Here is a 70135-nt window from a genome sequence, read left to right as displayed (position 1 = left end):
GTCTTGGTGGTGCTGAGAGCAAAGTCAGAGGCTCACATACCGAGGGCCCGGCTGCCTTGGCCCTCAGCGTCCCTCCACCTTCCCGCCCCTGAGCAGAGCTGTGGGACCCCTGGAGCCCCAGGGCCTCCACGTCAGCATGGCCGGAACTCGGGCACAGCAGCTGGGGGTGTCAGGCCCTCAGAGCAGACTTGGAGATGGAGGGTGGTGGTAGCAGCTGACCTGTCCACTTGGCCCAGAGCCTCCACGCCTGGGCTCGAAGGAGCCCAGGAGCCTGTGGCGCCCTCGGGGCGCAGCAGGAGCAGAGCCCCAGGCCTGGCTTCCATGTGGAGAAGGAGTGTGGCGCTCCTCGGCCTGAGGGCTCGCCCTCCACTGAGGGGTCTCTGTGCTGGTGGCACAGGGCCTGTATGCCTGTGGCTTCCATTTATTTTCCAGAACAAATGAGTTATGACTGTGACAATCTTGGCAGCAACAGCAAAGCGTCTTGATGTATTGAATTGTCGTTTTGTGCACCAGGTTCCGACTTGCCGAGAAGGGGCTGGGAGGTCTGGTTACCCCACCGTCCTCCTGGCAACCCTCCAGGTCTCATCTGCTATGACACAGCTCACCGGGACCACACTGAAGCGTGTTCTCCAGGAAGCGTTCGTCTGAATGTGTGCTCTAAGTTCTCTGGGGTTTCTCCCTAGGAGTGGAACTCTGGGTCCCGTGTGTCACTTTCTGAGAAGCCACCAGCATGGTGTCCACAGCAGCGTTACCATTTTCATCCCTACTTGCAAAGTGGGAGGGTTCCCGCTTCTCCACACCCTCACTAACACTTGCTATTTTCTGTTTGGGGATTATTTTGTTGTTTGAAGCGGCATCTCACTGTGGTTTTTGATTTGCGTTTTCCTAGTGACTGAGGTGGGAGGTAAGACTTCTCCTTTATCCCCTTAGCTTCGCCGGACGGACACAGGGCAGATCAGCAGGAGAAAAGCAGACACATTTTATTTAATAAAATTTTATGTGTATGTGGGAGTCCTCACAGGACAATGACGCCCCGAGAGGTGGTGAGGACCAGGTGTTTATAAAGTAGGTTGAAAAAAGAGTGGCAATTGTGGGACAGAAGGGGGAATATCTGGGGGGATGGAAGGAAAATACGAAGGATTTAACGAGGTCTCCTCGCAGGGTCCTCGCTTGGCAACCCGCCTCTGGTGACGAGTGTTTCTTCTCGGTGCAGGGAGGATGTCCTCCGCGTCGAGTCTCACCTCTGCTTTCAGGAGGAAAAGGGGAGGTCAGAGCACCCTTCCTGCACCTGCTGTTTTTCAAGCGCCTTTAACACAAAATAACCAATATGCCAAAGCAGCACAGCACGGAGCGACATGTCCTGAGCCCCTGCCCTAGCAATGCTGGGCATCCTTTCACGAGTTTATCGCCATTCGTGTATGTTCTATGGGGAAATGTCTGTTCAAGTGCTTTGTCCATTTTTAAATAGGGTTGTCTGTCTTTTTGTTGTTGAGTTGCAAGAGTTCTTTTGTATTCTAGATACTAGATCTTTACCGTTACATGATTTGCAGATATCTTCTCCCATTTGCAGATATCTTCTCTGTTGGTTGTTTTCTCTCTTTCTTTCTTTCTTTTTTTGGCCAGCTGTGAGGCATGCAGGATCTTAGTTCCCCAACCAAGGATAGAACCTGCGCCCCTGCAGTGTAAGCGTGGAGTCTTAACCACTGGGCCAGCAGGGAAGCCCTTCTTCTCACTTTCTTGATGGTGTCCTTTGATGCACAAAAATTTTTAATTTTGATGAAGTGCAAACTTCGTATTCTTAAATTTTGCTGCTTGTGCTTTTGGTGTTATATCTAAGAAGCCATTACCAAACTGAGTCCTGGATTTCTTGAGGGCAGTTTTGCCCTGGCCTCTGTCCCCTCCTCTCACTGCTCAGGCTGCTCCCTGGTGTGCGCTGCCATGTGCGCTTCCATGCGGCAGACACAGTGATGCCCAGCAACCTCGCATCTGCGTCCTTTCTTCCTGGTTCCGGTTACACGGCCACCCCTGCACTCCTCCCCCACCGCCTGCCTCTCAGCCATCCCTGCAGCTTGTAGGGGAACAGGCCCCGGGACAGCTCCAGGCTGGGTAACAGGGCTCTGAGGCTGCGGGCGTCTGCAGCAGGGTCTGGGGAGGTGGAAGGGGCAGGGGTGGGTGCGGCCTGAGCTGGACACCAAGCACAGCACTGCTTCTGATGTGCAAACCACGCTGGACGCAGTGTCACCCTCCCCTTAGGAAAGGGGCTTTGTATGCTGAAATTAACCATGAGTATAGGAGGGCTTACACCTCCGCGGGAGAGGGAGTCCTGGGAGACTTATTTCCTCAACTCAACTCTTTCCTACTTTGTTACATTATATTTTCTACAAAGGAATTTAAAACTACTATTAGTGCTCTAAAGGGATTTTCTCAGTAAAATTCTTCCTGTGAGCTTAAGTGAATAAAATAAACAAACCAGTGTCAGAGGGCATTGGCGATTTAGCATGAAAGTGTCATCAGAAATCAAGGAGTTCCAGTGTGAAATGGGGAAAATCCAGAATGAATAATTATACTTAGAAAGCAAAAGGGGCGCCCAACTGCAGATGATAATAAACCTATTATTTTTTATGGTATTAAAATTTATAAAAGCCAAACGCTCTGAAAGAACTAAGCAGAATATTATTCTTCCTAAACGTGTCGGACGGGGCAGGGCTCCAGCATCACAGCTCCCAGTGGAGGAAATCCCAGGTCCGAGCCCTTCACCCTGTGCGTCTCCTTGGCATCTGCATCGACCTTGGGGGGCGGGGGGGGGCTCCTGCTGCCGCAGAGGACACGCACCATTGCTCAGCCTGTCACTGGGAGGTCACTGGGTTTGCCGTGACATCATCCTTTTTTTGCACAGGGTTCTTAGCGTCAGAGCGCTAAGGATGGGAGGGATAAACCAAATTCCGGAAAATAACGGACCTCCTCTGGAGAAAAGAGAGCACTGCTGCTTTCTCTCCTGCAGAGGCAAGAGGAGGGACACACCGCCCCCCAGGGAGGACGACCCTGGTGGGACTTCGGTGAAAGCTTACCGCTGCTCGTGGCCTGGTGACTGTGATCTTTGCTGAGTGCAGGCGGCAGCTCCCGGAGTTGGGGACGGGACGCAGGGCAGAGAGGGACATCCCACGGACAGGGAAGCTGGCACCAGGCGTAAAGCCTGGACCTGGAAAAGCTCAGCAGGGCTCAGACCCCAGGTCCTTCTGCCAACCCACGTCCTCCGTCCAAAATATTGAAAGCTGCTGTGAACTGAATCCGATTCAAGTTGCGAGAGAACTCAGACGCGGCTCAGTTGCAGATTAGACTGGATCACCCTCCACACAAGTGCCTGGCCAAAGAGGGAGACTGCCCTTCTTTACTGTAAAATACACGTAACATAAACTTTACCATCTTCATCATTTTAAATGTACAGTTCAGTGGTAAGTGGTATTAAATACATTCTCAAAGTTGTGCTACCATGACCACCATCCATCTCCAGAAAGCTTTCATCTAGTAAAAGTGAAACTCTGTCCCATTAAACACTGGCTCCCTATCCCCCTCCCCCAGCCCCTGGCGCCCACCCTTCTACTTTCTGTCTCCATGATTCTGACAGCTCTCGAGACCTCATATAAGTGGAATCATGCAGTATCTGTCTTTTGTGACTGGCTTATTTCACTCAGCAGAATGTCCTCAAGGTTCATCCATGTCGTAGCAGGTGTCAGAATCTCCTTCCTGGTTAGGGCTGAATCATATTCCATTGCACAGATGGACCACATTTTGCTTATCCATTCATTTGTCAAGGGACACTTGGGTTGCTCATGCTTTAGCTGTTGTGGACATGCTGCTGTGAGTACAGGTGTGCAAGTACCTCTCTGAGATCCTGCTTTCAATTCATTTAAGGATATACCCAGAGGTGGGATTGCTGGATCATATGGTAGCTCTATTTTTAATTTTTTGAGGAACCTCCATAGTGTTTTCCATAGTAGCTGCACCAATTTACATTCCCACCAACAGTGCACAGGGTTCTAATTTCCCCACATCCCTGTCAACAAGGTTTTTTGATAGTAGTCATCCTAATGGGGGTGATGTGGTATCTAATGGTGGTTTTGCTTTGTGTTTCTCTAATAATTAGTGATGTATTAGCTATTCTTATATCTTCTTCAGAGAAATGTCTATTCAAGTTTTGCTCATTCTTGAATCAGGTTGTTTGTTTTTTTGTGGCTGAGTTTTAGGAGGACTCTGTATATTCTGGACATTAATCCTTTATCAGGTATATGGTTTGCAAATATTTTCTCCCATTGTGGGTTGCCTTTTTACTCTGTTGATAGTGTCTTTTGATGCACAAATTTAAAAAGTTTTGATGAAGTCCAATTTGACTGTTTTTTGTTTTGTTGCCTGTGCCTTCGGTGTCATATCCAAAAAACTATGATGAATGTGTCAGACAATGTAGTAGAAAAGGTGGGTAGGGAATTCCCTGGTGGTTCAGTGGTTAGGATTCCGCGATTCCACTGTAGGGAGCATGGGTTCAATCCCTGGTTGGGGAACTAAGACACTGCGTGCTGCGTAGCGCTGCCAAAAAAAAGAAAGAAAGAAAGAAAAGAAAAGGTGGACAGTATAGTATGCATCAACAGATGGGAAATTTCAGCTGAATAAGGACACTCAGGTAAACGTTCATTCCCAGCTGACCTGCAGCACAGGAAATGCCATAAGGAGCTCTTCAGTGAAAGAAACTCAGTACTTGGAAGGCTGGACTCATATGAAGGGACGAGAGACTGAAAGGCCAAACATGTGGTGAATGTATAGTCATAACATCTTTCTCTACAGGTGGCGAGAGATTATGTCTATCTATCAAGAAAGATTTTTTTCTCTGACAGCTTAGAGCAAAGGTAACAATGTTCTTTTGGGTTTAGAGTGTAATAAAATGGGGGAAAAAGGATGACAAGCATGAAGGGTGGGAGGGACTAAAGGCAACTTCCTCCATAAATTCTTGCTGTGTTATGTAGCATAAAGTGAGGTGAAAAGTGTGAATACTAAAACCCAAGCCAAACCCACCAGTTCCAGCACCCCCCGCCCCACGTCGTGTTTAATCTCAGGAAGTTTTGAGCTCTCAGTGGTGAGGTCCTGCACGTCTACTGTGATGGCATTTTAAAGTTTTTGGTCCCAGTACCTGTTGCTCAAATATAAGAAATACAGTTGATTTTCAAGTTCTGGCTATACTACAAATGGCCCCCAAACAGAGCACCGTTCTTCAGTTTCTGACGCCCTGAGTAGAGAGATGTCAAGGCCAGGCCCAGGGTCGCTGTCCATGGCCAGGGCCCAGGTCCCAGGCAGAGCCTCTTCTTGGGGACGTGGGATAGGAGTTGGGGTCCCTTCCTACCACCCCCGGGTGTCTCAATGGGTCTGGAGCCCCTGTCGCCACACCAGTGGGTGCAGAGAACAGGAGCCACAGCCCAGGCCTCCCCCACTTTCTCCAGGACCCCCTCACCTGGGTGGGTGGAGGAGCCCGCTGTCACCCCTGCTGCCCCCTCTGCACCACCGCCCAGCTGGGCCCGCCCACCGGAGGAACCACCAGGATGGTGGGGAGGGAATTGGGATTCGACGCCGGGGGAGAAGCAACCTGTTCTGTGGACAGTTTGACCACCAGCACGAGGAAGCCTGTCCCGTGAGCAATGGTCTGTGCATGCCCAGCCGTTTTCCAGGACGTCCTGTGGCTAAAGGCACATCACCATGAACTCGGCGGGTAAACAGTCATGTTACTGCTGCAGGAACATCCAGGATCCCTCGTTTATTGTATTACAGAAACAAGGCCAGAAATTCAAACAAAAGAATTTCACTTTCGAATCCACCATCTCTTTTGAGCCAAGAAAGTAGAAGCTGATCTTTCAGAACCTCAGGGCTCAGCTCGTGCAGAATTCGGTCCGCCCTCGAGACGGCACACGCGGAACCCCAGCCAGTGAGCACGGAAACCGAGTTTGCTCAGACAGCCCTGCCTCACCCTTCCACCAGAAGGCAGGCGCTGCTCCCTGGCAGGTCTCCCCACTGGGGGCGCCCCTGCTGGGGGCCAGATGACCCCCTGTGAATTATTCCAGGACTGAAGGCACTTGTCTGCAAAGATGTTTCATTACAATTATTTACACGTTGAAACATGATGAAGACCCCGTCGTTAACTGGCAGTTCCAGGTGTTTTCCTCTGTATTGCAAGACGCATGTTTCTGTGACGTCCAGGCTAAGATCTGTGCCACGAGGTGACCAAATGCCCGTGCCGGCCGACAACTGTGGCAAATGACATTCCTGGCATCTGTGGTGACGGGTGAGACGATGTACCAAATTAACAAAACAGAGCATACGTTTTTATTGGAGAAAAGTTTTGTGATAAGCAAGTAACGTGCAAGCCTCCAGGCGTAAGATGGAGCTGCCTGCTGAGCAGATCCGCCTTTGTGGTCAACTGCGAAATTGGGCTTTTTCCCCCTGGCGCCCGTGAAGGACCGCAAGGGCGGAGCGTCCCGAGCTTTAGAGCCACCAAGTAGTGGAGACGGCAGCGCGAATGGGACCTGTGGCTTCACCCAAACCCCCGCCTTCTTAGACTCTCTGTGGGCAAGAAGCGATTTTCACTAATGGGTCTGCTGCTCACACTGGAATCTCATCTTTATTATAATTCATATCATAGGGAATTATTACACAACAGTTAAACTCCCATTTTGACTTCCTGAAGATACATTATTGTGAGTTTAAGTACCTTTTTCTGTAGTATATACAGAATTGGAAACGTTTTAACGTAGAGAATCCATATTTGTGAACCACATGCCGAATGTTTATTCATTTTTGCAGTGTATCCAAATGCACTGCCATTCCGAGCATCTTAGAGAGATTTGAGTGCTAGTCACTCAGGTCAGGATCTGTCCCCGCCCTTGTGCTAATCCAGGAGGCCACGGCCCGTGCCTTCCCTCCCTGGGGGCCCGGCGGCCCCTGGAGACTGGGAGATGCCAGCAACGCTGGGGACAAGACACCTGGGTGGCCGGTCCTTCTGACAGCCCTGGGGGCCCCGGGGAAAGGTGGACGCCAGCCCTCCCTTCCCAGCACAGCCTCAACGGACCCTCGGGGTCAGAGCCAGCTAGGGATCTGGGTCACACAGGTAGACACGGGCTCCAGCAGGGAGGAGGGAGCCTGAGCCTCGACACCGGACACTGGGCAGGCGTCCCCACAGGCCCGCCCGAGGTGCACTTGCTTTAGAAGCAGCCTCTGCCCTTCCTCAGAGCCGGTCCGCACCTCCACTAGGGATGTGGCCTCAAGAGGAAGCGCTGTCCCCCAGCCCAGCCCCACCCCACCCTAGGATCCCTCACGCCGCTGCCCCCCCACCCCCCCGCCTCAAGTTCCCCTGATGGAGCCAGCGGGTCCCGTGGGCGGCCGTGAAACTACCACAGGCGTCACTGAACAGCGTCGCTCCCACCTCTGGGTTGTGTTTGCTGCAGACACGACGCTGTGCAGCCTTGGAGCCTCTCCAGGAGGACAGAGTTGCTGTTCAGGGGAGTCTTGCCAGGGGCGGGGCGCAGGTTTGTCCTCTCTGCAGATGATGTGCTAGCTTTCTGGGGCTGCCAGCAAAATACCACAAACTGGGGGGCTTAAACCCCAGCTCTGAGGGCCAGAAGCCTGAGAGCCAGGCGTCAGCGGGATTGGTTTCCTCTGGGTGCTGCGAGCCAGGAGTTGCTCCAGGCCTCCCAGATTCCAGGGTTGCCGGCCCTCCTTGGGGCTCCTTGGCTTGTAGGCGCATCACCCCATCCCTGCCTCTGTCTTCACACATGTGGGGCTGTGTCCCAATGTCCCCTTTATGAGGACACTGGCCGTAGTCGATGAGGGTCCACCCTGATGACTGCAACTTAACTGCTCATCAGCAAAGACTGTTTCCAAATCAGGTCATGTTACGAGGTACTTGGTGTTAGGACCCCAACAAGCGAGTTTTGGGAGGACAGAGTCCAACTCACAGCAGATGATGTAGGGCGAGGAAGTGAGGGTAGGGATTGGGAGCCTTGGTAAGAAACACGAGCTTCAGAGCAGAGACAAACTCACGGAGACCAGGGCCACCATGTTGGAGAGGTCCCGGGGGCCCAGGGGCAAGCGGGGGTGTCCCCTTCAGAGAGAAGGAGTAACGTGCCCCTCATACTTCCCGCCCTGAGACAGGGGTGGCCTCCAGGCTTTGGGGGCAGCACGTCCTCAGACACCGGTCCACCCAGCCACCGAGGGGACCCCTGAGCCAGGCCAGGCCAAGGATAGCAGCCCTGCCCATCCCTCAGCGTCCCAGGCACCTAGAGGAAAATGATCCCGTGTAAAGGGTCTGGCGGCCCCGCGGGATGGTCAGAACTGCCCGCTTGGGCTCGGCCACAGAAGATGACCTAGTCAGCCGTCTGCACTGCAGGCCTCTGACAGGGGACAGGGACATCGGGGACGTCTGCTGCCAGGCCCCCAGCCCCGAGCTGAGCCCCACCCCAGCTCTCAGCACAGCCGGGACTGGCTGTGGCTCAGAGATTTGGCCCCATTTTCTGACTTTCTTCATCTCCCCGGGAGGGGTCTGTCACCAGGTCTGCGTCTTTGTCCGGACTGGAAGGGAAAGTCTTCCCTTTTATTTCCCTTGGGTCGTTTTTCGCAAGAACTGCAGCTTCAGGCAACATCCTTCTTGGACTTGGCATGTCCTGGAGCTGAGTCATTATGAGAAACACAGGCGGCGGGGAGGCCGTGTCCAGGAGCACTGACACTGTGACAGAGGCGCTGGGTCAGGTCCGTCCTGGCCCCGGGGAAGTAGCATCTTTCCAGCAGCGGCACCACCTCCGCATTACCTGCCGCGACCCCGGCTTTCCAGGGCCGCTGGAGTCTGCGAAGGACAGGACGGCGGGCAGAGGGCAGAGGTCAGAGGGACGGCCTTCTGGAGGGGAGTGGCCGCGAGGCCTGGGCCCGGCTCCCGCGTCCTGCGGGGGACGAGGCTTCCTGGCGTGTCGTCCCTGCCAGATGTCTCCGGGCACCCGCGCCCCGGGCCCACCTGCTTCTGCTGAGGCGGGAGAAGCCCAGGTCCCCTCGCGAAGGAAGGGGCGCCCCTCCCCCTGCCTCCGGGGACCCCAGGCCACCTGCCACCCTGCCCTTCGCCCCGCTAGCAGTGGACGCCTTCCGGCAGGCTGGGTCTCTGAGCGTCCCTCGCCTGGTCCCACGTCCTCCCAGCGGCCACCGCCGTGGTTATTCTCTGCTCTGAGCCCACACATCATGAAGGGCGTGTCACTTCTGGCACCCCCAAGCCTGGGGTTCCTGCAGCCCGACCTCCCGGGCTCCGGCCACTCGCTTCCACCCTATTTCCAAGCAGGGCCGCGTCCACAGATGTAGGGGGTCCAGGCTGAACGAGTCCTTCTGGGGACCCGTTCAGCCCACTGCGCACACTAGGCAGAATGACAAGCACCTTCCTCCCACCTGCTAATATATTTTGGATAGTTTTTTGTGCCAGCACCTGCGTCTCTACCATGTTTCTCTGCAGGTTCTGAGCACCACCCCCCAATTTGGGCACCCCCTTCACGCGAGTGGCAGGGTGACTGGCGACCCCGCAGTCGGCGCTCTTGTCCACGTTTCTCTGTGAACCCGTGGGGCGCAGCTGCGGAAAGAGCCTGAAAGTGTGTCCATGGGGCAAAGGGTATTGACGCCTACAGGTTCAGCCGTTATTGGTAAAGTAGGAAGGAATAGTTACTGTAGATAATATCCAATAGAGTAACTGCAAAGTGAAAAAGTAAAACTAAAGGCACCAGCCATGAAAGAAAGAATCGATGGTTGGACTTCATTAAAATCACACTTTTTTTTCTTTTGACCATTTTCACCTGCTTCCCTCATCTCCCCCCACCCCAACCTCTGGCATCCACCAATCTGTTCTGTTTCTATGAGTTCAGTGTTTTAGATTCCACACATAAGTGAGATCACACAGCACTTGTCTTTCCCTGTCTGACTTATTTCCCTTTCGCATAATGCCCTCGAAGTCCATCCATGTTGCTGCAAACGGAAGGATTTCATTTTTCACGGCTGAATAATATTCCAGTGTGTGTGTGTATGTGTGTGTGTGTGTGTGTGTGCACACCACATGTTCTTTATCCATTTATCAATTGATGGGCATTTAGGTTGTTTCCGTGTCTTGGCTATTATAAATAATGCTGCAGTGAACATAAGGATGCATGTGTCTTTTCAAATTATTGTTTTCATTTTCTACAGATAAATACCCAGAAGTAGAATTGCTAGATCATATGATAGTTCTATTTTTAATTTTTTGAGGAATCTCCATACTGTTCTCCATAGTGGCTGCACTAATTTACATTCACACCAACGGGGTACAAGGATTCCAATTTCTCCATATCCTCACCAATCCTTTTTTGTGTGTGTGGGGGGGCGTGCTGTGCAGCACATGGGATCTTAGTTCCCCGACCAGGGATTGAATCCGTGTCCCCTACAGTGGAAGTGCAGAGTCTTAACCGCTGGACCGCCAGGGAAGTCCCTCAATGTGGTTTTGATTTGCATTTCCCTGATGATCAGCGATGTTGAGCACCTTTTCATGTAACTGTTGACCATCTGTATATCTTCTTTAGAAAAATGTCTGTTCAGTTCCTCTGCACATTTTTAATCAGATTGCTTTTTTGAAAATTAAACATTTCATTTCTTTGAAAGACACTGTCAAGAGAATGAAAAGACAGGCTACAGACTGGGAGGAAATATTTGCAAATCACACATCTGATAAAGGACTGTTATCCAAAACACAGAAAGAACTCTTAAAACCCAACAATAAGAAACAACCCAATTTAAAAATGGGCCAGGGCTTCCCTGGTGGCGCAGTGGTTGAGAGTCCGCCTGCCGATGCAGGGGACACGGGTTCGTGCCCCGGTCCGGGAGGATCCCACATGCCGCAGAGCGGCTGGGCCCGTGAGCCATGGCCGCTGAGCCTGCACGTCCGGAGCCTGTGCTCCGCAACGGGAGAGGCCACAGCACTGAGAGGCCCGCGTACCACAAAAAAAAAAAAAAAAAAAAAGGGCCAAAGACCTTAACAGACACCTCACTGAAGAAGACATACAGATGGCAAATAAGCACATGAAAAGATGCTCCACATCATATGTCATCAGAAAAACGCAAATTAACACAAGATCCCACTCCACACCTGTCAGGAAGGCCACAATCTAGGACACTGACAGCGCCATGTGCTGGCGAGGATGTAGAGCAGCAGGAACCCTCATCACTGCCAGTGGGAGTGCAGGGTGGTGCAGCCACATTGGAAGACAGGTTGGTGGTTTCTCACAAAAGTAAACATACTCTCACCATACAACCCAGCAATCATGCTCCTTGGTAATTGTGCAAAGGAGTTTGAAACTTATGTCCTGTGCACAGAGATTTAGAGCAGCTTTATTCATAATTTCCAGAGCTTGGAAGCAACCAAGGTGTCCTTCAGAAAGTGAATGGATAAATGAACTGTGTACCTCCAGACAATGGAATATTACTCAGTCCTAAAAAGAAATGAGCTATCAAGCCATGAAAATACATGGAAGAACCTTAAATGCATATAACTGAGTGAAAGAGGCCGATTTGAAAAGGCTGCAGATTGTGTGATTCCAACTACACGACATTCTGGAAAAGGAAAAACTATGGAGACAGAAAAAGATCAGTGGTTGGAGGGTAGGAAGGGATGAATAGGTGGAACACAGAGGATTGTTAGGGCAGCGAAACTACTCTGCGTTGACGCTATAATCGAGGACACGTCATCATACATTCATCCAGACCCACAGAATGTACAGCACCGAGAATGAACCGCAGTATAAACTTGGGGTGATGATAATGTGTCAGTGGAAGCTCATCAGTTGTAACAAACATACCCCCTGGTGCGGGGTATTGATGGTGGGGAAGACAGGGCATAGATGGAAGAGTCTCTTCCTTCCTCTCAATTTTGCTGTGAACCTAAAGCTGCTCTAAAAAAAAAAAGAAAGTATTTTTTTTAAAGTAAGAGTGATGTTAGGTTGAACTCCCAAAGAAATTATTAATATTTTTCAATTTTTGATCTATAAAAGCAGTAGATTCATATAATTTAGCCGATTAAAATAGAGTTTGGTCTTTAAAAAAAATACACAAACTTCTGGCAAGTCTGTCCATTTTTGTTTGTTTGTCTTAATGAAAAACGCGAACAATAACTATTTGGATTGAGAAGGGCGTTAACAGTAGTTATGGATCGTGAGGGGTTCTGTGAGCACTCGTGTCCGCCTTGTTCTAGTAGCAGATTAAGGGAATGACTGTCTAGGAAAGCAGGCCTCTGGGATGGAGTGTGCCCAAGAGGCTCTGAGTCTCCACCTGGGCTGGGGACAGCAAGGCCACCCACCCCGGGGGAGCGAGATACCAGCAGGCCACGCGAAGGGGCAGGGATGATGTTCTGTGGCCCTGAGACGGACTGACCTGAGGCAGGAGTGGGAGGTCAGGAGATTTCTGGAGACGGATGTGGGACCCGGCCCCTTCCCCCCAACTCTGCCCCCACTGCCAGCCCAGGACACAAACATTGAGGCTATAGCACCCGCAAAACTTTGGAGAGAAATTAAAGAAGACCTGAAAATTGGGAAAGCTATATCATATTCATGGTTTAGAAGACTCGGTATTGTTACGATGTCAATTATCCCCCAAACTGTTCTATAAATTCAATGCAATCTAAATCACAATATGAACCATAAATGAACCATAAAAGAGAAGAAGCTTCCGGAAATGACCTTTTTTTTTTAAAGAAATTGACAAACTGGGGACTTCCCTGGTGGCACAGTGGATACGACTCCGCACTCCTAATGCAGGGAGCCTGGGGTTCAATTCCTGGTCAGGGAACTAGATCCCACATGCATGCCGCAACTAAGGAGCCGGCGAGCGGCAACTAGGGAGCCCACCTTCTACAACTAAGGCCTGGCGCAACCAAATAAATAAATAAGTATTTAAAAAAAAAAAAGAAATTGACAAACTGACTCTAAAATTTAAATGGAAACGAAAAGGATCTAAAATAGCCAAGAAAATCTTAAAGAAAAAAGGAGGAAAGTCGGAGGGCCTACACTCTGTGATTTCAGGACTTATTTATTATAAAGCTACAGAAATTAGGACAGTGTGGTTTGCTGTAGGGAACTCAATCAAGAGTCCAGAAATAGACCAACACAAAAGCAAATCCATTGATTTTACATAAGCTGCCAACGCAATTCAATGGGGAAAGGGAAACATTTTAAACACACAGTGCAGGACCTACCTGGATCTGTATGGAAATGAGCTCTGGCTGCTACCTCACAGTTTGCAAATCAATTCAAGGTGGAACATAGGCCTTGATGCCAAAACTAAAGTTATTGAACTTCCAGAGGGAGAGAGTTTTATCTCCTAGGTAGTCAAAGGTTTCTAAATAAGAAACAAAAACCATGCCCCATAATAGAAAAAAATGGATACATTAGACTTCATTAAAATTAGCATTATCTGCTCATTGAAAGGAAAATTCAGTAAATAAAAAGCTAAGCAAATTGGGAGGAGAATATCACAAACCATGTATCTGGGAAAAGACGTGTATCCAGAATATAGGAAGAGCTCAAAAGAACTCGTGAAATCAACGAGGAAAAGATGAACAGCACAATTTAAACAGTAGCAAACCATTTAAAGAGACAATTCACAGAAGTACCTGTATGAATAACCAATCATCACATGGACAGATGCTCAATATCACTAGTCAGGTGAAATGTAAATTGAAACCACAGGCACTAAAACAGCTAAAATTGAAAAGGCAGGATGTTGGGAATGGGAACTGTCTCCAGCTGGTGGGAGTGGACGTCAGGACAGCCATGTTGGAAAGCAGTTTAGCAGTTTCAGATAAAGTTAAACACCCCCTGCCCCAGCCATCACCCAGCAGTTCCATCCTAGACACATTCCCAGAGAGAAGAGGGCTGGGCCACAGCAGTGCTCAGCAGGGATGTCCAACTGGGAACGGCCCAAACACCCGCCCTGCCAGGACGGATGGACAAACCAGGGCATCGGCACGAGCCTCCTGCTCGCAGTGGAAAAGAATGACGTGCTGACTGATAGACGGGGTGGACCGAACTGGCTTGTTTCATGGTAGAAGCTGGGTGAGAAAGTCCACATGTCGTGTGAGTCCATCTAATGGACTGACCAGGTACAAGGCAGGGCTCTGCTCATTTCCGGAAGCTTCTTCTCTTTTATGGTTCCTGCAGCTCCTTTTATTTCTTAGCGGTTTCCCTTGTAATTGTAAATTACAATTAGTGGTTGTAATTTCTTACTTTCCATACTTCTGTCATCTTGCTTTTTAAGACAAAAATTGATCAGCTAGTGGGATTATCTATTTTATTTTTTGAACAACCATATTCTGCATTTATATATTTCTTCTACCATTGTAAAATTTTCTAACCTTTTTTTATTTTTATCTTTATTATTTCTTCTTTCTGCTTCCTTTTACAGTTATCTCTGTAACTTTAAAAAATAGTGTATGTAGGTTATTATTTCTTTCTTCTGTAATTAATGCAACTTTTTTATTGAATGAAAGATCCTTTAAATTCTATAGTACTTCACAATTTTCACAATTTCTCCACACATGATTTCATATAATCCCATAATAACCCTTTTTTCCCCTACCCTTATCTTGCCCCTCCCCCTTCCCTCTCCCCACTGGTAACAGCTAGTTTGTTCTCTATATGTGTGTCTCTGTTTCTGTTTTGTTATATATATTTGCTTGTTCTATTTTGTAGATTCAACATATAAGTGATATCATAGTATTTGTCTTTGTCTGACTTATCAGCATAATGCCCTCCAAGTCCATCCATGTTGCTGCAAACGGCAAAATTTCACTCTTTTTTATGGCTGAGTAATATTCCATTGTGTATATGTACCACATCTTCTTTATGTCTTCATCTGTTAATCAACACTTAGGTTGCTTCCATGCCTTGGCTATTGTGAATAATGCTGCTATGAACATTGGGGTGCACATATCTTTTTGACTTAGTGTGTTTGTTTTTTTCAGATATATACTCAGGAGTGGGATTGCTGGGTCATATGGTAGTTCTATTTTTAGTTTCTTAAGGACCCTCCATACTGTTTTCCACAGTAGCTGCACCAATTTACATTCCCACCAACAGTGCACAAGGGTTCCCTTTTCTCCACATCCTCACCAACGTTTGTGTTCTTTTTCGTAACAGCCATTCTGACAGGTGTGCTGTGATATCTCATTGTGGTTTTGATTTTAATGCAACTTTTTAAAGCTGTGAATTTTACTGCACTCTTCTATTTTTACTGTTCTCTAGAAATTCTGTGCTCTGTACCTAGCTTCTCTTTGGCTCCAGAGAGAGGCTTTGCCATTTCTGGGCGGAAACACTCTTTTCTCCTAGTTTGGGTGCAACGTGATCAAGAAAGTTGCTCGTCCTGTTTCTGCTCTGCAGTGCCGTGCTGTCTCCTTTGCAGCCTGCTGGGTGGGCCGTTTTTAGCACCTCTCCTATAAGTGCCTGGATTATCTTCTGGGCTCGGTTGTTGAGAGTTAGGGACAGGGTGGGTCCATTTCACTAACGTGACCCCAAGTAAGAAGAAAACCCTTTACACCGCCTGGGTGGCCCAGCACCCATTTCCATAATTAAACCATGGGGGTAGGGGTGTCTCCAGGCAGATCTCCCAAGACACCGATTGCGTCCTTTCGGGGGGGACGGCTCACATTGGGGAGGAGGGGCCGTACACACACACACGTGCACACACGTACATGCACACGGGTGCCTGATTTCTTTAGCGAGAGTCACAGGGACACCTGGACCCAGGCGGCCGGCCCCTCTCCCTGTAGCTTCCTCAGCTCTTGAGTCCCTGCAGGGCTGCACCTCTACCAGCGACACACACCAGCTAGGTCTTAACTCTGTCCTGTGTCCCAGCCTTCTTATTTTCAGACTCATAGCACCTTTCCAAAGGAACGCTTGCAATGCTGGGCCCTGACAGGAGCACTCTTGAACACCGAGCGCAAGTTTGAGCCCCACTCAGGACCAGGGAGGGCCCTCCAGCCTCGCGGCCCTGGAGGCTGCCGCCTGGAGAGTTTGTTGGCGGGTGTTGTGAAAATGACAGTCATGTAGTCTGGGTGGATTCAATCTCTATGGCTGATCATAGAAACTAACTATAGGTTGTTTTACTAAATGATTTCAGGGGAAAACCAAAAAATGTGATTTTCTTACCAATAAGCCAGCTAACTGTGTGTAAAGTCTTATCTTATCATCCTGTGTGGGGCACGTGTTTTATTCAAGAATCAGTATTTTAAACAGAATTGGCAGGTGTCAGCCGCCTCCTGTGAGATCAAAATCACCGGAGGTCAGTTCTGGTTGGACAGCGGCCTGGGCAGCGTCCCTGAGCCCTGGGTGGTTATTGACGCCCTGGCTGTCCTGTGGGCGGCTGAGATGAAAGAAGGGCCCCCGGGGCCGGACAGGTCCCCATCCTGTAACAAACAGCCTCCCACCCTCATCTGCACAGCCCCGCCGGGACGTCCTCCCACGGACCTGTCTGGGAGCCACCAGCTTCTCTTCTCTAGATCCCCCTGACCCACCGGGAAGGGGTCTTGGTACTTGCGCATGAGCCACCCTCTGCCCCCAGCACAGCTGATGAGTTCGGGTCCTAAGATGCTGGAAGTTTGAATGGAGACGACCTGGCAGCTGGTGGGCACTATGTGACAACAAAACCAGACTTGGCCTTTGCCCCTCAAACTCCCGGGATTTCTTGGGTGATGAGTGTCTTCTGTGATTCATAACCAGCTCCTTCCAAGCACAGCTGAGTTTATGCCAATGAGGCGACGCCACCGGGGCCTGTGAGAGCGTCAGGACAGGGGTCGGTCATTAGAAAAGCCAAGTGACCAGGGTGGGAACCCTCAGCCCCCCACCCCCGGACCTCCGGGGTGGGGACGGGGCTGGAGACAGGGTCAGAGCTCTTGAATGGTGAGACTGGAGAGCACCAGGTTGGTGAACGCGAGGGGACGCTGGGAGGGTCACGGCCGAGAGTGAGTGGAAGGAAGCCCCTCCATCCCTCCCCGGCAACCCCCGCCCCATATTGGGCTCTTCCACTGGTCCTGAGCTGCGTCCTTTATCATTAACAAGTAAGTACATTTTCCTGAGATCTGTGAATCGGTGAACCAAAGGAAGGGTGGGAACCACCGAATTTGTCACTGCCAGGAAGAAGTCCCACGTGGTAGTGGGGGCCCACGTACAGGTGGCACTGGAGGGGGCAGCCCCGCAGGACTCAGCCCTACTGTGGGCGGCGCTGACTCGGGGGGAGGGGCATCCAGATGGCGGAGGACGCGCCGGGCACGTGGCTGGTGGGGTCCCGGAGGGAAGCCCGGCTTCCGGGAGCCCCTGGTCTCCCCCAAGCGATGCTCAGCCTCCACGCCCCGTCTCCACTTCTCTCTGTGTCTCTCTCAGCCTCTTTCCATCTCTATCTCTGTGTCTCTGTGTCTCTCCCTCTCTCCTGTCTCTCCATTTCACAGGGGGCTTGAATTAACTCTTACTCAGGACTAGGGTCCTTTTTACCCCTCTGCTCTGGAGCTCAAGCGCATCTTGCTTTGCGGCTTGGTCAGGCCCCAGCCTGCCCCGCCCCCAGAGCCCCCTCCCCGTGCCCGGTCCTGTGCCAGGCCCTGCCGACGGTGCCCTCAGGAGCTGCAGAGTGAGGGGACCGGCAGGCAGCCCCCCGCAGGCAGGAGGGACCCTGGGTGCGGCCCTTGGGCCAGCAGCCCGAGGCGTTTCCAGGATGCGAAGGTGTGACTCACCTGAGCCCGAGGACCCGTCCCCCAGCCCCGCCCTCCCACAGCGCGCGGGCATCCGCGGAAAACACTGCTCCGGAGGTTTGTCCTAAATGTGCTTCCAGAACACAGAGGGGGCGGTGGCTTTGCATGGCCCAAAAGGAAGCGTCAGAGAGAAAACTGGGCGTGCGAACGCTGCTCCCACATCGACGAAGGTTAAGTGTACAAACACATAGATTTTAATAAGAGGTGTAAAATACAGAAAGATACACGTAGTGTGAAGACCTCTTCAGCCACACGTGCCCACGGGTTCCCACAGGCTCTGCTCCGAGAGCGTCTAGTGAACACAGATGGGCCAGAGACAAGCCGCCTCCCCCGAGATGGTTCTGTGACCTGTGATCCCGGAGGCCCGAGCACCTCCGCGTGGCTGGGCCCTCGGGTCACTTGACGCCAGGGCCACGCGGGGACCCGGCAGGAGGAGGGGACGGGGCGCAGTGGCGGCCGGGAATCCACTCACCTCTGTGTCCAGGGCCCAGATGCCGAGTCTTGCTGGCTCATAGCATCTGGATTAGCGGAAAAGTGCGGCCTTTCAACTTGACCTTAATTCTGCCAAGATCAGACACCCTCCTCACTCTGGACCCCAGTGCAACCCCGCAGGGTGAGCCAGGCTCGCCCGCAGACAACGGCCCCCCCCTCACCCAGCCACCGCCTGTGACACAGCCCTTCCCCCCACCCCCCTTTTTTTTTTTTGCGGTACGTGGGCCTCTCGCTGCTGTGGCCTCTCCCGTTGCGGAGCACAGGCTCCGGACGCGCAGGCTCAGCAGCCATGGCTCACGGGCCCAGCCGAGCGGCATGTGGGATCTTCCCGGGCCGGGGCATGAACCCGTGTTCCCTGCATCGGCAGGCGGACTCTCAACCACTGCGCCACCAGGGAAGCCCCAGACTTTCCCCTTTTATTCTACTTTTGTTGAGGCTAAACCTTCCAGAACCAATTTCCAAAAGCATGGCTGTGCCCCCGAATCAGGGGAGCCACGGGCGGGACGCTGTGGGCTGTGTGCTGTGGGCCCCCTGGGCGCCGGGCACAGCCGGCGTCCCAGAGGGAAGATCTGCCGGGGAAGCTGCATCCGAGGGCAACACAGCGACGCCTGGTCCTGGGGCAAGTACAGAGGAGGCTCCCCCCAGCCCCCCAGCCCTGACGTCTGTGTTACATGAGCACTACACACTCTGCTAAAGCGACAGGGGTAATAACGTCCCTCAAGTCCAGGGCGGTCACAAAACAGACGATAAGTGAAAAGCGTTTAAAAGAGGCAGTATCTTGGTTGCCTCAAAGAATGGGGTTGTGCAGCCCTGGGGCCCTCAGAGATGAAGGGGTGGCCATTCCCACGGAGCTGACCGGCCAGAGCACCAGCCACAAGGCCTGGCCAACCATCCACACAGCCACGTGACCAACGTGGTTCCAGAAGTTGGGGTTGGGGCATGATTCATCTTTATGGCAAGGGACACAAAGTAAATAACGTTTTTATACTAATGAAGGTTATTCAGAAAGGACCAAGTAATTCAAATGCAGTTTTATCTTCAAATACGTGGATTCCAAGAATGAATGCCGCAGATGAACTGCGAGGGTTTACGCGCTTCTGTGACATGCAAAACTGTGGGCTGAGTGTTTGCATCCCCAAACTCTTATGTTGACATCCTACCTCCTGTATTTGGAGGTAATTGGAAGTGGGGCCCCCGGGAAGGGCTTGGGTGCTGCGGGCAGCACCCCCAAGACCAGACCAGTGCCGTCTAAGAAGAGGGAGCGAGTTGGGACTTCCCTGGGGGTCCAGTGGCTAAGATGCCGCAGGGGGCCCGGGTTCAATGCCTGGTTGGGGTACTAAGATCCCACAAGCCGAAAAAAAAAAAGAAAGGAGGGAACGAGCATGGGAGGAAGTCTATTCACATTATCGTGGCAAAATGTAAGGTCAGGTCTGTGCAAGTCCACTTCCATGAAGCTTGAGGAAGCTGATTTATGGGGTGAAGGGTCGGGAGGGCAGCCCTCGGGGGCACAGATGGGGAGGGGCAGGGAGCCAGTACTCCCTGTGTGCCCAGTGTGTGCCCAGTGAGCACTGGGTACTGGTCTGTAGTTTCCTTGTAGTGTCTCTGTGCGGCTTTGGTTTAGGGTAATGCTGGCCTCAAAGAATGAGTTAGGAAGTGTTCCCCCCTCTTAAATTTTTTTGAAAAGTTTGAGAAGGATTTGTATTAGTTCCTCTTTAAATGTTTGGTAGAATTCACCAGTGAAGCCATCAGGTCCAGTTTCTTTGTTGAGAGGTTTATTATTGTTGTTATTACCGATTCAATCTCCTTACTAGTCATATTTCTATTCTTATTTTCTATTTCTTCATGATCCAGTCCTGGCAGGTATTGTATTTCCAGGAATTTGTCCATTTCACCTAAATTATCTAATTTGTTGGTGTACAGTTGTTCATAGTGCTCTCTTACAATCCTTTTTATTTCTGTAGCATTAGTTTTAATGTTTCCACTTTCATTTCTGATTTTAGTAATTTGAGCTATTTTTCTTTGTCCATCTAGATAAATTATGTTGATCTTTCCAAATAACCAACTTTTGGCTTTACTGATTTTCTCTATTGTTTTCCTATTCCTTATTTCATTTATTTCTGCTCTAATCTTTTTATATATAAATTTATTTATTTATTTATTTTTGGCTGAGTTGGGTCTTTGTTGCTGGGCATGGCCTTTCTCTAGTTGCGGTGAGTGGGGGCCACTCTTCGTTGCGGTGCGCGGGCTTCTCATTGCGGTGGCTTCTCTTATTGCAGAGCACAGGCTCTAGGTGTCTGGGCTTCAGCAGTTGTGGCTCGCGGGCTCTTGAGCGCAGGCTCAGTAGTTGTGGAGCACGGGCTTAGTTGCTCCATGGCATGTGGGATCTTCCCAGACCAGGGCTCGAACCTATGTCCCCTGCACTGGCAGGCAGATTCTTAACCACTGCACCACCAGGGAAGCCCTAATCTTTATGTTTTTCTTCCCTTCTGCTAGCTTTGGTCTAGTTTGTTCTTTCTCTAGTTCCTTAAGTTAGTGTGTGGATTTGAGATTTTTCTTGTTTTTTAATGTGTTTATAGCTATACATTTCCCCTAAACACCACTGTTGATGAGTCTATTACTTTTGGTAAGTAGTGTTTTCTTTTTTACTCATTTCGAGTTATTTTCTAATTTCCCTTTTGATTTATTCTTTGATCCATTGGTTCTTTAATTTCCACAAATTTAGGAATATTCCAATTTTCCTTGTGTTATTGATTTCTAACATCATCTTGTTGTGGTTGGAGGAGATACTTTTTTATGGTATCTAGTTTTTTAAATCTATTGAAACTTAATTTGTGGCTTAACATATGATCTATCCTGGAAAGTGTCTCAATGTGCACTTGAGAAGGATATGTATGTTGTTGTCATTGGGTGGGGTGTTCTGTGCACATCTGTTAGATCTGGTTGGTTTACTGTATTGCTTATGTCCTCTATTTCCTTATGTATCTTCTGTCTGGTTGTTCTATCCAATATTGTGAGTGGGGTTCTACAACTATTGCTTTAGAACTCTCTATTTCTCTCTTCAATTTTGTCAGTTTTTGCCTCATATTTTTTTATTGGAGTATAATTGCTTTACAATGTTGTGTTCATTTCTGCTGTACAAAGAAGTGAATCAGCTATATGTATACCTATATCCCCTCCCTCCCACCCCCCACCCCACGCATCTACGTTGCCACAGAGCACCGAGCTGAGCTTCCTGTGCTTTATAGCATATTCTTGCTAGCTATCTATTTTACGCATGGTAGTGTATATATGTCAATCCTAATCTCCCAATTCGTCCCACCCTCCCCTTCCCCCCGTGTCCACATGCCCATTCTCTACATCTCTATTCCTGCCCTGCAAATAAGTTCATCTGTACCATTTTTCTAGATGCCACATATATGCATTAATATATGATATTTGTTTTTCTCTTTCTGGCTTACTTCACTCTGTATGACAGACCTTAGTCCCATCCACATCTCTACAAATGACCCAATTTCATTCATTTTTATGGCTGAGTAATATTCCATTGTATATATGTACCACATCTTCTTTATCCATTCATCTGTTGTTGGACATTTAGGTTGTTTCCATGTCCTGGCTATTGTAAATAGTGCTGCAATGAACATTGGGGTACATGTGTAATTTTGAATTATGGTTTTCTCAAGGTATATGCCCAGTAGTGGGATTGCTGGGTCATATGGTAGCTCTATTTTTAGTTTTGTAAGGAACCTCCATACTGTTCTCTACAGTGGCTATATCAGTTTACATTCCCACCAACTGTACAAAAGGGTTCCCTTCTCTCCACACCCTCTCCAGCATTTATTGTTTGTAGATTTTTTGATGATGGCCACTCTGGTGTGAGGTGACGCCTTATTATAGTTTTGATTTGCATTTCTGTAATAATTAGTGATGTTGAGCATCTTTTCCTGTGCCTCTTGACCATCTGTATGTCTTCTTTGGTGAAATGTCTATTTAGGTCTTCCTCCCATTTTTTTATTGGGTTGTTTGTTTTTTTGATATTGAGCTCCATGAGCTGTTTATATATTTTAGATTAATCCTTTGTCAGTTGCTTCATTTGCAAATATTTTCTCCCATTCTGAGGGTTGTCTTTTTCTCTTGTTTATGGTTTCCTTTGTTGTGCAAAAGCTTTTTGTTTAATTAGGTCACATTTGTTTATTTTTGTTTTTATTTCCATTACTCTAGGAGGTGGGTCAAAAAAGATCTTGCTGTGGTTTATGTCAAAGAGTGTTTTTTCTATGTTTACCTCTAAGAATTTTATAGCGTCCAGTCTTACATTTAGGTCCTTAATCCATTTTGAGTTTATTTTTGTGTATGGTGTTAGGTAGTGTTCTAATTTCATTCTTTTACATGTAGTTGTCCAGTTTTTGCCTCATATAGTTTGATGTTCTGTCATTAGGTGTGTAAGTGTTTATATTTGTTATAAGTTCTTGCTGTATTGATCCTTTTATTAATATTTAATGTCCTTTTTGATTTAAAGTCTATTTTTTTCTGATATTAATATAGCCATCCCAGCTCTTTTTTGGTTACTGTTTGCAAGGAATATCTTTTCTATCTTTTCAATTTCAATCTAGTTGAGTCTTTGGATTTAAAGCAAGTCTCTTGCAGACAGTGTATAGTTGGAGCATGTGTTTTTATCCATTCTGCCAATCTGTCTTTTTATTAGAAAAATTAATTCATTTACATATAAAGTAATTACTGATAGGGAGGGACTTACATCTGTCATTGTGCTATTTGTTTTCTTATAGCTTTCCCTCCTCATTTCGTGCATCACTGTCTTTTTTTGTGTTTAGTTGATTTTTTTGTAGTGAAATGTTTAAATTCCATTCTCATTTCCTTTTGTATATATTCTATAGCTGTTTTATTTGTGGTTCCCATGGGGGTTACATTTAATACCCTAAAGCTATAACACTCTAATTTGAATTTCTACCAGGTTAACTTCAAGGACAACAAGACCTCTGCTCCTTTACAGCTCCATATCCACCCCTTTTGGTTGTTGATGTCACAAAATGACATTTTTGCACATTGTGTGCACAAAACATAAATTAAACATTCTTTTAAATGCATCATTCTCTTAAATTATGTAGAAAACAAGATTTGGAATTATAAATCAAAATTACAATAATACTAGTCTTTAAACTAATAATTTTTAAAATGTATTCATGTCAAATAATATAGAAAACAAACAGTGCAATAACAAGCCATTGTTTCAATAACACTAGCTTTTATAATTGCCCATGTATTTACCTTTCTGGAGATCTTTATTTCTCCATATGTTTTTTGTTTAGTGTCCTTTCATTTCACTTGCATGACTCCATTGAACATTTCTAGTGGTCATGACCTTCCACAGCTTGTTCATCTGGGAAGGTCTTATTTCTCCCTCACTTTTGAAGGAGTTTTGGCAGGTATAGTGTTCTTGATTGGCTCTTTTCTTCCTTTAGCACTTTTAACATGTCAGCCCACTGCTTTCTGGCCTCTAATTTCTTTCTTTTTTTTTTCAATTTACACACAAATGTTTATTTCTTCACATTTACTTTTTTAATTGAAGTATAGTTGATTTACAATGTTGTGTTAGTTTCTGGTGTACAGCAAAGTGAGTCAGTTATATGTATATACATACTCCTTTTCATATTCATTTTCATTATAGTTTATTACAGGATATTGAATATAGTTCCCTATGCTATACAGTAGGCCCTTGTTGTTTACCTATTTTATATATAGTAGTTTGTATCTGCTAATCCTAAACTCCTAATTTATCCCTCCCTCACTGCCTTTCCCATTTCGTAACCATAAGTTTGTTTTCTATATCTGTGAGTCTGTTTCTGTTTCCTAAATAAGTTCATTCGTGTCATATTTTAGATTCCACATATAAGTGATATCATATGGCGTTTGTCTTTCTCTTTCCAACTTACGTCACTTAGTATGATAATCTGAGTCCAACCACGCTGCTGCAGATGGCATTATTTCGTTCTTTTTTTATCACTGAGTAGTAGTCCGTTGTGTATATATACACCACATCTTCTTTATCCATTCATCTGTAGATAGACATTTAAGTTGTTTCCATATCTTGGCTACTGCTATGAACACTGGGGTCCATGTATCTTTTCAAGTTATAGTTTTCTCTGGATACATGCCCAGGAGTGGGATTGCTGGATCATATGGCAACTCTACTTTTAGCTTTTAAGGAACTTCCATACTGTTTTCCATAGTGACTGCACCAATTTACTTTCCCACAAATAGTGGAGGAGGGTTCCCTTTTCTCCACACCCTCTCCAGCATTTATTATTTGTAGACTTTTTGAGGATGGCCATTCTGACTGTGAGGTGTGAGGTGATACCTCATGGTAGTTTTGATTTGCATTTCTCTGATAATTAGCAGTGTTGAGCATCATTTCATGTGCCTGTTGGCCATCTGTATATCTTTTTTGGAGAAATGTCTATTTAGGTCTTATGCCCATTTTTTGATTGGGTTGTTTGGCTTTTTGTTATTGAGTTGTATGAGCTGTTTGTATATTTTGGAAATTAAGCCCTTATTGGTTGCATCCTTTGCAAATATTTTCTCCCATTCTGTAGGTTGCCTTTTCAGTTTGTTTATGGTTTCCTTTGCTGTGCAAATGCTTCTAGGTTTGATTAGGTCCCACTTGTTATTTTTGCTTTTATTTCTATTGCCTTGGGAGAGTGACCTAAGGAAACATAAATTCTCTGATTTATGTTAGAGAATGTTTTCTGGCATCTAAAATTTCTGATAAGAAATCTGTTGATAATCTCATTCAGGATTGTGTATGATGATTTGCTTCTCACTTGGTGCTTCCAAGATTCTCTGTCTTTGTCTTTTGAAAGTTTGATTATAGTGTGTCTCAGTGTGGGTTTCTTTGAGTTCATCTTACTTGGATTTTGTTGAGCTTCTTGGATATTTATATTCATGTCTTTAATCAAATTTGGGAAGTGTTCAGCCATTATTTCTTCAAATATTCTCCCTGCCCTTTTTTCTCTCTCTTCTCCTCCTGGGACTCCCACAATGTGAATGTTGCTCTGTTTGATGGTGTCCCACATGTCCCTTAGGCTCTGTTCACTTTTCTTCAATCTTTTTCTTTCTGTCCCCCAGACTCACTAATTTCCATTGTCTTATCTTCAAGTTCACTGATTCTTTCTTCTGCCAGCTCAAATCTGCCTTTGAATCCATGTGTTGAATTTTTATTTTAGTTATTGTATTTTTCAGCTCCAGAATATCTTTTTGGTTTCTTTTTTAGGTTTTCTATGTCTTTATTCATATTTCTATTTTATTTGTACATTGCTGTCTTGACTTTCTCCACAGCTTCTTTCAGTTCTTTGAGGATCTTTAAGGTGGTTGTTTTAAAGTCTTCGTCTAGAAGATCTACCGTCAGGTCTTTTCATTGGTAGTTTATGTTGATTTATTTTTTCCTTTGAATAAGCAATACTTTCCTGTTTCTCTGTGTGCCTTGTGATTTGTTGTTGTTGTTGAACACTTAACACTGGACATTTGAATCTAATAATGTGATAACTCTGGAAATCAGATTATCCCCCTTCCCTTGGGTTTGCTGCTTTGTGTTATTGTTGTTGTTTATCATTATAGGCTGTCTCTGTGCTGAGGATAAGCCTAAGGTATAAACTTAAGGTCTTCTCAGATCATTTCTGAGCCTTTCCCTGGGCATGCATGGTCACTTTCTGATTTTCCCCATATATGCATTTGTTTTTGAATGTCTGGGTCCCAAAAAAGGAAAAAGAAAAAAGTGAACAGGGATGAAGGCTGCCAGCCTTTTAAAGCCCCTGGAAGTCACTTCAGCTGGAGGGGGAGGGTCTTGCAACAATGAGGGAGGTGCAACAAGGGCCACCAACCTGTTCATCTGCACCTCTGTGATCAGAAACAGCAATCAGTGATCAGAGCACAGATCCCCAATATCTGCACAGGGTCTTTTTTCCCCACCCTAGTTTCCCCAAGCTGTGTGTAGGCTGCTCCAGAAACACATGCACAGCTGTCTTCCATGAGCATAGGGGGTCCAGTGTAGGTAGCTGCTACTGTGTTAAGAACTAAAATTGACCAAGATTAACCACAATTTACCATCCAAGGCTTTTCCTGGATATTTCAAGCCTTCAACAGACTCCAGAGTACCCAGACGGTTACGGGGAAGATTCTGCCCCTGCATTTATTGTCCAGGTGGGAGATGGAGTCTCACCTCACAGGTGCTTCCTACTCTGCCATCTTCCCTGAATCCTCTCTTTAAAAAGTACTTGTTATAAGGACCCTATAAATAACATGAACACCCACTAAAATGTGGGATGTGTCACACCTCTGTGTGTGTGTGTGTGTATATTTAAAAGAATTATTTCTTATTGATCACACAGTAGTTACAAGAATGTCAGACATAATGACTTATGCAATCTAAACAAGACAGACCAATTAAAATTTTCCATAGTGGGAAAATATACATATTGAAACTTAGCCATATGTGTAGACAGATGCCTGCAGCAAGAGTAGGTGATGGGAGGTTAGGGTTGAAGGACCGTGTGCAGTAAGATTGCTTCCCCTCCATCATAGTAAATACCTTCTGTTAACACATAGATATTCCACAAACATCTGAATACACAGGAGTAAAGTATGACCTGTCACATGTGCAAAGTGTTCTCACTATGCTGTTTCTGTGATACTCCCACAAAAATAGTAAATAGTGAACCCCGTGCAGGTAGGAGGAAGCATCAATCATTTATCCCAGGTTGGACTTGGAGGGTGTTTAACTGAACATTAATATTTGTAAAGAGCCTATTTCTCCTTTTGCTCTGTCTTTTTCACTATTGACATGCACAATTGACAACCAGTTGATGGTTGTTTGACCTAAAGGTGATAACTGAAATACTCTTAAAAACATAAGAATTTTTTTTTTTTTTTTTTGCAGTATGTGGGCCTCTCACTGTTGTGGCCTCTCCCGCTGTGGAGCACAGGCTCTGGACGCGCAGGCTCAGCGGCCATGGCTCACAGGCCCAGCAGCTCCGCGGCATGTGGGATTCTCCCGGACCGGGGCACGAACCCGTGTCCCCTGCATTGGCAGGCGGACCCCCAACCACCGCGCCACCAGGGAAGCCCAAAACATAAGAATTTTAATAACATATTTTAGTCACCCAGTTAACAAAAAACGTGGATCATCTATAGCTTTAGATCAAAAGGTAGTGGGAGTGCATCTGAACATCAGTGCTTTTAGGTTCAGTGTTCTGTAGTTCCTACCATTGTCCTAATGAATGAAACTAACACAACTTTATCAAAGCAGGAACTAGTTTGAACTCTTCGATAAGAGAAAATCCAAAACAGAAGAAATGTCACTCAATTTTTTCTCTGGGCCTTTTAAGAAAGCAGGCCAATTTATAAATTATTCAAGGTTCCTGTTGAGCAGTGGCGTTTTTCTGTGTGTAACTGTCTAGAGAACAAACCCCAAAGAACCCCCTAATGTTGTGACAGTGTTGACCCGGCCTTCACTCATTAGGAATAAGGAACCTTGAAGAGCAGTTCAAAGTGTTCTCATACACCCCCATTCACCCTGCTTTTTTGCCAGCTATTATGGCCAATGTGTTTGGGGGGCAGGCATGTTCAACAAATTAGGCTTAAAGACCTCTGGTTGAGTAGAAACCCTTCTAGAAAGAGTTGGCCATGATTTGAAGCTATACTATAAAGCTATAGTAATTAAAACAACATGGTCCTGGCATAAAAATAGACACATAGACCAATGGAACAGAATAGAGAGCCCAGAATTAAACCCCTGCATATACAGTCAACTAATATTTGATAAGGAGCCAGGAACATCCAGTGGGGAAAGGATAGTCTCCTCAACAAACAGTGCTGGGAAAACTGGAAAACCACATGCAGACCATGATATTGGACTCCTGTCTTACACCACTCAAAAATGTTAACTCAAAATGCATCAGATGTAAATGTAAGACCCAAAACCCTAAAATTCTTAGTAGAAAACATAGGGAAGAAACTCCTTGACATTGGTTTGGGCAATGATTTTTTTTTTTTTTTTTGGTATGGCACCAGAACCACAGACAACAGTGGAAAAAAACCAACAAGTGGGACTATATCAAACTTAAAGTTTCTGCACAGCAAAGGAAGCATAAACAAAATGAAAAGGCAACCTATGGACTGGGAGGAAATATTTGCAAAACATAGATAAGGGGTTAATATCCAAAATCTATTAAAAAAATTAATACCACTCAATAACAAAACAAAAAACCCATTTAAATTGGACAAGAAAGACTAAACAGGCATTTTTGCAAAGAAGACACCCAAATGACCAACAGATACATGAAAAGATGCTCAACATCACTAATTATCATGGAAATGCAAATCAAAAGCACAATTAGATATCACCTCACACCTGTTAGAATGGCTCTTATGAAAAAGATAAAAGATCACAAGTGTTGGTGAGGATGTGGAGAAAAGGGAAACCTTGTGCAACAGGCTTTCTCTAGTTGCATCGAGCAGGGGCTACTCTTTGTTGTGGTGTGTGGGCTTCTCATTGCAGTGGCTTCTCTTGTTGCAGAGCATGGGCTCTAGGGGCGTGGGCTTCTGTAGTTGTGGCACATGGGCTCTAGAGCGCAGGCTCAGTAGTTGTGGTTCATGGGCTTAGCTGCTCTGTGGCATGTGGGATCTTCCCAGACCAGGGATCGAACCTGTATCCCCTTCATTGGAAGGCGGATTCTTAACCACAGTGCCACCAGGGAAGTCCCCAGAGTATTTTATTTTTATACTTCTGAAATTTGTAAACAAGTCAGCCTAGGTTAAACAATAGTTTTCCAAAGCTGCATGTGCTCATTTCATACTGTTGAAGTGAAGAGTTTTTCTGCTTGAAGTACAAAAACAATTTCCTAAAGCTCCTAAGCAGGAACACTACTGTTCTTATGATCTGTGATTAGATGAACTGATCAATTTCAGTTGGTAACATCCCTTTTTTCCCTTGGCAAGTGTTTAACAAATTCTAGAACAGATGCATTTTTCCAGGCTTACACCAACAATTTCATTCCAAATGTCTCCTGAGGGGCATGTACCATACACAGGAATCCATCCCTATCCTTCTCACTTTCATACACTCCAGAAATTAGCGTGGACAAGCTCACCATTCTGTGTCTGTTCACCAGCAGGAACAGGGTGTCAGAAGTGGGATCTGAAGGCATCAAATCCCGAGAGGCAATGGCCCCCAGAATTGAACAAGGTACTCACACTGAGCCCCTTGTGCTCATCACTTCCATGAATTGCCACCTGCTTTCATTTTGGTGAATCTCTTCTTAGACTTCAAGCTTTGCTCTTTTTGCGTTTTGAGCTCTCCAACTTCATTTGGGATCTGGAAAGTCTTTGTCGTTTCAGGGGGAAAGTTTTGTCCATTCCAGTTCAAGACTTTATCTTTGGTGAGTACTCAGTTGTTGTCTGGAGCATGGAGTGACAAGATTCTTTCTGGGGGATTGAGCTGTGATCTAGGAATTCGTTTTATTCCTTTTGGAATCTGGGCTAGGACTCTAGCAACTTTATTGGGTTTCCAGGAGAACTAAGGGAAATGGGATCCCAGTCACCTAAATGTTTTGAGGGCAGCCCTCCTTCATGGACTCCAGCCAGTTTCATGTTTAAAAACTATGGATCCGGGCTTCCCTCATGGCACAGTGGTTAAGAATTCACCTGCCAATGCAGGGGATATGGGTTCGAGCCCTGGTCTAGGAAGATCCCACATGCCATGGAGCAACTAAGCCCATGCGTCACAGCTACTGAGCCTGCGCTCTACAGCCAGCGAGCCACAACCACTGAGCCCACATGCCACAACTACTGAAGCCCACATGCCCTAGAGCCCGTGCTTCACAACAAGAGAAGCCGCCACAATGAGAAGCCCGTGCACCACAACGAAGAGTAGCCCCTGCTCCCTGCAACTAGAGAAAGCCCGCATGCAGCAACAAAGACCCAACGCAGCCAAAAATTAATTAATTAATTAATAATTTAAAAAATACTATGGATCCCCCACATGCACATTTTTAGCTAAGTGGACTGAACAAACCAAAAGTAATCTGGAATTACAGTGGCCATTATGGGGAACGTTCAATCTCCCTAAACTTGTTTTTCTTAAGATTAAATTGGAGGACTGTGGTTCTAAAATTAAACAAAATGAATGGCATATTTGTTTTCACTGGTAACTGGAAGCTTCCAAACATGCACAAAACTGTAAAATTGCCTCTTTGCAAGATACCATTTCTAAATTGGCTGAAACAACCAAAAAAAAAAAAAAAGTAAAGAAAAAAAGGAGAACAAAATGGCTTACAAAGTCTTGTGCTTCTTGTGTCCCTGCCCTGCCCCTAATTTGTTTGTCTCAGGTAGGGTCTTGTGTGTCTTCCCACTCCCTTTGCCTCAGACTCTGCCCCTAGAAACCATCTTGTGCTCAGGCCCTGCCCCCAACACCACCTTCCTCTCTCCTCCTCCATGAAAACCTGCCTCTTTAAAATGAGAGCCTCTGAAGATCCAAATGCTAACCCTAATTACTGGTTTTAAGTTAACTGGGGCAAACCACTAGGTGAGGAGATCCTGACTCTTGATCAGTGATGCTTTCAAGGAAAGATCTTGAGCAAAAGGGGAAAATGTAGAATTAATTAAGGAGCATTCCTCTAACCTTTGGAGTCAGGACAGGTCCGAAGAGGGTGCTCTCACACCCACCATGCATGTCAATTATCCCAAACAGGAAGATGCCTCTGCCTACTATCCAGCAGGAAGAAAAAAACTTCCCTTCAACCCCACCCCCCAGCAGCCCAGCCAATCAGAGACTGCAGTAGTTCAGCCAATGGGAAGCCTCCATGCTTTGCCCCGCCCCCAGCTCTTCCAATGGACTCTTCCGTTATCACAGCCCCTCCCAACTCCTCGTTTTCCCTGTAAAAGCAAGTCCCCATTTCTTGTTCTCTGGGTTTGCCTGTGGTCTGTCCTTGTTTGCATATTCAGAATCGAAGTTCCTCCACTATTCCTGAGTAAACTCACTTTTGTTGGTGAAATAACTGGCTGTCATATTATTACAGTTGACAGAGGCTTGAGCTTAGCCTTGAGCTGCACAGGCTCTGATTGCCTTGATGCTGTTACTCTGGTTGATGTGATCAGGTTCCAGGAACTTGGTTTTATCCAGGACAGGAAGCTTCTCATCCTCCCGTGGTTCTGTTATTGCCATGATTCTGCTAGAATGCTGCAGGGCATGGGGGCTGGTGGAGGTGAGGGTAGAGTCCGAGTGGCTCCCATTGCGACAGTGGCTTTCTTGTGTCACCTTAGGTGATTTTTTCAATGCTCAACTTAATATTTCTTTTAAAAATCGTTTCAGAAATGAGTGTGAGATGTGGCTTAATTTGAAAGTCTTCTCTTAACTAGTGAAACCTAATTTAATTTCTATTTTTAAAAGGAATAAAAGGGAATAAGAATGTGAAGTGGTTGAAAGGAAACTAGAGTCGGTGCGGATGCCAGGGATGCTGGATGCTCTCCCCGCACCGGGTCCTTGTTACACTGTGGGAGCCTCTTTCCTTAACCAGTTCAGTTCTCCTCCTCCCCAGCGGGAACCTGCGGCTCCGTGTCAGGCTCCAGACGCATTCCTCTGCGGAGAGGGGCCCATGGAAAGTAGCCGGCTGACAGGCACCTGTGGCCTGCAGAGATTCTGGCCACGACTACCACGCGGGGTCACTGCAAGGAGGGGTCCTAATCAGGAGGGAGGGGTCACTGCCTCCAGGGGCCGCCCCACGCGAGCCCAGTCACCCCCATAGCCGCGCTCCTCGCAGAACCCCGGCCCTCGACCCCCGGGGGAGCTCTGGGAAGGCAGCACTGGGGCTAGGGCAGCAAGCGAGCGACGGGTGGAGAGAAGCCGCCCCGCCCCGCCTCAAGTTCAAGGGGAGACCACGCCCAGCCATGCTTCCCTCTGATTGACTGAACGAGAGAAAGGCTGGCGATGATTGGGTGGAGCGGACGCCTCTCGGCGCCCATTCTCCGCCACGGGGCGGGGGCGGACGTGATTGGTGCAGGCATCGGCCCGCCCCGCCCCTCGACGTCACTACCCGGCGTGCCGCGCGCCGCGCTTCCGCTCCGCCCGCTAATGTTTTGGCCGGTCCAAGATGGCGGTACAAGAGTCCGCGGCTCAGCTCTCCATGACCCTGAAGGTGCAGGAGTACCCGACCCTCAAGGTGGGGTCTGCGGCCGGGGAACGCCCGCGCCTGGCCGGGCGGCCTCTGGGGGGAGGGGGAGGGGCGGGGCGAAGGCCGGGGCGCGGCATGGGGCGCCGGGCGGAGGCCGGGGGTCTGGGGGCCGGACTTCCCCGGGGCCGGGGGTCTGGGGGCTGGGCTCCCCGGGGGCCGGAGTCTGGCGGCCGGGCTCCCCAGGGGCTGGGGGCCCGTCTCTCTGGGGTCCGGGGCTGGCGGCCGGGCTCCCCGGGGGTAGGGGACCTGAGGGCCGGGCGGGTGTGGCGTGTGGCTATCCATGCTCCCGCCTGCCTTCGTGACAGGGCGGGGAGCGCGTCTGCCTGGCGCCCCGCTTCTCCCTCCGGAGCCCGATTGTGGCCCCTTCGTCCTATAATACCGTGAACTGCATCAGCGACAGTCCTGGTCGTAGACAGGCTGGTGACTTTGGAGGCTGGGGTCTCAGGGCTGTGGGGTCGCGGGCGCCCAGCCAGAGTGCCCACCGTGACTGGCGGTTGGTGTCCAGCTATCCTCCCGGAAGCTCGTGTCAGACGGTGTTGATGGATGGCTTCCAGCCTCTAATTAGGGAACCTGTGAGGAAAGACCTCACGACCCAATGGGAACCCATTTGCGGGGCGTCACCAAACCTGAAATACAGCCTTTGCCACTCGGTCGCCAGTTGGGTGACCTTGGATGGTCACTGAGGCAAGTCGACTTACGCTGGGATGAAATCGGTGTTCCCGGGAGAGGGGTCGGTGCTAGTTCTTGCCTAGTTAGTAGAGGATTCAATGGTGATTGACTACAGTGAAGCACCTGAGAATAAATTCCTTCAACGCTCAAGGTTATAACATTCCCAGGAGAGCTGCGGCCTGAGCCTACGTGCGTCTGAATTCCTTTCCCGGGGGCCACGTCGCATCTCTCCTCCCGGAGGACCCAGCATCCCTGTCCACGTCAGTGGTGACAGAGGGTGGGTGCGGTGTGGCCAGGTTGCTGTGAGCTCTGTGTTCACTTCCTGGGAGACCTCGGGAGGGTCCTCAACGCCTCTGAGGTTGTTTACTCCTGTCAGACGAGCGCGCCTGGGTGGGCTCAGGGTGAAGAGAGGGCTCTGGCTGTGGGAAGGTAGCTGAAGGGAAGGCAGGGAAGTGCTGCTGGCCTGAGCCAGATGCCTGTTTGCTGGACCGCAGGTGTAGGGCGTGCTGTTTTGACACTCCACTCCCGCAAGACCCTACGGCTCATAGGCCACGATTCTCTGCTGCCCGAGGCACCCGACCAAAACAAAGGGGCGTGAGTGGGAACCGCTGACTGTGAGCTTTGGTCTCAGCCCCTGCCAGGCCTGCCGCTTGACGGACAGACAAGAAGGTTCAGAGATGAAAACTGTGGTGGTGAATGTGGGGAACACCAGACAGGCAGGATCCCTCCTGCGAGTCCTCCTCTCTCATTTCATAATCGTGAACGGAGTTGCAGACTTATCAAACAGGCTTTGATTAATGTAGTTAGGCAGATACTCCTAGAGGTAAAGGATTTTGTTTTTGTTTTTGTTTTTTGTTTTGGCTGCATTGGGTCTTCGTTGCTGCGCGTGGGCTTTCTCTAGTTGCAGCGAGTGGGGGCTACTCTTTATTGCGGTGGCTTCTCTTGTTGCACAGCACAGGCTCCAGGCACGCGGGCTCAGTAGTTGTGGCTCGCAGGCTCAGTAGTTGTGGCTCATGGACTTAGTTGCTCCGCAGCATGTGGGATCTTCCCGGACCAGGGCTCGAACCCGTGTCCCCTGGGTTGGCAGGCGGATTCTTAACCACTGCATCACCAGGGAAGTCCCAAGAAATATTATAGTATCATTTCAAGTGAGCTTGCCAAATAAAGACATTTTACTTCTTTTCTGGAATGATTTTAAAAAGTAGAATTTTTGCAAGGTACTCTCTCCGTTTTCCTTCACAGATTATTTAGATCCCACAGGATAATTCCTCTGTTCTCTTGACACGTGTGTCACTGCTGAGTTAACATTTTTATCAGGAGTAATTCCTACTGGATAATGAGGAAGTTTCACCAGGAACATGGGAAGAGCTGTTGGCTCTGTGAGCTGTGCTCTTCATGGTCTGGAGGGAGTCCAGAGGCAGGGGGTGTGGGGAGAGGGGGCGGGGGGACAGGGCCGGGGGCAGGGGGTGAGGGCTGAGGGTGGGCGTTCTGGAAGGCGTAGGTTGTGCTTCTCTAGTCTGAAGGCAGCTTCTCCTGCAGGGTAGCAGGGACGAGCATGCAGCGGGCAAGTCCCCTTCACACAGGATGGGGACTCCTCCCTGTTGGAGGGCTGGGCAGCCTCGTCACAGCCTCAGGGCTGGTAAGCTCTTCTGCTCTTCTCTCCTGGCAGAGTGGCCAGAGGGTGGAGCGGCCCTCAGCTGCGGCTCCCGGTGCGCTCTAACTGGGCCTTCTCCTCCCGGAGCCCCTGCTCCCCCCGGGGCGGGGCGGGATGGGGACTGGCCCAAGCCTGTGGACGTTTGGATGCGTCTTGGCGACGGGAGCTGTAGGATGCTGAACAGCAGCCCCGGCCTTGGCCCCCAGATGCTAGGAGCACGCCTCTGGTGCCTCTAGCTTTGCCGCTTGTCCTGGGCCCGGGGCGCAGGTGGTCCCCATGAGAACCACTGGTCTGTACCTTGCTGTGGGGAACTCGTTCTTACTGCACCGGGCGTGTCCAGGCGCCTTGTGCTCCGGCCCTAGCTGGCACCTTTCCCTGCAGTGTGTTGGGTTGTGGGTCGTGCCCCTCAGGCCTCAGGGAAGGAGAAGTGGAAACTCGAGTGCATGACCCACCATCGTCAACCGGAAACCCTGTTCTAAGTATGTTTTTAGAAGTTTTTTCTCATTATAAAAGCAATTTGTGTTTATTCTCCAAATTACTTTGCTAATTATCCCATTAGTTTTTGGAGTTTTTACTTCTGTTTTTTTCCTTTGGACAGCTGAAGGAAAATCATATTTTGGAGGCCTTCTTTTCACCGTCCAGATCAGGTGGGAGTTCGCTCAGCCCAGGGGAGGGACCTGGCATTGTAGCTGGAAACCTGCTTTGGACCCTGACTCCTCCCCCTGAGCTCACCTGGGCCCACCTCTGGGAGCCTCATCCTGGCTCCCCAGCCCCTCTCCCAGCTGTCCCCTCCTCGTCACATGTGACAGGCTGGGAGTGTGGCCGTTGCTCCCAGCTGGGCCTGGAGGCAGATTCTCCTGTGTCTTTGAAAAAATCTGCTGCTTTTAATGTGGTGACGGTCTTGTAGACCAAGTACTGCCCTGCAATTTCAAACCCTGGCTTTGTACTTGTAGAGAGTTTGTGTGCCAGTTACATGCTAAAGTTATAACTTTCAGTGCGGTTTTACAAACTTGGTCTCAGCTGGGCTTGGGGGATCACGTGTTCTCAAGTTTGAGAAACGCTGGTAGCATAAAGTGTTTGGGCTTTTGAGACAAGTATCTGATTATGCTGTGTCCCGGGTGGTGGCCGTGGCTGGGGCCTAACTTCTTTTTACTTTAGGTTTTGTGATTTCCCGAGTGAGCCAGTCCCTCCCTCAGACTCTGGCCATCTCTGGTCCGCAGCTGCATGCATCATGATTGCCTTCTTCTCAGGCTGCAACCTCATCACACCTTCAGGGCAGTGTTTGTTCTCAGCTGAAAGAGCCCGCACGTGGCCTTGGCTTCCAGAGCCCCACACACCCAGAGCTCGGCTGCGTGCCCCTCTCTGAAGTGTGTGCCTGCCCCGCGCGTCCTCCTGGCTTCGCGCTCCCCTCTCTCTCACTGTCGCTGGAGGGATGTTTGACCACACAAAGGCAACCTGGTGGCGTGTCCTGTCCTTGCATCCTCTGCGCCGGGCCCTCCCAGAGAGACGTGGGTTGACGTGAGGGGTCCCTGCTCGCTGCTTGTGTTTTTAAGTATTGTTAGTGTTTTAAACAGATTTTAAGTCTGGAAAAGAAAGGGCTTTCTAATCTCCATTTCTCTGTAAGGGGTGGGCTGTTAGAGCCGGCGCTGACCCCCAGCCCTGGGCGGGTGGTGGCAGAGCTGGTGGGGGAGCCGTGTGGCTGCCACACACGCCTCGGGCCCCTGGCTTCCGGCCGGGTCTGTAACAACCATGATCACTGAGCACGTGACAACTGCGCTCTTGGAACTCTCAGAACAAACCCAGGAGAGGGGGTCCCCGATGGTGCACGACAGCGGGGCGGCCTGATGGAGAGACGGGTGAGGCCCCGTCCTGGTCACACGCTTGGTGGCAGGAGGCATTAAACGAGGGACACAGGGTTTCAGCGCACTGGTTCGGGGGTGGCCAGGGAGGCGTGTTTCGGGGAGGAGCCATGTGGGCTGAGTTTTAAGTCTTGGCAACCCTGACACGGAATGCTCACGCTCCCACTGGAGCGAGGCAGCTTGGACGTCCCCAGAGCCCTGCAAAGAGGGCAGGGGCCACTGAGTGCCCAGCTGGCGACACGGGCCGGGGGGGCGGGGCGGGAAGATGGGCCGGGAAGAGGCCTCAGGCAGGCTGAGGTGGGATGTTTGATGCTGACCTGAACCTGGCCAAACAGTTTCCGCCGGGGTAACAGTTGGTTATTTTCAGGTGTACGTTTTTTACAACCTTTTGAAAACTAGAATTATTCACTGTTTCAATCACTACTAACCAATAGTTAACAACTAAATATTGCTGAGTAGTTTGATAACTGGACTAGCGCGCAGAATGTGGCCGAGGGGAGAAAACCCCCAGCTGGGTCGATGGCCTCACTGTCCACAGAGCCAGCCTTCCCCTGCCACCACATGCAGCCCCTGGGGCCTGGCCTCGTCCCCTTTCCCATCATGACAGCGGCCTCCCTGCCCTGCCCCATCTGAGCCAGACCTCCCCCGGCTCCCCGCCCCATCCTGTGTCCCTCCCAGGTCTCTGCACATGGGAGCCGGCATCCTAGCGCTCCACCAGCTGGCTGGGCCAGGGCACTGTTGATGTGTCGTTGCCCATGTGGCCCCAGGCCACCGCCCTGAGCCGGATCCGGCCCTGTGGCACCTGCGCTCTGGCCCTCGCCCTGGTGTTTTCTTTCTGGCTTCGGTCACCCTCTGGCGCTTTTTCTGTCAGATGCCCCCTTGGGACGCTGGTCCTCAGTGAGGGGCCATGTCTGGGTGGTTGTTGCCCTCCCAGCGCCTGGAAGAGCTGGCCCGTGGGGGGCACTGGCGGTAGCTGTTGGCCGAGCGAGCGTCTCCTCTGTCTGGGGGGAAATCCCTTAAACATTCACATCCAGGTGTGGCAGCCTTCGGAGTTTCCTTTCTCACCCCCCCACCCCGGCCCGCACCCCTCTCTCCTTCCTTCGCGGCTCAGCTGCTGGGGAGGAGTGTCTGCACCCTGCCCCTCTGTCCACTCATGGTGTGCATGCTGTGACCTTCTAGGTGACAAGTGGACAGCACCCTCGGGGCACCCCCTTTGAGATGGCCACCTCCCGGTCTCATGAGCGGTCTCCAGGCTGGTTTTGCCCCATCACTCCCTGGCAGGCTTCTGGCCAGGGTCTCCAGGTGACCCCATGGTGCTGCCTGAGCCCCTGACAGCGTCTGGTGCCCGCCCCAACCTCTTACCACGTGTGCCACAGGCTGCCCTTCCTTCCCGGCGTAGGGTCCCAGGTGGCTCCCGTGACGCCACCCACGCCTGGCTCCTCGCAGGCTCACAGCCGCCCCTCATCCTCCTTGTTGGGACTGCTCGCTGCCTTGGTGACCTTGTTTGAGGACCCCCGTGTGTACCGATGACTCCCAGCTGGATCCCCTCGCCAGCACCAGAGCCTTGGACCCGGGAGCCTGTCAGACGTCCCCTCTTGGGTCTGTAAGGTGTCTCAGCATGTGGAAGTCTGAACTCGTTGTCTTACCCAACTCCTCCGCAAACCCGCTCCCCCATCTTCCTGGTCTCAGTGGGGGACAGCGCTTCCATCCCATTTGGCTCAGGCTGGAACCTTGGAGCCAGCCTTGACCCCTCCGTTCTCAGAGCTCACATCCAGCCTGTCCTCACATCCTTTTCACTCTGCCACCGTGGCCTAAACCAGTCCCTCTCTGGGTTGTTGAAGGAGCCCCCAGCTGTCCCTAGCACTGCCCGTGCTTCTTCCTGGCAGCCTCCCGTCTTACTCGGGGTAAAGTCCAAGGTTGTTAGAGTGGCCCTCCAGGGCCTCATAACTTGGCCCCCTCTTCCTTCTCCCCCACAACCTCCTCCCCCACGTCGTCCTCCTCCCCCTCCCCCTCCTCCCACCTCCTTGCCTCCCCCTCCCCCCGCCACCTCCTCCCCCTCCCCCACCTCCACTCCTTTGGACACTGAGCCACAGTGGCCTCCCCGCTGCTACAGGATGTGCCAGCATGGGGGGCCTCAGAGTCTTTGCTCTTGTTTACTTTGTCCAGAATCCTTTCCGCCAGATGTCAGTCTGGCTTATTCCCTCACCTTCCCCTGTCTCTGCTCAGGTATCACCTTCTCAGTGCGACCACCTTATTGAGACTGGGAGTCCCACCATCCCCTCTTCTGCTCTGTTTTTCTCCTTAGCTGCCACTGCCATTTGACTTAACTATGTTTTGCTTCTTTGTTTCTAACCACTGGGATTATAAGCTCTTTGGAGGGCATAGAAGAAATAACTCTTCAAATAACAGATGAATTATTAAATATTATTTTGGCAGTTCTATCCAAAGAAGATTGAAACAAGTAAATGTAACTATTAGAACGAATGAGACAGAATATGTTTATGTACCCAGAAACACAAGCAAACTAACCAGAAAATGACTGCAATTAATTAGAAAGGTCAACACAGTAACTGGGTACATGAAAAATAGACAAAAGTCAGTCACTTTTCTGCATCCCAGCAATAACCAGCAGAACATCTCCCAGGAAAATGCCAGGAAGAGTAAAACGTTAGGGTGACTGCAGCACACCAGCAGTGGGCGCCAGTGGAGGCGCCATGGCTGGCAGCAGCGGAGGGTGCTGGGTTTCTGTTTGAAGATGCTAACAGTAGCTGTAAAGATACCATCTGACTTCTCTGTGTGCTTGATCAGACCTTTCTTATTTATCATGAGGGAAGCTCCAAGAAGGGTGTCTCTGCTGGACACCAGGGTCTGGTATGAAACTGCGAAAGTAACAGCCTTGTTGCAGAATTGCTGGCTTTGGTTATGTGTTGTATGGAAAAGGTGAGACAGTGTTTCCCTGGTGTTATGCATACAGTCGGCACTGGTGCCTGCTCGGGCTCTGTGTGTCGTGTTTGGTCAGTGAGCCGTCCCGGGCCTGGAGACGCTCACGTGGAGGCCTGGTGCCAGGATGCCTTGTGTGCATGACGGCTAACTCAGCATTTGCAGCGTGTTCTGTTTTACCTGTACTGCCCTTGCTGAGATGGACCAGTGGCATGAAAAGATGCCTGTGAGTAACCAGCAGTCGCGGATGAGCGGACCCTGCCCCCAGGAGGGAGAATATGGAGGTGCTGACAGTGCCCTTCCCGCCTCCAGCTTTGTCAGCACTCCATGGAGTGAAAAGTCCATCTCATCACATCCCCTTAGAGGTGGACCAGCAACATGTCACTTTTCAAGAAGCCTATTTGAAAGAGGGTGTTTGAAGCACTCCTGCCCTTCGTGAGCCTCCCTCAGCTGTGTGCTGTGGCCAGGGAGGTCAGCCCAGGAGAGCGTGGAGCCACTGTGATTTGTGAGACTCCCGTGCCACATGCCGGAACACGAGGCACAGCTCTCCAGGCCAGGCAGGGGCGTCTGCTGCCATTCAGGGCTCAGTCCAACACTTTACAAGATGTTGTTAGCTTTGTGATAAATATTTAGAAACCTCTTCTGAGGTTTCTTAATTGTGAAAGATAAAAGGCCTCATGCCATTGGGGAAATACTTCCTTCCTGTGCTGGTAAAAATGGCTGAAAACATTATGAGAACAAACTAAAATGCATCTCTTTGTCAGCAAATACTGTGAGAAAACCCACAGCAAACACTGGAGAAGGTTTGAAGAAACACGTACCAAAGCAAATGGCACAGTGTGGGAAGGCTGCTGTGGAGCTGGATGAGAGTACAGATGTTTCATACAGGTCTTGATTAGGGTGTTTGCCAGATTCTGTTTCAGTTATGAAAACAGGAAGGATTACTTTTTGCGAGTCACTGAAGGGGAAAGAGGTACTGGAGGAAACATAATTTAACATTCAACTAATTAAGTGGAGAAATTCTATGATCTTAAGAGCTGGAGTGAAACAAATTACCAAGGAAACATTAAGTAGATTTGGTTAATACAAATTTAATTTTTTGGTATAACCAGATAAGATAAAACCAGAATTTAAAAGCAAGTAACAAACCTTTAACAAATCCACTAAATGTGAACCATAAAAAGCTGGTTCAAATTGATGAGAAAGCTCCAATACCCTCTTCCTTGTTGAGTATTGGGTGAGGAATACAAACAGAAAATATGTAGAAGGAAAAATGTGTTGAGTTGAACCACATAAAATCACCCTTTTGTAAAAATGATGGCTGAATAGCGTATACCATGTAAAAAGATTAAAAAAAAAAAAAAAAAACTTCCCATAAAGAAAAACCCCAGGACATGATGGCTTCACTGGTGAATTCTATTAAATGTTTAAAAAAGAGTTAACATTGCTCCCTCACAAACAGCCAGAAAATGGAAGCGGAAGGAAGTTTCCCAGCTTGTTCTGTGAGGTCAGTTCTACCCTGATACCAAAACCAGACAGACAATACCACAAGAAAACTACACATCAGTCCTTATGAATGAATATAGGTGCTAAAATCCTCAACAGCATGCCAGCAAACTGAATCTGACAACATATAAAAAGGATTATGTACCATGACTAAGTGGGATTTACCCCAGGAATGCAAGGTTGGTTCAACATGTAAAAGTCAATGCCATACTAATAGTATAAAGGACAAAAACCACATGATCACCTCAATAGACACAGATAAAAACACTTGACAAAATCCATCACCCTTTCATGATAAAAACACTCAACAAACTAGGAATAGGAGAGAACTTCCTCTACCTGATAAAGGGCATCTCTGAGAAAACCACAGCCGACATCATGCTTAGTGGTGAAACACCAAAAACTTTCCCCTAAGATCAGCAAAAAGACAAGGATGTCCACTCACCATTTCCATTCAGCATTGTCCTGGAGGTTCCAATTGGGCCATTTGGGCAAGAAAAATAAATAACAGGCATTCAAATTGGAAAGGAATAAGTAAAACTCAATTTGCAGATGAAATCATCTTGTGTATGGAAAGTCCTAAGGAATACACACGTACACAACACACACACACACAAACCTGTTAGAACTAATAATCTGGTTCGGCAAGGTTGCAGGATACAAGATCAGTTTATATAATAGAAATAATTTGTATTTCTGTATCCTAGAAATGAACAGTGAAAAGGGAAATGAAGAAAAAAGTTTTATTCACAATAACACTGATAAATTGGATTTCATTAAAGGGAAGAAGCTTGTGTTTCAAAGGTATGCTGTTAAGAAAGTGAAAAGACTACTCACAACAGAAAATGTTTGCAGTTTTTTGGTTTTTTTTTTTTTTGCGGTATGCGGGCCTCTCACTGTTGTGGCCTCTCCCGTTGCGGAGCACAGGCTCCGGACGCGCAGGCTCAGCGGCCATGGCTCACGGTCCTAGCCGCTCCGCGGCATGTAGGATCTTCCCGGACCGGGGCACAAACCCGCATCGCCTGCATTGGCAGGCGGACTCTCAACCACTGTGCCACCTGGGAAGCCCTGCAGATCACTTTTGATAAGGATCTAGGATCCAGAATATGTAAAGAACTCTTACAGTTCAATAATATAAAGACAAATAACCAGATGTAAAAACAAGCAAATGGTTTGAGGAGACTCCTCTGAAGAAGAGATACAAATGGCTAATGAGCATAAGAGGAGATGCACGACATCATTCATCATTAGTGAAATAATGAAACCATGATGAGGCACTGCTTTTACCCATGGGAATGACTGTGATCAGAAAGATGGACAGTAACAAGTGTTGGATGAGGGTGTGGAGAAACTAAAGTCCTGATAGACTCTGAGGAATGTAAAATGGTGCAGCCACTGCGGAAAGCAGTCTGGTAGTTCTTCAGAAAGTTACACAGAGTTACCATATGGCCTAGCAGTTCCACTCCTAGATAATCTACCCAGGAGAAGTGAAAACATGCCCATACAAAAACCTGTGCAGGAATTTATAGGCTTATTATTCATAATAGATCCAAAGTGGAAGCAACTAAAATGTCCATCAACTTATGAGTGTATAAACAAATGTGGTATCGCATAATGGAATACTATTCAGCCATAAAAAGGAATGAAGTACATGCTACATCATGGATGAGTCTTGGAAGCATTATGCTAAGTTTTTTTAAAAAGCCAGACACAAAAGGCCACAGAATGTATGATTCCATTGATACGAAATGTCCAGAATAGGCAGGTCCATTCAAGTAGACAGTAGATTAGTGGCTGGTTGCCTGGCTATGGGGAGTAATTCTGTAGGCAGCAGGTTTCTTTTTGGGGTGATGAAAATGTTCTGGAAGTAGATGATGCTGATGGTTGCACAACCTTGTGATGATACTAAACACCACTAAGTTGTATACTTGAATTAAAAGGGTGAATTTTATAGTATCTGAATTATATCTCAATTAGAAATTGGTAAAATAAAAAGTGATGCAGGAGGACTTCCCTGGTGGCACAGTGCTTAAGAATCCGCCCGTCAATGCAGGGGACACGGGTTCGAGCCCTGGTCTGGGAATATCCCACATGCCACGGAGCAACTAAGCTTGTGTGCCACAACTACTGAGCCTGCACTCCAGAGCCTATGAGCCACAGCTACTGAAGCCCATGTGCCTAGAGCCCGTGCTCCGCAACAAGAGAAGCCACCTCAGTGAGAAGCCTGCACACCGCCACAAAGAGTAGCCCCCGCTTGCCGCAACTAGAGAAAGCCCACACGCAGAAACGAAGACCCAATGCAGCCAAAAATAACTTACAAAAGGGGGGGGTGGTTTAAAAAAAAAGTGGTGCAGCTTACCTTAAATTATCTTTCAAAGGGCGAAAGTTTTAGTTTTGGTAAAGACTAATTTACTGATTCCTCTTTTACAGTTAGTGCATTCTGTATACCTGCAAGAAATCTTTGCCTATTTCAAGGTTGTGAAGATTTTCTTCTATGTTTACGTCAAGGATTTTTACAGTTTCAGCTTTTATGTTGAGGTCTGTGGTCCATGTCAAGGGAATATGTGCAGATTGTATGAGGCACAGGTTGAGGTTTGTCCTTTTCCCACGTGGGGTCCAGTCCCGGCACCTCTGTTGCGGAGACAGCCTGTCTTCTCTGCCCTGAATTACCCTGTCTCTTTGGTTGGCCACACGGACTGTGCACGTGGGTCCACCCCCCGGGTCTCCCACCCTCCTTGGTCTCCGTTCCGTCCTGGACCAGTGCTTTGAATCAGGCACCATTGCCCGTATGTCACCAAAATCATTCAGGATATTTTTTTATCCAGGTAGAAAACAAATGAACCATCTCCATCATTTCTAAGTGTCTAGCAGTGCTGTATCACGCTCAGATCTCTAGGACTCTCTAAGTCAGCTTGGGCCACTCTGACAGAACGCCCCACAGCACACACTGTTCCTTCGGGTCCTGGAGGTGGAGTCCCTGAGTAGGGGCCGGCACCCCCAGGCACTGCTGCTTCCTGTTCCCGCTGGGAGCATCCCAAGGTGTGCACTGCTCTCCTCGTGGTTGTGACTGGCGTTTCCCCGAGTGTTAGTGGTGCTGAGCGCCTCCCACACGTGTTGGGGCCGCGTCTCTCTTCTTCGGAGAAATGTCAGTTCAAGTCCATGGCTCATTTCTCAGTTGGGTTGTCTCTCTGTCATGGAGCTGTCGGGGTTCCTTATGAAGCCTGGATAGTAACCCTTATCAGGTGTGTGGTTTGCAAACGTCTCTTCCCGTTCCCGTTGCACTCTGATGATTGTTTCCTTTGCTTTGCAGAAGTTTTAAAGTTTAGTGTAGTCCCATTTGTTACCCTTGTTTTTATTGCCTGTGCTCTTAGGAATGTACTTTTTTCTCTTGGTCTGGCTCTTTGTTGGTTTCCCACCTCACTGACATTTCTCATGTCTCTGTGATTTTGTTGTCTCACTGAGGACTGTCTGAGTAATTTTCCTCCCAGAAGGGGTTTGGCTGCTAAGGGGTTTGGAGCCTTGCCTATCAGAAAGCATCTCAGTTTTGCCTCGTTCTCAGTGATACTTTGGCATGGTTTAGAGTCTTCAGCATTTCTGAAATTCCACCCCTTCTTTTGGCAAAAGCCCCTTGGGAAGGAGCCTGTGGAGCTGTTGGTGACAGAACAGCAGGGGACAGTTGGGGAAAGGCGGGAGAGGCAAGGCCTGGGCGGCCCAGTGTCCCCAGGAAGGACATTGATTCCAGGTGCTCGTGCAGGGGGGTGGGTGGCCGAGCTCAGGGTGGGCGGCATGGGCAGCAGAGGGTGAGACCCGAAAGCTCAGCCCTGCAGAGCGCGTGGCCCAGCTGGCGTGGCCCCCGAGCATGTGGGCCGGTGGTCTGGGGCGTGGGAGGATGGCCAGGGCCAGGAGAGGCGTGGGGCTGGTGCAGGTGCAGGGGAGGCCTCTGGGGGACGGGAGTGTCTGGAGCCGTCAGGGGCTTGGGTGGGGCGGGGTGTGGGCCACGTGCGGGGGCAGCACCCTCGCTGCCACCACCACCACCGGCCGGGCTGTGCCATGGTTCCATTCCCGCACCGTGGACGTATGCCAGATCCTGAGTCGGCTTCTTTCCTCGGAAGAGAAATAAGTAAGCTTGACTATTACCTTACAGTATAAATTGTTGGGACTGGATCCTAACGGTGGACTGAGGATGAATGTGAGAGCATCACCGGCATCTTTTTTGGGTAAGAGTTAAAAGTCGGATCCCCAGCCCACGGAGCTTTCTTTGGAATCACCCTGCCTCGGTGACGTGCACGGGTGTACCGGTGTGTGCCCAGCCCGTGCAGGCTCTCTGGCCCGGGACAGGGACCCGCGGACTCCTGGCCCATGATCGCACCTGTGCCTGTGCAGGCATGTGACTCTTTTCTCCTGTGTCATGGTTGTTTTGATTATATTTATTGGAATAGAATTTTAACGTCTGGATGTGATAATAAAAAACAACTTAGGAGCTTTCGTTTGTTGTGCATCGTGGGATTTGTTCAACTTGTTTTCTAGTAATTCCACTTTGTTTTCTTTTATGAATTCATCGGTCCAGCTCAGATTACAAATACACAATGTGTTCACGCAGACGGCCTGCGGGACCCGGGCAGGCTGCCTCCGCTCCTGGCCCCGGGTCCTGAGGGCACAGCCGGTGACCCACTTCCCAGTCGTTCTGGAACTGAGTGCTCACTCTTTCAAGCAGTAAAATTAACGCCTACACTCACTTGGGTTTAACAAACAGCTTGGAAGGGAGTTTGTGGTCATCAGTGACACCCCACCAGCCCTGACTCAGCCCACTGCGGGTGTCTCTCCCTGTCTGCGCACCATGGAGGCTGCCTGGGGAGGGTCATCGGGTCAGGACGGTGGCGTTGGGGGGCAAACCGAAGGCAGCTGAGTACCCTGGGGCATCTTCCCCGGTGCCGGTGTCACACAATCTTGGGGTTGCTCTACGTGCCGCTCCCATTGCAGAGACCCATCCCCCCCAGTCCTGGTCGTGGAGACCACGGGTGGTGGTTGAAGGCTGGGTTGTGCCTCCACCCTCCAGAAATCCCATCCTGTGGCAGGACACACCCTCCACAGGAGCTGGGGGGATCCTTCACCACACGTGGTTTGCTGTCTGCCATGAGCCTGGCACCGTGTTGGGTGCTGTACGCAGTGGTCACTTTCTGGCCAAGTGGACACCGAAGGAGCCCCTCCGTTTTTTCTTACAGGAAGTACTGAGTCCAGAGGAGGCGGCCAGTGTGGGGGGTGGACCACAGAGACCAGTCCAGTGGCCCATGCAGGGGGACCCACGCCACCCACCAGCAGCAGGTGGCCCCGAACATCCTTGTGAGGCCGTCTCCCGTATCCTGCTGGGCTTGGTCTCTTAGCTCGGTTGTGCTTTGATAGCCACCCCACAGCAGGTCATCAGCGAGCCCGAGTCCCAGCGGGCTGACCACCCCTTGCCGAGCCCACCCCGTCACACATGGCAGATGTGGCTCGGCTCGTGGCATTCTGCCCCTCAGACTACTGATGAGACCCAAGGCGTGAACAGGCATGTTTACGCACTGCTGAATGGCAGTGGTAGCTGACGGCAAGGACAGTGCTGGCCTTGCTGGGTCTCTGGCAAAGAGTCCTGCTGTGGTGGCCCCTCTGTGGCTGGAGCCTGGCCCTGCCCGTCTCTGCCATCACCCCAGGGTCTCTGCTGCTGGGAAGCCCAGGCTCTGAGCCAGGCCTAGGTCTCCTCCCTGCCAGGCACAGTATCTGGCACACGGCTGGTGCCTAGCAAGTGCTGGTGGAGCCAGCAGTGCCCTGGGAGTGGGTGCTTCCCTGCTGGACAGGCCTGAAGACGAAGCGCTCACAGGGCCGGTTTGTGGCAGCCATCGCAGAATTCCACGGAGACCCGCCATGTGAGCGGGGAGTGCTGGCAGGGAGTCCCTGTCTTCGGTGGGTTTCCCTAGGGGTCCCCGGGGTGCGGTGCTGGACCCTGCCTGCTGCGCTGTGATGACCGTGGGGGCCGAAGGGTGTGTGAACAGCAGTTCTTCAGACTTTTCAGTGATGCTTCGTGGGTTTTCTATCTTCCCGTGCTCTGGAGGGAATGGGTGTTCTTTTAATAACTCAGGGGAGTGGGCGTCCTCTCATTGAGATCAGTTAAATGTGTGCCTGTGATCTCCCATGGGTGCTGATGCCGTCACTTTCCTAACCCTGAGGTGCACCTGAGGTGCTGCTTTCTGTCCGGCCTCAACCTGGTGCCCACCAGGCTCATCAGCATCTCTGCTGCACATCGTGGGCTTCCATGTCCAATCGATTAAAGCCCCCAGTACTGCTCTCCTTTTTGGTCATTTCCTTAACTGTGTTATTCTAGATGAATTTGGTGATCTTTCTGTCTGCTGACTTATGGAGGTTTCTGGGAAGAGTGGAGACTGCACTACATCTTAGATGTGGGTCAGGGTGCATCTCAGCCTTTGTGTCCTTGTCTAGGAACACAGGTGACCCTCGCTCACACGGGCCTTTTGTGGGCCTCGGGCAGGTTTTAGAGGAGATGCATTTTTAGAGAATGAGAAGCTGAAGCCTCTTGCCTCAAAAAGTGCCACGAAGGAGGCCCGCACATCCCACGTGGACGATGGGTGGTGCCCACCCGCCGACAGTGTGGACTAAGTGGCCTTCTGTCTTCTTCAGGTGCCCTATGAAACACTGAACAAGCGCTTCCGTGCTGCACAGAAGAACATTGACCGGGAGACGAGCCACGTCACCATGGTAGTGGCTGAGCTGGAGAAGACCCTGAGCAGCTGTCCAGCCGTGGACTCTGTGGTCAGCCTCCTGGATGGTGTGGTGGAGAAGCTCAGTGTCCTCAAGAGGAAGGTCAGTGCTGCTTCCAGGCCATGCTGCCTGCCCTGCCCCCAGGCTGCATGCACCCCATGGGCGCACCCTTCACCCAGTTGTCCTGAGAAGGGGCCACCTCCTGGGGGAGCTGCAGTGGTGGGGGAGCTGCGGTGGAGGGGCCCCCCTCCCCTGCTGTCCACGCTCTGGAGTCTGTCAGCTGTAAGGCCGGCTTCCCGACCCACATTCCTGTTCCTGTAGGGCCAGGTTATCCTGACTCCAGATGTCCCAGGGAGCCCAGGTTGGGGAGGCCAGGATGGGTAGTAGATTGATTTATTATTTTCACAATTTCACCTCAAAACAGCACATAGGGTATCTTGTTTCTGGGAATGGTAGGTATGCCCACTGGTAGGCCCTAAAAAGTGAGATAAGATATTTGAAAACATTTTATTCACCAGAATTGGAGAGCAGGGTGTCAGGTGGGCTAGAAGGCGAGGGACCCCTGCTGCCTAGAGAGAGCCCCCAGCAAGGGCCTCGCTGGTCAGTGACTCAGGGCCATTAGAGTTGGGGGCCTGATGGTAGGACCCAGCAGCACTACACCTCAGGTGAGGGTGCCCAGAAGTGGACTTGCCAGGAAAAGCACTGCCGCCCACCCCCTCCTTCAACCTGGTCTGAGTGGTCCCAGCGGGTGCTGCCTCCAGGCTCCAGGTAGAGTAAATGCAGTTCTCTTGAGTGGAGGATGCCTTCCATCTGAGCATCAGATTGTTCAACTACAGTAACCAGGACAGGTACACAAGACACCATGACTGCGACACAGCAGGAATAGAAAGAGATCTGCACAGACTTCAGGTACAGAAACTATCAAATACCATACTTTACTGTGCTTAAAGGATGAAAAAATAGCTTGAAAATATCTGCAGGGAATAGAAAATATGTCATTTAAAGTTAAAAAGAACCAAGTAAAAATACAAGAAGTGAAAAATAGCAAATGAAAAACTCAAATGTTTGCTTACAACAAACATTTTAACGCTTAACAATCAGACCAAGCTAAAGAGAGAGTTAGTGAGCTGGAAGGTGGGTCTGAGGAAATTACCTAGAATACAGCACAGGGATGAAAAGATGAGAGCACATGAGAGGGTGAGAGATTAGGGAACAGAGCAGGGACTATGCAGTGGGCCAGAGTCCAGGAGAGGCGGGCGGGGGCAGAGATATGCGGGGAGAATGACAGGGAGACCTAAACAGGTTAAATAAAAGTAAACGTAACTAGGATTTTCACATAGTGAGACTGAAGAAAAGAGAGACAGAAAAATCTTAAAAGCAGGTAGAGGAAAATCTGCTTGTCAAGGAGCAGCAAATATCCTGACAGCTGACTTCTTGATGGCAGTTGGAAGCCAAACCATAGTGGAATGTGCTGGAAGGAAACAAGGGCCGACCAGAATTCTGGACCTGCTGTCCAGTGCCTAGCCACCAGCCACCTGTGCCCACTAACATTTAAATGGAATAAAATCAAGAATTCACTGCTGGGGCCTTCTCTGGTGGCACAGTGGTTGAGAGTTCGCCTGCCGATGCAGGGGACACGGGTTCATGCCTCGGTCCGGGAAGATCCCACATGCTGCGGAGCGGCTGGGCCCGTGAGCCATGGCCGCTGAGCCTGTGCGTCCGGAGCCTGTGCTCCACAATGGGAGAGGCCACAACAGTGAGAGGCCCACGTACCGCAAAAAAAAAAAAAGAATTCACTGCTGGGGTTGCATGAGCTACACTTCAGGTGGTTGACAGTGGCTGCTATGTGACGCGCAGGCGTAGAACACTTCCACCTGGCTGTCTTAATTTTGAGCAAAATTGCCTTTAAGGGAAAGTATTATAAAAGAAAGTCATGTTATAATGACAAGTAGTTTCATTAACCAGGAAGCTATGACAAATTTTAAGTTCTACGCCTCTGGCAGCATAGCCCCAGCGTATGTAAAGCAGTAACATCCCTGAGGAGGTGGACAGACCCTGCCGTCCCCTCGGTAGCAGCAGCCCCGCACACTCTTGCTGCTTGTGGCCCTGGGCCCCAGCTCCCCTCTGACCTCCCTGCCTCCTGGTCCTCGGCGGTCGGGTTGGGGTGCCTGGTCTCTGCCCATCCTGAGCGCCCCCTCTGTTCGCGTGTCACAGGCGGTGGAGTCCATCCAGGCAGAGGATGAGAGCGCCAAGCTGTGCAAGCGCAGGATCGAGCACCTCAAGGAGCACAGCAGTGACCAGCCAGCAGCGGCCAGCGTGTGGAAGAGGAAGCGCATGGACCGCATGATGGTGGAGCACCTGCTGCGCTGCGGCTACTACAACACGGCTGTGAAGCTGGCGCGCCAGAGTGGCATCGAGGTGGGCGCGGGGCTGCGGGTTCCCAGGGCAACGGGCTTCCCAGCCCTTCGTGGAGGCTCCACTCGGCCATTCGTGCGTCCTGAGCTGGGAGGTCCCCTCCCGCTCGTGACGGCTCTAGGGGTGCGTTGCACCTGCCGCAATGGTTTACACATGTTCCGAGGAGCTAGAGTGTGGACAGGGATCCCTCCCCGCACCGCTGCCCGCTTTCCTGCTGCCAGGTGCGTCCCGTGACCGTTCTCCTGGGGGTGACGCCTTTCTCTGGGGTCAGGCACGTTTTCCATCTGTCCGTGTGTGGTGGCCCTGGGGGTGCAGGTGTGGAAGTACTTGATACCCTTGGCTGCTGGCCCGTGGTGAAGGGGGCTGTCACCACCCCCCGCCAGGCCTCTGCAGGTCGGCCTGCACCTTTCTCTGGCCTTCGGGGCGGTGTGGCTGGGGGCAGTGGTACCCTGGTGTCCCAAGGGCAGCCTTCACTGGGGGGCGGGGGGGCAAGGAACAGTTGCTCGGGCTGTTCAGACCAGAGTGCGTGGCCACCCGACCCTGTCCGCATCCTGTGTTGACTGGAGCCTCTGGCGGCAGAATCCGTGTGGACGGCAGTGTCTCCCTCGTCTCCACGTGGGGTCCCGTCTCAGCCTGCTCCTCTGCCACACACTCAGGACCCACTGGTTCCGCCCCTCCTCACTCTTAAGTTCTCAGTCTGAGCACTGCTGGCCGCCTGGGGCCCACCTGCCCCCTGCCCCCCCACCCCGCGAGTCCCATCCCCTGGCATGGTTTAAATGTCACCCGTGTGTGCGTGGCTCCCACCCTGGGTTGAGGGGCTCAGCCCTAGTGGCTCGAAACCCCAGCATGAGACCCTGCCCCCTGTCCCGGCAGGTGGCCTTGGGTCCCTGACAGCATCGTGCTGTCACCCCCACACCGGCATCTGCAGGTCCTCGCTGTGCGCCCTGGCCCCACTTCCTGCTGTGTCCATGTCCCTGTCTAGTTCCAGCCCTAGGCCTTTCCTTCGATGTGGCTGACACACTTGTGCAGTGGGGCTGGGGACGGGGGGCTCCTAACTCTTGCACCCCAGCCCCGGGCAGCTCCCTGGAGTTGCGTGTGCCGCGTGCCCAGGCTCCTGCTGTGGACAGCAGGGCCACCAGTCTAAGCTCGGTGCCCAGTGGTCCCTGGTGCCTGCTCTCCTCACCCCTCCCTCCCCTGCCCAGCACGGCCAGCTTCTGACCAACGGGCTCTCCTAGCCTCAGTGAGATTCCTGGCACAGCCTGTCCATCTGCAGTGGGCGTCAGGCTTCACTGCCGCGTGCCCCCCCCAACCCCCCTGCACCTGCGAGGGTGCGGCCATGCACACCTGCGGTGGCTGGTGGGGCACGAGCTCCCCACGCCTCCTGGCCCCCAAACGTGCACCTTGTAGAGGGGAGAAGCACGAAGCCAGATGAGATTTGGTGAAGGTGACGTGTCTGCAGAAGTGCCAAGAGGGACCGGAGGGTGGCGGGGGAGGGGCTGGCGGTTCTCAGAAGAAGGTCACAGCCCGAGAAGGTTGGCATGCACCTCGTCGAGGAGATAGTCATGGAAGGGGGTTTCCACAGGAGCCCCCAGCTTCACACAGAGCGCAGAAATCCAAGTCTCTTTCAGAAGCAGATGCAGGAGGACATCCTCTTGGCCTTGGGGTGGGCGAGGCCTCCCAGGAAGAGGCTGCAGCTGGAGCTCCTTCATGTCAAGAACTTCTTTTCATCAAAGGACACCACGAGGAGGGGGAGTGCGGGCTATGCAGATGGCCAAGAAGGGAGGAACGCCCGGTGGAGTCCGCTGTGGTCCCTGCGTTAGCAGCTTCCATGCTTGCGCCTCCCGGGAGCGGACTGTGGTTGGCGCTCACTCTGGCCCACCTCCCACTGGCTAGTTTAACATCTTCACTGTGGCACCCATAACTGAGGGTCCGAGGATGTCAGAGGACCGTCAGCAGGAAAGGAAAGACCTGGAAAGACCCGGGATGCCGGGGGGTGCAGGCAGGAGAGGCCACCTCTTGGATTTTGAGCAGAACTGGAAAAGATGGGAAATGGGAGAAGAAAGACTAGAATGTTGTCTGGGGGCCTGGCCTTTGCCCAGTGGGAAGGGTTCAGGAGAAAGAAGACAGTGGAGAAATGGCCAAGGAAGCGACATGAGAAAGCAGCCCACCTCTGCAGTGAGGGTGGTGAGCAGAGAACTGGATTAGTGAGTCCTGGTTACGGCAGCCACGGGGCACCTCGTCGTCAGAGCTCCCCTCGGGAGGGCAACGCCAGGTAGCAGCCGGGAGGAGCAGTGGCCGTGGTGCTCGGCCCGCCACACTCCCAGCCCTGTCTGACTGGGTCCTGTTCCGTAATCGGCAGTCAGGACGGGGAGGTTGGGGGCGCTTCCTGCGGGCCCAGCCGCCGTCCCTACTGAGGACGTGGGTAGAGCCGCCCTTGCTTGGCCACCCTGACCTGCCCGCTGTCTGGAGCAGCCGTGCAGGAGCTGGAAAGCTGACAGGGCATCTCCAGTGTGCCCCCCCCCCCAACAGGAGCACACCCCGGGCCCTCTGGTCAGCTGCTCTTCTGCCCTTGACCCATTTGGTTCCGCAGGAGATGCTTCAGGAGCTAGCAGTCCATGGGTGCCGCCTTGTTGCCAAGTAACTGTACTCAATTATTTCTTCCTGTTAATTTTGCTGTAAGTGCCTGGTTTTCACTGCAGCATCATTAGCTATATGCATTCAGTGACTTTCTCTTGAAATAGAATAGGTGTCTCTTACTTAAAAGCTTGCACCTTAACACTGCATCCACCAGTAGGACTCTGTGTCCTTTTGCAGCACAGCTCCTGCAGGGAGCTTGACGTGGCCCTGGTGCCTGGGTACAGAAGTTCGGTGGCGAGCTCCTGGCTTGCTTTGCCGTGGCAGACCTTGGTTGAGAGAGTGTGGGCAAGAAAGCTCTCTTGTCCTGTGCTCTGCAGTGCCCAGCAGCCCATGAGGCCTGAGTGGGGACTCTGGAGACACGGGGTTCCAGGGATGTTTGTGTTGGGTGTTCCACCTGGTAACTGAGAAAACGATCTTCACTAACGTTTTCTGCTCGAGTCTGTTCCAGATGGAAGAGAAGTTTACCTTTTGAAATTTTCGTTTTCTTCTAATGACCCCCCTCCTTTTGTGATGTCTGAGCATTCTTCACCTTGCCGTGTGCGACCAGGGAGGTCCTTCTCGCTGGCTGTAACCCAACCTCTTGCTGGGGGCCTTGCACTTCCTGGCACCACACAGAGCCCCCTTGACTGCAGCAGGTGTGCACTTGAGTTGGTGGGTTCGTTACTGTGGGTCCCTGGCCCTACTGGGATCCTCCAGCCCAGCAGATGCAGCTGCACTTGGCCTGCCCTCCCAGATTGCCAGGCCTCAGGGATGGAGAGAGGGGAGCAGACAACGGAGGGCAGAGAGTTGCAGACCCTAACCACCCTGCTGCCCCGTCTCAAAAATCTAAACTTTAAATCAATCTGCAGAGCAAAACACAGAAAATGAGAGTATGAACTGCTGGGTCTCCGTGGCTGCCCTGAGAGGTGATGGCGGGCAGACCTCTGCCCTTCAGGGCCCCAGGTTCTGGCAGGGCCTGGGCTCTCAGGGGGCCTGGGACCCAGCATCTAACTGGGGCGCAGGCCTGCCTGCTGTGCAGACCCGGCCCACGGAGGGGCTGCCCCGGCAGGGGGCGGGGGTGCTCCTATAAGATGAGACTGCTGGGCACCGGGTGCTGTGTGGGGCCGGCCTTAGGCGGGTCCGGGGTCCCGTTCTCTGAGCCGGTACTTCCTTCCCTGCAGGACTTAGTGAACATCGAGATGTTCCTGACAGCCAAAGAGGTGGAGGAGTCCCTGGAGAGGCGAGAAACGGCCACCTGCCTGGCCTGGTGCCACGACAACAAGTCCCGGCTGCGCAAGATGAAGGTGTGCGGGGCTGCGCCTGGGCGGGGCTCCTGGAGGGGCGGGGCTACACCTGACAGGGCTCTTGGAGGGGGCAGGACGCGCCTGGGCAGAGCTTGCAGGGTGGGGAGGCAGCTTTGCCACCTGCAGTAGAGCCGAAGTGCTTTCACCTGTTGGTTCAGAGTTCTGGGGTTCTGATTCATAGTGGAGGGTTATTGGGTTTGGTGTGGGTTTTGGGGTTTTATTGGGGGTGGCGTTTGGGTTTTAGGTAAAATCCCTGAAAAGTGCACCCCCTCTACATTATGGTTTGGACAGAAGTTCTGAGCATGAGGTTCTGAAGGCACGAGGTGTTGACCGGGCTTGCGCTGCGCGTGGCCGCTGCGGGGGGTTGGCGCCGGGTCGGCCCCCACACACGTGTGGAAGCCAGTGGGAGCGGGTGCCCGCCTGCCAGGGTGCAGAGTTCCAGGCTGGGATATTCTCCAATACAGCCTTCCTTGAGACCCACAAGCAGCTTAAAAAGTAGGCACTTAAACATAAATTGCAGAATTTAAACATGCTTACTGAAAGGTGTCATTTGCCTTAGGGCTTGCAGAAATGCTTGATTGTATTAACCTTTCCTGCCTCTGTCAGAAAAACTTTGTCTTCTGTGTCCTAAACTGAGTGCCTCTAACCCCGCCCCGTTGAGCTTGTCGTGTGCACATAGTCACCAGCCAAGGGTGACACTCTCTGCCACTCAGGGCCGCCAAAGCGAGCACGACGCGAAGACGGGACGGAAAAGTAGAGTGGCCAGTGGCTCCCCTAAAGAGAGTGAGGATCTTGGTATGGAAACCATAAAAGGAAAGCCAGAATTGGTATGTAACACGCGCCCGCTCTCCTGCTCCACCCCCACGGCTGTGCGCTCGGTGGGGACCAGGGCAGAAGGAAAATAGGCCTCCGGTCGCGACAGGCGGTTTCTGCAAGCCCTGTTCCCTCCCAGAGAACACCGCTGCTTGGCCAGGGCACACCACGTGGGCCGGGTCAAAGCGGGGGCCTTGCAGCTACCAGGGGGTGGGCTGGCAGGGACCGAATCCACGGATGGCACATTGCTGTGACCTCGCCATGTAACTTGAAGGAGCATAAGTAGTCATCCAGAAGCGCACTTGGAGGACAACCTGACGACACCGGAACGTGCTCAGTACAAAATAGCGTCTGAACACAAGTCAGCACGCAGTCACTGTACAGTTCGTACATGTGTGGGCACACACGAGCTCCCGCACTATATCACACTCGCAGGCCAGGGAGGGGAGGGAGCTGGGGCGGGGGGTTATGGGTGCCCGTGCCAAATGCCAGGGATCCCTCAGATCAGTGATGAGATTCTAGACAAGAAAAGCAACTCTGAGACCCACGTTTCCCGCAGTTGAGAAATACTTCCAAGGATAGGCGCAGCAAGGAAAGTCTCCGGAGTTGACCTGGGTCTCCGGACACGTCAGGCTAACAGAGGCAGCAGCGTGTGTGCTGCGTGTCTGCAAACTCGGAAGGGGTCATAAATGGGAGAACGCCACGCCTTTCTCAGACAGCACAGGGCGTGTTCAGCCAGCAGCACGTGACGTCACCCAGATCGTAGCTGTCCACGTGGAGCGTGACCGCCTGCGTGTGTGCTTCCCTCTCAGCAGACTGTTTGAAGGTTAACCTGGAGAGCAAAGAGCCACCGCAAATAACGCCAACACATTTCCACGTGTCAGTTGTGTAAAGCTGTGGCCCAGCGTTTACCCGTGACGCTCCTCGGCTGCACATCCACCGGCGGCCCCAAGCAGCAGCAGTCACGGGGACCCCGGAGGCAGGCGGGGCCTCTCCCCGCTGCTCCCCCTCTCGGCCCTGCTGGTCTGGCCTCTGAAGGGGGCGTGTCCTCTTCACTGGTTTGTGCGGCACCTGCCAGGCGGCCCACGTCCTGCCCCACCCAGTCGGGGGTCAGGACAGACTGCTGCCCAGGGCTTAGTCCCCCGTGCAGAGGGCAGGGAGGGGGGCTCGGGCTGGGAGACCGCCTTCCCTGAGCACCTGTGGGGTGGATGTGTGGGCACCAGGTAAGTGGCTCTCTGCATCTCTGCCGTGCCTTGGACGCCCTGGACAGCACGGTCCGGCGGTCAAGTCAACCTGGCCTCACCCCGTGTCCCTGGGGCGGGTCTGGGGGCTTTGTGGAGGGTGTCCTCCCAGGGTCCGGCCCAGGCGCTTCCCCAGAATGCAGTGTGCACGCCGGGGCTTGGGTGGGGAGCTGCGGGGTTGGCAAACTTGAGTTGAAGCGTCAGGCGTAGAGCACCGTTCACACCATCTTGCGACCTGGGCGCTGTGACAGTGACAGTGAGGTTTGCGTCCTGTTCTGTTAATTCCATGTATTCTGTCTCTGGTGGAAACCATGTTCAAGATGTGATCATCTAAATTACTTCTTTTGTAAAATAATCCAGGTTTTTCACCTTAGGTCACGCAAGTTCGTTTTGCCTGCTTGCCCTCTACCCCCAACCGCAGGGATTTTAGCCCCAATTGGATTGATATCGCTAAGATTTCACAGTTAGTTTGGGCTTCCATACAAGCGACCCCACTGGCTGGGGCCCCGTTAGCCGCCCGCAGAGTCTCCTGTGGAGCTTTGGGACTGACGCCTCCCAGGTGACGCCTTTGGGAAACAGCCACCTCATGGCACAGCAGCCCCAGCCCCAGACCCCTTGCACCCTCGGCAAATCCTGGGGCTCCCGCCTCTTCCAGGAACCAGCCCCTGACCGGCTCTCACTACCTCTGCCTCCTTCACCTGGTCCTGGCCAAGTGCCCCAGGCCCCGCCCCCCCCAGGGCCTCTGAACTGGCTCATCCCTCTGCCTGGAGCATTCTCCCGGAGTTCTCACGGCCCCCACCCTGAGGGTCCTCGCCCAGCGCTCCCTCCCACCCACCGGGTGCCCAGGCCTCAACACGGCCTGGCTCCAGAGCCGCCTGGCGGTGGAAGGCGCCCCGTGTGGCTGAGGGCTGCCGGCCGGCGGGGCTGGAGGTAGAGGAGGGTGTGCGCTTGCTGACTTAACAGGAACTGGGCCGCTGTGTCTGTGCGGTTACCCGCCGCCCTCTGCGCTGCCGAAGGCTCACTCTGCTTCTCGCCCCCGGCGCCGCCTGCCGGCCCTCCCTGCCCTCCCCTGCCTGGCCCGAGGGACGCACTCGGGGGCACACTTGGCCGAGGCTGCGCTGGGAGGGGCCGGGCCCCAGCCCGTCAGAGCCCAGAAAGCCACGACTGTGGATTGAGATCACGGTTTCAGTGGCAGCCCTGCCTCCCTCGCTACTCGGAGCGGCTGTCGCTGTGCGCGTGGCCTCAAGCTGGCACGTGGCTCCGGTGACCCCGTCTAAGCTGCCCATTGTCTTGTCTTCACCCTCAGAGCTGCCTGGAGTTCAGCCTCAGGATCCAGGAGTTCATAGAGCTCATCCGGCAGAACAAGAGGCTGGATGCTGTGAGGTAGGCCTTTCTCCTGACTCTCGGGGCGGGCGTTTTGGGTCCCCTCCCGGTCTGGGTTGGGGGCAGGCAGGGCGGGTGTCTGGCAGGTCTTCTCTGGCTGGCTGGGCCCTGCCCAGGGACGCACGGCCGCTTCTCTCCCATTGCTGAGCAGGGGTGAGGCCGCGGGCGCCCCCGACAGGGCCAGGCCTCCGCCGCACTCTTCCCGTCGTGGTCCCTGGAGCAAATGGCCGTCCCAGGTCAGGCTGTAGGCAGCGGGGAGCACAGTGTCCCCAGGGCAAGAGAGCCCTGGGCAGCTGTGTCGGTCCTCCCGCTGCTGCAGCTTCAGCCTCGCGCCCTGAGCTCTGTCTCCTGGAGGCATGGGGCGCCGGGCTGGGGGGCTCCCAGCCCAGGATGTGGTGGTTAGAGGGTGTGCGGGGCCAGTATTGCTCTCCACAGGGAGCCTCAGGGAAGGAAGCTGGAGTGCAGGCGTGGCGGCAGGGGTCCCCGCCCCCTCCTGCTGTTTCCACCTGCACAGGCAGGGCTCAGCGCCTGGGGTCTGATCGATCGGTGGATGTGAGTGAGGCTGTTCTGGGGGTCACTGCAGAGCTGGAAGGCTGGACCCTCTCTGGGGCCCCAGGGGCTGTGCAGGAGGAGGGGCAGGTCGGATCCGGGTGCCACGGATGTCGTTGGGCCAGGTTCCTGGCACCCAGGGTCACCTGGAATGGCTCGGGCAGGTACCATTTGCGTTCAGGCACTGCCTCTGGGTGTCCTCTGGGTGGAATTCTGTACTTGGTGCCTCGCAGCCCGTCCCCATCCCCTTGAGGAGGGGGGCCCTGAGTACCGAGGCTTTGTGCGTGTCTGGGTGGGGGCGGGGCCCAGGATCCCGCAGCTGCCGTGGAGCCGGGCTCAGCTTCCCGGCGCTGGGAGCGCAGACTTCAACAGGCCGCGCTGTCCTTTTCCAGACACGCGAGAAAGCACTTCAGTCAGGCCGAAGGGAGCCAGCTGGACGAGGTCCGCCAGGTCATGGGCATGCTGGCGTTCCCGCCGGACACGCACATCTCCCCCTACAAGGTAGGGTGCGCCTGGGGGCCCTGGGTGCTCGTAAGGTCTGGTCTGTAGTCACTGCCACAGTCGAGCGTGGCCCACGCACGACTTGTTCCTTTCCCGTCTTGGGCCTGAGTCGTGGGACCCAGGGTCACTTTTCCCATCTTGTTCCCATTATGCTGGTAAAAAAACCTTAAATCAGAAAACCTCCCGAAGCGCATCAGCTGCAAAGTGCAGTTCCAAGTGCCTGACCGCTCCCTTTCTCTCCCCAGGGGCGCCTCTCTCTCTGGAGTGCCTGGTCAGGGCTGGACAGGGCGGGGCCTCTGCACGGCTCTGCCAATGTCTTTCCCGACCCCGCTTGTTCCTGATTTGCTTTCTCTTCCCTGCGCCAGGATCACTGGGCACATCTGCCCTCGGTCCCTCCCCCTTGGGTGGCTCTCCTTGACCTTGAGGGTCCATGTGGGTCTGGGCAGGGGCATACCCCCCACAGCTGTGGTCCTTTTGAAACCTGGGGGCCGCCCTAATGACCTTTGAACCTTCTCTTGGAAAAACACCGCAAGTCCCGTCCTGTAAAACCTAAGAGGTCTGACAGCCCCCCCTTCATTCCTTCCCTTCTCCTTCCCCTGAGGTTCAAACTGGCTGTTTTCCCTGGGGTGGCCCATTGAGTCCTGGGTGCCGCCCACCACTGGTCTCCTCTCCTCAACAGCCTTTCTCAGTGTTTACAATGTGAACAGGGTTTCCCAAATGCTGAAGTTGTGCTTCCTTTTGATGAACGATTCTGTCTTTAAGTCATTCCTCTCTTCTTGGTTTTTGTTATAAACACTCAAGAGAAGCCCAGCTACACCTTCAGCACTTTGCTCAGAGACAGCTCATCACCCACAGCTCCCTGTCCACGAATACAGCTCGGCCAGGCTCGGCACGCCTCGTAACAAGGAGCCCTCCCTCCAGTCCCAGTAACACAATCCTCGTTCCATCTGAGGCCTCATCACAGTGGCCTTGACAGTCCACAGCTCCTAGGTTTCTCTGCGGAGCCTGGGGCGCTCCCTGCCGCTCTCCCTTCCTCCTCCTGGGCCCACCTTTTAATGGTCCATTCTGTGTGGCGTCACCTCCAAGTTTCTAGCTGCTGCCCATTGCCCAGTTCCAAAGCCACACCCCCGTGTTTAGGTATTTGTTACCTAAAGCATCCACTTCCGGTAGCCGGTTTCTGTCTTAGTCCCTTCTGGAGTCTGCGACAACACACCACAGATGGCTTGTGAACAGCAGAATGTTAGCAAACGGTTCTGGAGGCTAGAAGTCCAAGATCAGGTGCCAGCGGGGTCTGGTGAGGCCCTCATCCGAGTCGCAGACTTCTGCTGTGTCCTCCCGTGGCGGAAGGGTTGGGAGCCCTCTGGAAGCTCTTCTTAGACGGGCCCTAATCCCATTCATGAGGCTCCACCGTCGTGACCCCATTCCCTCCCAGAGGGCCTCCCTGTCCATTGCCTTGGGCCTCGGCATTTCCTCGTGTGCAGGGAGAGGGTAAAACCCCTTTGTGTGGTGAACCAGCCCTGTGCTCCAGGCCTTGAAGCTGGTCTCCGTCCAAGGCCCTGAGTGTTTGCCCTGCAGCCCCGCCTGCCCCGCAGAGTTCTGTGGGGCCTCTGGCAGACCCAGCCCCTGCCGCCCAGGGCGTGTGGCGCAGGCCTTCGGGAGGTGGCTGGAAGCTTCTCGCCCTGACTGAACTCACACCTTCTGTAGTGTTTGGGAATATAAGTCCGCAGGTCACAGAGATCTTCAGGTCTAAACTCAGGTTTTAACTCACAGCGTTTGGTCTTCCTGCTCTGGAGATTTGTTAGAAGTGCAAGAAAGGCTGGCCTGCCCTTGGGGCCAGATGTCCAGCTCAGGAGGGCATGGAGCGTGTCCCTTCCTTCCCCGGTGTGGCCTTGCAGGGGCTGTAAAGAGCCAGGCGAGTGCTGCCATCATGGCTTTGCGGACAGGAGGGGCCGAGCCTCAGAATGGGCTCCGGGCCAGGGCGGAAGCCACAGCCGCCAGGGCAGGCGACCCTTTCCCGGGGCAGAGCTCTCCACACAGCCTCCCACCTATGAAGGTTGGTCAGACAGATTGAGCAGCACAAAAGAGAAGACCAAGATGACACAGGAGAACCTCGGCTCAGAGCAAGTGGGGGATCTAGGGTGCGGGAAACTCAGAAACGGAGTTGGGACAGTGGAGTGTACTGGAAGCAGGAGCAGGGGGCCAGATACTCCTGAAACGTGCTGGAGCAGCCTGGTTAAGGGAGCGAAACCCTTGTCCCTCGTGGTGGCAAGTCACAGGCGTGTCCCGACAGGTCACGGCGGGAACGGGACGAAGTGCTTTGTTTTGAGAGGCTGCGCAGGGCCTCGGAGTCGGCACTGGGCAGTGCCAGCCCCAGGGTGTGGACCTCATTCTCCGTGGACTTGGATAAAAGAAACATTAAAAGCATTTCTTAAACGTTGGAGTGCGATGTGTACCGTACGCCAGGACTCTTGAGGAGCTCACACAGAACCTCTGACTGTGCTTGTGTGTGTGTCTCCCCCTCCTTCCCTGCGTTCTCTTCTTGAGTCTAAACCTGGGCGGTTTTAGGCATGGACATGATTTAATCTTCTCTTCTAATAAGTGGTTTCCTGGAATAAGGCTTCTCCTTTCAGACCTTAATGCTCTTAGCAAGAGGCTCTGGAGCTCGCTCCGTGCCGAGCTGTCCTTGCAGCCCCAAGTCCTTGACTTGCCTCGAGGCCGCAGGACACATGCTCCAGAGCAGCCGAGTCCCCGCCCAACAAGTCGGTGTCCCAGAAAGCGAGTCAGCAGTGGGCTCGCCGCGGGCCGAAGTCAAGGCTGCCCTCCAGCCGCCCGCCTGCGGGTTAGTGGGGTGACTTCCTCCAGTCACCTTTCATCTGCAGGGAAGAAGATTTCGCGTTTGTTTGCTGTTGTCACCCCAACTCTGCCCCGCTTCTTCCAGGACCTGCTGGACCCGGCCCGGTGGCGGATGCTGATCCAGCAGTTCCGGTACGACAACTACCGGCTGCACCAGCTGGGGAACAACTCCGTGTTCACCCTCACCCTGCAAGCCGGCCTCTCGGCCATAAAGACACCGTATCCTTCGCGCTGGGAGTGGCTCCCCGTGTGCCCCCCTTAGTGTGGGGCTGGGGTCCAAGACCCCGCTCCTTAGCGCCCTCGTCCTCCACCTTGAAACGGGCGCTGCATCCCCCGACTTCAGACCCGTGCCTTAGTTGGGCTGCAGCCCCACGGTGTTGAGACTGGGGGAGGGGGTGCCCAGTGGAAACCTGCCCTGAGCCGGGCCGCCTCCAGGTCCTGCCCAAACTCCATGGATCGAGCCATTCGGAACAGCCTCCCCCGAGGTGCCCGGGGGACCCCCTAGAACCTCGGCCGGCCCCCGCCCTCCTTAACCCGCGCACAGGCAGTGCTACAAGGAGGACGGCAGCTCGCGGAGCCCCGACTGCCCAGTGTGCAGCCGCTCCCTGAACAAGCTGGCGCAGCCCCTGCCCATGGCGCACTGCGCCAACTCGCGTCTGGTCTGCAAGATCTCGGGGGACGTCATGAACGAGAACAACCCGCCCATGATGCTGCCCAACGGCTACGTCTACGGCTACAACGTGAGGGCGGGGCCTGGGCTGCGGAGGGAGGGGTGAGGCCTGTAGGAAGAGTGGGCGGGGTCATAGGGTGGGCGGGGCTAGCAGGGCTGGGCCCTGAAGGCTTAGGGCAGGAGTACCTGCCCGAAGTAACTTTTAAGAAATGCAGTGACTTGTTTCCCGAGACTTGGTTCTGTGCGTTTCTCATAGAAACGTTGATTTAAACCATATTGGCTCTTCTTAATGCGCTTGGTCTTTCTTTTCAGTCCCTGCTCTCTATCCGGCAGGATGATAAAGTCGTCTGCCCGAGAACCAAAGAGGTCTTCCACTTCTCCCAGGCCGAGAAGGTGTACATCATGTAGGCGGGTCGCCGCACCCAGGGCGGCTGCAGGCCCCTGCCTGCCTGCCTTTCTGTTTCTTGCGACCAAAGATCAGTGAGCAACGACAAACACTCTTGGGAAGAGAAGAAGTAAGATTTAACAAGCTCGTACTTGATTTTGTAACAAGTCAGCTCTTCGACGCTTCTGAAGCGCTTTCACCTTTCAGAGAAACTTCTTTAAAGACTGACCACGCGGAGGGAGGCTAGAACCTTTCACCATAGGAACTGATCCCTTCCCTGTGTTCTCACAGTTCCCTCCCTTTTGCTAACGAGGAACCCCGGGGGACAGGCTAGTCCTCGGCCGTGGCCCGGGAGCGTTGGTGGCCGTGCCAGACCTGCGGCGACTCGGTGCCACGAGGGACCCTGTCACTTCTCTGTAGAGCTGCTGCCAAAACGCCAGCACCGCGGGTGGGGCCGGCCTCCAGGACCGCCACCTGCCTGCAGCCGCACCCACGGGGCTGTGTTAGGATGTGTGTAGGCTCAGTGTCATGTCACTCGTGCCGCCTTATCTCCTGCCTGAGAATGTATCCGTGGAAATCCACTGGACCGGGGTCTGCAGAGGCCTTGCCGACGGCTCCGTAACTTTAGCTCTAAACACTATTCATTACAGAAGCCAATAGTTCAGTTGAAGTAACCACCGATGACTTTTCAAATCAAATGAACCATTGTAGTTTACACGAAACCGTATTGTAGAGGTTTGTATTCAACGCTTATTTTTGCATGTTGATGTTGATTAGCTAATAAAATGTAAATGTAAGACACGGGAATAAAAGGGTTTCTACTTCTTGTTCCGCGCGCACATCCCACCCCACCGGTGGTGTCTGCCACCTGACCGCTGGTCCAGGGTGGGGCCTGGGTTGGCGGAGAGCTGCTCCCACGTGAGCCCTGTCCCAGAGTCCTGCCCCAGGGCCCCTTCAGCCTCACTGCTGCCCCCCGAGCAGCACCTGGTAACTGGGGGTCCCTCTGGGGTCATTTGAGGCACCTGAAGCAGAGCGTGTCTCCTGCTGAGAAGGTGCCAGGCTGGGAGGAGGGGCCCCTGCTCAGATCTCCCTGCTGAACTTCGGCAGGGATGGCGCGGCAAGGGGGCTCAGGGTTAGGATGCGGGCAACCACATGAGCCCCTCTGCCTGGCAGGTCGTGCCTCGGTGGAGGGGCCTCCCCCTGTCCGCTGCTTCAGCCCCCTGCAGTCCAGGAGCTGCCCAGTTCCTTTTGGCAAATTCCTCTTCTTAATTCGCACAGCTTCTGTCACTGTGGCCAAATGGGGCTCAGAAGCAGCTGGAGGCTACTCCGGCTTGGCCGGGGCAGGGCCACCTGCTCCACCAGGTCCCCAGCGCCTGTCCCCAGGCATGCTCTGTGCTGCGAATCTCTGTCCCCGTCGTTCCTGCAGAAATTTCCTGCTAGGACCGGCGCTGGGTTCTGTGGCTCCTGCTAACCACTCCCTCATGCCTGTTCTCTGCCATGTCGGCTGAGCCTTCTGGGTTCCTTGGCCTCCTTCCTGGCCTCACTGCTGTGCTTCCCCGACCCTTGACCCGCCCGGGCTTCTTGCTGGGTGCTGGCCACTGTGGCTTCCGGCCTTGGTCCCAGCTCTCTGCTCCTCTGCCAGGCACCCACACCGACCCCTATGCCCTGGGTCCACATCCCAGAGACCATGGTCTCCAGGTTGTTGCTGTGTGCTCTGCTTAGTGGGGGCCAAGGATGGCAGTGCCATCCAAGTGGGGTCTCCCCGTGCCCATCTGCCACCAATCAGGCCCCAGCGCACACGTGGGCTCCCGGCTCCGCAGGGGTGCGGGGCAGAGCTGTCCGCGGGGCGATGGGCTCCTTGCCGCCACCTGCACCCAGGGAGGGGGCAGCGGGAGTCTCTGCTGGCCCCATCCCAATCCTCTCTGCCTGCCTTCCTGCCCTTTCCTTTCTGTAGAAATAGGTCTTAACTGAGCACATGCACGAGGATGAATTTCTGCACGCATGCTCGTGCATGTGGCCCGAGGGCCAGCGGGCCCTCAGGGCTGCCCCCAGGTCCTTCCCAGGCCAGTGTTCCAGCAGCGGTGGTTATTGGTGACAGTGGCTCAGCGGTTCTCAGACTTGGTGAAAACAGAACCCTACTGTCGGCTCCCTGGGTGGCTTGCCCACGGACAGGGGCAGCTCATCCTTTCCACTGTGTGCAGCGTCCCACTGGACGTGTGGAGGGTGACTTCCCGTCCACACACTGGTGGACACTTGGTTGTTTCCAGATAAACCTGCCCCGAGCGCTCTTGTACGTGGCTTTTGCTGAACACACACACGTGTTTTGTGGGAGGAGTGCCGGTCTTGTGTTACCTTTGCTAGACAGACAGCTGGCCGGCATGGGCCCCCTGCTCACACTGCCGCCGGTGCCCGGCCTTCCATGTGGACTGCACGTGCTGTTGGCTGTGAGCACCAGCTCCCTGTGGGCTTGTTTAGTTGTGAAAATGGCATGTGTGGAAACACAGATCTTAAGTCAACAGCTGGATGAGTTTTGCTAAATAAATGTTCACACACATTAGCCAGCGGGCCCAGGTGGCCAGCACCCCCAGCCCCTCCAGACTGTCTGCTTGCCCTGCACACAGCCATCGCTCCGGTTTTTGTAACTCAGGTGAGTTTCGCCTTCACTAAAATCAAATCACGGACTGAGCTCTTGATCCCTGACTTGTCTCACCCAGAAACTCCCGTGGTCTCTGTGGGCCGCTGCTTCTCTATGCGCACCCGGCCTGGTTGTCCACCCGGCCATGGACACGCGGGCGGTTCCCGGGACGTTGGCACCCCCGTCTCTGGACATTCCTTCTTCTCTCCTGGGTAAAAACCTGGAAGTAGAGTCCCTGTGTCCTGATGTCGTCACGTGTTTATCGTCGCAGCCGCCAAGGACTTCCTGGAGTGGCCACACAGTCCACACCCCTCCGCTCGCCCCACCTCATTCTTTTCTATGTGTGTTTGTGCTCTGCGTTTCCTGGGCTGGGTCTGCCTCACTACCCACTGATTGGTTAGTCATAACTCTGTCAAGCCTTCTGCCCCTTTTTCGTTGGATTACCTGTTATCTTAATTAGTAGGGATTCATTACATAGTCTGGCTACCGACCCTTTGTCAGAAATATGTATATACACTTTATTGACGCTGTCATTTGATCAGCTGAGGTTTTAATTTTAGTGAAATTCAATTTATCAATTTCTTCTTTTATGGTGAATGCCTTTTTGTATTCTGCGAAATATTTGCCTATCTCAACATCAGAATGATATTCTCTTATATCTTCTAGAAGATTTAGTGTTAACTTTTATGTTTAGGTCTGTGATGCATCTCAAATTACCCTGTGTGTGTGGTCTGAGGGAGAGGTTGAGGATCATTTCTCCCCAGTGTGTTTATCCTGTTGTTCCAATATCAGAAGACTTTCTCCCCATTGAATGATGGTGGCTCCTTTGTTGGGAAAACCATTCCCTGACTCTCTGTCTGGGTCCACTTCTGGATGTCCTCACGCCACACTCCATCTCAGTCACTGGAACTTTAATGGAATTCTTGAAACCAGGGAGTGCGAGTCCCTTTTGTTCTACTTATTTTCTAGGTTTTCAAGATTGTGTCAGCTGCTCTACTTCCCTTGCACACACATGTAAATATTAAAATCAGCTCGCAAAATTCTACTGGGAAAAAAAACCAGTCTGCTGGGATTTAAACTGGAATTGCGTAGAATCTCAAGATCAATTTGAGGGCAGTCTTAGTCTGCTCAAGCTGGGCGGCTGAGACAGGAGGATATTTCTTCAAGGTCCTGGAGGCCAGAGGTCCAGGACTACGGTGCTGGCAGTTGGGTCCTAGTGAGACCCCATCGGTCCGGCGCCTTCTCCCTGTGTCCTCCCAGGAGGACACCAGTCCTGCTGCATCGGGGCCCCGCCCTTGTGACCTCATTTAATCTTAATTGCCTCCAAACAGTCACACGGAGATATGGGTTTGGGGCGGGGGGATGCTGATTCAGTCCGTAACAGGGACTTGAAAATCGGCAGTCCTGAGCCTTCTAACCCGTGAACACAGGCTGTCTCTCCACATGTTTATTCAGATCTACCTTCATTTCTCTCATTTACATTTTATAGTTTTCAGTGTACATACCTTGCACATATTTTGTTAAGTTAACCCTAATTATCTCATGATCTTTAACGCTATTGTAAACTTAATCTTTAAATTTACCTTTCCAACATTTCCAATATGGTAACAGACAGACATAGAGTGATTTTGTATATTGACCTTGTATCCTGTGACCTTGCTAAACTCCCTCATTAATCTTAGTAGCTTTTTGGTGAATTTTAAGGAATTTTCTATGTACACAACTGTATCATCTGTAAATAAAGACAGTTTACTGCTTTCTTCCTAATCGCATGCCTTGCTTCTCTTTTCTTCCCTTCTTGTACCAGCCGGAGCCGCCAGCTCAGGGCCAAACAGGAGGGTGGACATCGTTGCCTTGTTTCCAATCTTGGGTGGAAAGCATTCTCTTTCACTGTTAAGGGTGATGTTTGCTGTAGGTTTTCCTGGGTGTTCTTTATCAGGTTGAGGAGGTCTCCTGAAAATTATTACCATAAACTGATGTTGAATTTTGTCAAATGTTCTTTAGTTTGTCTAAGGAAATTACCATATGATATTTCTTCTTTATTCTGTTGTCATGGAGAATTACATTCTTAGATCTTGAGTGGTTAAACAAACCTTGCATCCCTGAGATAAATCCCACTTGGTATGTTATATTCTTAATGTATTGCTGGATTTGTTCTGCTAGGCCTTTGTTAAGCACATGATCTATAATGTACTCTATTATTTTGTAATGTCTGTAGGACATGTAGTGATGTGCCCTCTCATGCCCGTTGTTGGTCATTTGCTTCTCCTTATTTTTTCCTTGATCAGTCTAGCTAGAGTCAGTTTTCTATCAATCAGAATTTCTATCAATTTTATAGATTATTACAAAGAAGCACCTTTTGGATTATTTTCCCCTGTTGTTTGACTGTTTTCTGTGTTTGATTTCTGCTCTTTATTGTTTTCTTCCTTCCACTGATTTTGGGTTTAAGTGTTCTTTTTCCAGCTCTTGAGGGGAAGATTAGATTACTGATTTGGGGGCTTTCATTTCTAACATAAACATCCCATACATTTTAATATTGTTTTCATTTTCATGCAGTTCAAAACATTTTAGTTTCCCTTGTGATTTTTTCTGTGACCCATGGACTATTTAGGTGTCTGTTGGCTAATTTCCAAATACGTGGAGATTTTCCAGATATTTTTGTTATTAAATTCTGATTTAATTCTGAAGACCTTCCTGTAACATTTCTTCCACCACAGATCTGCTGGTGATGAATTCCCTCAGCTTTTATTTGTCTGAAAATGATTTTATTTCACCTTAGTTTAGTTTTGGGGGGACATTTCACTGTACATACAATTCAAGGTTAACAGTGTCTTTTTTTTTTTTTACTGATACAAGGGTTTTGTTCCATTGTCTTGGAGCTTGTGTTGTTTCAGGCAAGAAGTCTGCTGCTCTCTTATCTTTGCAACACGCCTTTTCTCTCAGAATGCTTTTAAGGTGCTTCTTTGCCACTGGTTTTCCACAATTTGATTATGACGTGCCTTGAGTGGTTTTCTTCATGTTCACACTGCTTGGGGTTTATCATCCTGAAAAATCCCATTTGGTTGTTTTACAATATCTTTTTAGTTCTCACCACAATTCAGCTTGGCTAATTTTATTTATTGATTCAACATTCAACAAGTATGGAACACCTACTATGTGCCTGGCATCATGATACAAAGACAAAGATCCCTGTTTTCATGGAGCATATGTCCTGAGAGCAGAAGAGGAAAAAGCCCAATAACCTAGTAATAAGATTACAAGCCTGTAATCTTGTGAGTGTGAGATAGAGCTGTAAGAACTGTGAGACAAAGTACAGGAGGTTAAGAAAGGGCAGGAAGGCGGGCCGGGGGCGGGGTGAGGGGAGGCTTGTCACAGCAAGGGAGGTGAGAGGCTGCAGGAGAAAGTGCTGGGGTGGGATGCACAGACTTCCAGGCACAGGGTGGCTCCAGGAAGCCTGACGTGGCTTCAGGGATGAGGGGAGAGCAGGAGGGAGGAGGTGGGGCGGCCGGCACAGACCAGGAAGGCCCCGTGGGCTGATAAAGGCTTTTGCTTTGCTCTGGGATGGGAGCCACTGCAGGGGCGAAGGGGTGACATGATCTGACCTTAGCCTCTAGAGGGTCCCTCTGGCTGCTGCAAGGTGAATGGACCCTAGGGGTCTGAGGGGAGTGGGCAGAGATGACTGCAGTGACCCGCGGAGGGGGAGGGTGGCAGGGACCTGCTGGTGGCCGCGGGTGACGGAAAGTGCTTGGATTCTGAATACGTTCTGAAAGTGGGCCTGTCTGGACTTCCAAGTCGGGTGAGAGGAACAGGGGTCCAGGGGGACTCCAAGGTCATTGGCTCGAGCGAGTGGAAGGACAGATGACCATCCATCAGCTGACACCAGAGGGCGGTGGGCAGGTGGCTCAGGTGGTGCGGGCACAAGGCTGGACTGGGCCACACAAGCATCCTGGGCAACCTGGGTCAGGGCAGGGACAGCTCTTAGGAGTTGGGCCCGCACAGGGCTGGGGAGGAGCTGGAAAGAGTCGGGCCTCGTTAGGTCAGGAAACAGTTACCCCGTAGCCGCAGAAGGGAAACAGCTCTTGGTTGCTTGGAGCAAACCAGAGGCCTGAGGTCTGGGCACAGAGAGGGCAGGCAGCCACTTCCTCTCTCTTTTTTGTGTCGTTTTTAAATTCATTTTTGTCTTTTCCCTTCTTTCTTTTCCTTTCTTTTAATGGCTACTTATTGAGATGTAATTCACATACCACAAGAGCCACCCTTTCAAAATGTACAACTCAACGTTTTAATACAGTAAGGAGGTTGGGCAACCACCACCTCTAATTCTAGGTCACGTCTGTCACCCCAAGAAAGAAACCCTGTGCCCATCTGCAGGCGCTTCCCTTCCCTTCCCTCTGCTGTGGGTTTGCCTCTTCTGGACATTTTGTCTAAGTGGCATCACACATTTGCTCTTTTTGACGGCCTCCTTTCACTCAGCGTCCTGTGTTTAAGGTCCCTCGTGTGGCGTCTCAGCGCTTCACGCCGTCTTGAGCCTGGAGACAGGTGTCTGGTCACCGTCGGGCAGGGAGGAGCCCTGCCTGGGCTGTGCGCTAAGGCCGCGGCCTCTAGCGCCGTCACCCCCTTCGGCCCCACCCCGGGTCGCAGCAAATCCCAGCTGCCCCCTGACGCCGCTCTGTGCCGGCGCCGCGGCACCCAGAGCCCGAGTGAGGCGGGCAAGAGCTGGGGAGGCCGCGGCGCTGCGGAGGGAGGGCCGGGCGCCCGGGGCCGGTGAGCGGGCGAGCGCCTCCCGAGGGCCTGGCTGCGGCGGGGGTCCGAGGACGCCGGGGCCGCCGGGGAGGGCGGCTGGGGTGA

General features: G+C 51.8%; 1 protein-coding gene across 3 annotated transcripts; it reads left to right on the top strand.

The window, feature by feature from the left end:
• Positions 1-32423: 32423 nt before the first annotated feature.
• Positions 32424-63467, top strand: MAEA (macrophage erythroblast attacher, E3 ubiquitin ligase). Of its 3 annotated transcripts, XM_081240973.1 has the most exons (10): positions 32424-32535; positions 47845-48027; positions 50140-50343; positions 54138-54260; positions 54974-55087; positions 57621-57697; positions 58639-58747; positions 61686-61819; positions 62145-62340; positions 62583-63467. In XM_081240973.1, exons 1-10 carry the CDS (start codon positions 32467-32469, stop codon positions 62676-62678), a joined length of 1305 nt encoding a protein of 434 aa, XP_081097099.1. In that variant the 5' UTR covers positions 32424-32466; the 3' UTR covers positions 62679-63467. The 3 variants fall into 3 exon arrangements, with proteins under 3 accessions (XP_081097099.1, XP_081097100.1, XP_081097101.1); XM_081240974.1 differs by lacking the exon at positions 54974-55087; XM_081240975.1 differs by lacking the exons at positions 54138-54260; positions 54974-55087; positions 57621-57697 and having other exon boundaries at positions 62149-62340.
• The last annotated feature ends 6668 nt before the right edge of the window (positions 63468-70135 follow it).

This window comes from Mesoplodon bidens, assembly GCF_964165515.1.
Source record: "Mesoplodon bidens genome assembly, chromosome: 1".
Taxonomy (NCBI): Eukaryota; Metazoa; Chordata; class Mammalia; order Artiodactyla; family Ziphiidae; genus Mesoplodon; species Mesoplodon bidens.
This window is presented reverse-complemented; position numbering and strand designations above follow the sequence as displayed.

Bases quoted from the DNA above. Each gene is read 5' to 3' on its own strand.
- MAEA (XM_081240973.1), top strand. From the start codon at position 32,467: ATGGCGGTACAAGAGTCCGCGGCTCAGCTCTCCATGACCCTGAAGGTG. The intron at 32,536-47,844 runs GTGGGGTCTGCG...TGTCTTCTTCAG, and splicing joins AGGAGTACCCGACCCTCAAG to GTGCCCTATGAAACACTGAA. The intron at 54,261-54,973 runs GTGTGCGGGGCT...TCTGCCACTCAG, and splicing joins CCCGGCTGCGCAAGATGAAG to GGCCGCCAAAGCGAGCACGA.